The following is a 60,948-nucleotide window of genomic DNA, read 5'->3' as shown; positions in this document are numbered from 1 at the left end:
GCTTGGATCTGGAGTCAGAATGCAAGTGTTCTTTATTCACTGTTCTCCAGTATTATTATTCCAACACATTTACATGGTCACAGCCTTATTGAATCGGCCTGTAAAAAGCCAGCATACCACTGGATCATCACCCGCACTCTTGTCCGTCTTAATTTCTAACTGTTTGGAATAATGTTTGCTCCACTCTTCCGCATTCATATCCAAATCTTCTTGCTTGTCGCCATAAACCCCCCCCCCCCTCAAGAAACAACAACAAAGAAAGAAAGAAAGAAAGAAAGAAAGAAAGAAAGAAAGAAAGAAAGAAACAAACACTGTTGTATAAAAACGTTCATGAACAAACCTGCTGGCTCCCTCAGATCCAGGACCAGAATATTGTGTATGACAACCTGCAACACAGATATATTATTCATTAAATGTCAATAAATGACTATGACACTTTGAAAACTGATAGTCCTGCTACGTTTTTCTGAGAGAATGATGCTGAGTTCGTTGTTAGAATGAAATGCAATGGAGTGAATGTGTCGACCATGAGTGGTGAATAAATGGCACCTGGCTGGTGCGTGAACATGAATTCGTACAGCAAGGAAACTTCCAACACAAAAAAACCACTGTCTGCATGGGACCAAGCACGTCCATCACAGTTTTTACACACATAGCTCTCCATTTTCACAGTAAAAGTGAAAATAATACAGTTACACTGTCACTGGGTGCTAGTTTTGAGGTGTACAAGTAAACTTACGGATATAGGCCCACAGTTAGGACGAGGGGAAGCTAGGCAGGGTGAGGGCTAGGGCGTAAGTTACTCGGTCTAACTTCAGACTAGAGTTCTACACTAGCTTAGACTGGGTTACATTTGAACCTTGTTCATATTACTAGGCAGCTAGGGTTAAATTTGGGGTTAGAATCTGATTTTGGGCTGAAATCTTACTTTGGGTTGGCATTTAGGGCTATGGTTTGGATTAGGGTTAGGTTAGGGTTAGGGTTTGGGTTAGGGCTAGTTAGGGCTAGTTAGGGCTAGTTAGGGTTAGTTAGGGTTAGGGTTAGTTAGGGTTAGGGTTAGGTTAGGGTTTAGGGTTAGGGTTAGTACAGGGTTAGGGTTAATAGGGTTTTAGGGTTAGGGTTTTAACAGCTGGGGTTAAATTTGGGGTTAGAATCTGATTTGGGGCTGAAATCTAACTTTGGGTCGGCAATGGATTCAACTTTAGGGCTATGGTTAGAGTTGGGTTAGGGTTTGGGTTTGGGTTAGGGTTAGGGTAAGGGTTTTAAAAGCTAATGTTAGGGTTAAATTTTGGGTTAGAATCTGATTTGGGGCTGAAATCTAACTTTGGGTCGGCAATGGATTCAACTTTCGTTCTATGGTAAGAGTTGAGGGCAAGGGCTACCTTAGAAATAGGACTACACTTGTTTACTAGTGGCCTGACTTACCCCTTAAAGAATATTTCCGAATTTAAGCTAGCAGGTACCATGGCAGTAACCCCGGCGGGAACCTTCCCGTACACTCTGCACGCCGTTTGCTGGCGAGAACATCGCATTCTAGCAGACGACTCTCATGCCCACTGCCTACCAGTCTCACAGTATAGGCCTCACGCTCCTTTTCCGGGCTCCCATATAAACCTGTGTTAAATGCAGCATATTCCATGAATCATAAAAAATCAATCGCATCATATAACTTTTTTAAATTGAGGCAGATGAAGGGAAATTTTATCTGCTTTCAAGCAAACAACATATTTTGGGATGTTGTCCAGCTCTAAAAAAAAGTTAAGAGCCTCCATACGAGACTAGTCATCCAGTCACTCTCAAAAATTATAAAAATAGCAAATTACCTCATACATCAATAAAAATCATTAAAAATACAACAACCCTGATTCATTCAACTTCTTCATAACCTGCAGAAGCTCCTGTCCTCAAGCAACGTCAAACACTACCAAAAGTGGCAATTTTTCACTTGACTGATTTTTAATGATTTTTTTGGTAAAAAAATAACATTACCTCATCTTTGTACTGCCTTCCCGGTAGGCAATGCGCGAGTTGAATTAGGAGCGTGAGGCCTATATAGACGTCATCGTCGCCATTTTCCTTGAGATAGTGCATCGACGGTGTATTGTCGTGGCTGTTCCTCATCCTTGCATTTTGCACCGTGCCGCTAGCTGATCATCATGTGCCTCCTTTTTTTAGTCTTTCTATCGGCAAGTGAGTTCAATGAGATTCCTTTGGCCGATTTTGTTCACTGTTATTGTTCTTAGTATCAGATCCATCAAGGCGCACCATCGAGGAAATGCTTGGCATTGCTTTCATGAGGTCCGCAGCAATGTGTTACGAGTGTGTAAAGAGCCTAAGTCAACTGCACCCTCACAGTTTAAAGCTAATTCTAATTTTGATCACGATGTATGCTCTCTAAAATCAAATGAAAATGTTCACTCTTGAAGGAGTGAATAACAGAAAAGAGTGAATAAGAGTGAATTTAGAGTAAAATGTTCATTTTCACTCATTTTAGAGTGATCTCAGGGATCATTCGAAGATTTTGCAATAATCCATGAGGTCACTCCAAAATTAGTGAAAATGAACATTTTCACTCAATATTCACTCCAATTTCACTCTAAAGTCACTCTTTTCTGTTATTCACTCCTTCAAAAGTGAACATTTTCAATCGATTTTTAGAGAGTATGATTACATGATCTCACGCATATTTCCAGAAATAGAAAAAAAAATCTTTATCTATTAGCAAAACCATGCCTTATACCTGCCTAAAATTTTTGATAGATTGCCAAGTAGACCCTAGATGTAGTAACAAATAAAGAACGACAACATAAAATCAGTATCAATAAGTTTTAAAAAAATATCTGATTGGTGAGCCCCACCGCGCAAAGGTTACGCAAATTAATCTAGGCTAGCTTACCCAAAGGCTGCGATTAGTTCACAAAGGGTTCGCGAAACTTTCAACAATTCAGGTGGCAACCTGTTTTACATTAAATCTTATTTAAGATTAGGTCAAAAGTAGTCATTTCAAGTGCGTTTGTTTAAACCTCATTGTCAGAAAATAACAAAGAGATTAACTTAACCTTACGGCCAGAAATCCACGTTGTGAATAGAGACTGTTATATCAATGTGGATTGCTGCAATATCTATTTTGAGATATTTGTATGTGAATCGCTATTGTGCTTATATTCTGTGTTTGATTTCAACAAATGAGAGGTCTACTAATGTGGAATCAAATTTTCTTTCAAATTCTGTTAAAAGTTTTCTGATACAGGACCCAGCATTTGAGCTAAAAGACAAAGTGATGGTAAAATTTTGTGAGGTTTGTATATAATCACGTTTTCCATGAAGTATGGAATTGACATATATTGAGAAAAACACATGACTTCTCTCTTAATTTCTAGGACTTAAATTTTAAATCTTTCTTACGACTTAAAATATTTGAAGTCTTTAAAAGAAACCTGTACTGACATTTTCTACTTGTCTGATAATTCTAATCTACATTTTTTGATGCCTACAACTGGAAAGAGAGGATTCTAAAACCCAGGATAAGCCTGTAATGATTTTTTGAAAAAAATGAAAACGAGCAAGCCAAGGAACGATCCACACAATTTGGCATACGTCACAGGTGCCAACCTCCGACTTTAGCAAAACGAATTAGAAAGGTTCTACACATGTCAATTTACTGATGAAATCTCACACGAAGTACTGCAAAAACTGTTACTTAGTACAATTGCAATATGGAGCGAAAATAAACATGTTAAACAATATTTATTAATTTTTAAAAGGAATCTCTTCAAAAGCTTTTTATTTAGATCAAATTTGTGGGGAATATTCCAGATATGCAAAATGAAATTGGCATCATTGTCCGAACGTGCTGCCCATAGAAAACTGTGTGTAAAAAACAGTAACGTTGCACTAACTATGCATTGATGATGAGCGATAATGGTTCGACATCACAGTTCAAACTAGTATCTAACGAAGATGAGGACTGAGTGATTCTTAAAATCTAAATCCAAAAAATAGTCAACGGCAATCACGGTCTACGCCTAGTTAGAAGAAAACGGCACTCAGTACATAACATAGATTCTATAGACTCTAGACTAGAACTAGGACTAGGACTAGTGAGCAGTCAAGGACCGAGAAGATTCTACTCGCCGCTCCGTCGACAGCTGTACGTGCACAGCGCTAATAATAGGCACAGCGTATAAAACGTTTCGTATGCAATACATACCCCGAATGGCCCTGCTGCCAGAACTTGAAGAAAGTCCAGACGAAAGTCCAGACTCCAAGGTCTAGCTTTGCCGCTAGAGGCCCTTGTGCTGCAGGCCCTGTTGTTTCTGTGCTGAATTTTGCAGGTAAGGTATCTGCTTTATGGATTTTCAATGTTTTTGTGGTCGAGATAAATCTCATGGTGGTCGTATTAACACCAAGGACTAACTTAGATCTAGTTTTAGTAGGACCCATACCTCGGAAGAGTGGCCCGACCACGTAGATACAAACAGTGCACCGCTTCGCGATCCAAGCGCTGGTGTAGGCATAGTGCTAGAGTACTTCCGTATCCATGTAGATATCTCAAAATTCACCCAACCAAATTGCACCAAAATCACAAGAAGTATTTTATGACTCATGTCCACTTGCTCACGCTAATTGGAACCAAATCGCAAGTTGAGAAGCGTAAGTGAAGTTGTCGACTTTCCTGTCGTCGCTAAAACAATCTGCTCTGTACGACTAAACAAGAGTGATCGCGGCGTAGTAGCCCTACTTGCCTGCGCACGCACAGACTGAAGTTAGCCATCTAATATCATGAGACAAATCTTTCAAGTAATCGGGAGCAAGAAATCAATTTATAAATTATTTGATCTAAGTTGAATGAAAAATAAAGTTCGTAAATCATACAAATCGCTAAAATCATGACATTTTTAAATTTAGTTTCCGCGTAAATTCCCCGTTCGCACAGCACTAGTCGGCTAACTTCAGTTCTAGATTGTGCATATCGCGTTTACCAAGATCTCTCGCGAAGTGTGAGGTTTTTTTTAGTGACAACTTGAAATTCGGCGTCAATATTGATACTTCTCGATTACCGATTTCGTTCAAATATAATACGGTATTTTGAAATTTGCTTAGAAGTATATCCTGTAATTTTGGTGCGATTTGGTTCAGCGAAATTTGAGACAGCTGCATGGATAGGACAGTACACAAGTGCCGCCTGCTGGCTAAATTGGGCCTATGCGTCGTCTGCTACTCGGCACGATTTAACGCACGCTTATGCGAGGGCTTGTAATCAGTGAAACATTTGGCACCTGTGACATCACGACATCCGGGCTCGTCAGCTCATTAGCATAATTCTCGCCCCAAAATTTCCATTTTCAACATGAAATTACGGACTAAATCGTTATGAAATTTTGATTCTGTTTGCACCGCTGGGTCTTTTAGAATTAAAAGAACAACATATAAAAAGATAAAAAACCGGTACAATGCCCTTTTAAGACTTATTTTAGGTGGCTTCGATTAAAAGTTGAGTGTCGAAGCTGTTCGCAATCTAAATCTAACAAGGACTTAAACTTTCAGCCAATCAGATGACTTGTAAATGACGTCATGCGCTATCTTGAACCGCCTAAAACCGGAATTGGCGCTGGCCGTCACTTTGCTTCATGCGATGCTAGATAGCGTAGTCATACACACACATTCAGTGCACAATATGTACATTGTACATGTACTATAGTACTTATACCTACCATCGACCATTTGCAAACAAACGCTATTGACTCGAACAGTTGAGTTGGTCTTGAAGGCAGAAGTCATGCAGGCCGGAGTTTTTTGAGGGTATGATCTGACGGAAGCTTGACCAAGTTGCTTAAAGGTGAGCATATTACTGTATGAATGCTTAAGAATGTGTTTGATAACTCTGGGACTCAGTAACCAAAGATAAAAGATGTTAAGATGTGCACTAACCGCCCTACATTTTTTTTGGCGAGTTTGAGCCTTGCCACTGTATTATACAGCGCTGTCCATCCCTGAAGCGCCAGTGCTAACGTTAGCTGTTCATGGCTAATGTGTCTATCCAAACATTGTAACAAGTTACATGTAGGCTAACGTTATACTAGTATTCCGTGGGGGCTCTATTTCGGTGAAACTGCAAGTACAAGTGTAATAATACAGGGACTCTTATAAAGCGCCCATTCTACCTAATGATGTACGATGTTGGTGTCTTGACTGAAAGGTAAAAGCTATGGGCATAACAGCATGATTGGCTTTCTCCGTCGTAATCTACATAATGCACCGAGAAATGTTAAATTACAAGCATACAAGAGCCTAGTGCGTCCCCACTTGGAGTATTGCTGTACAGAATGGGACCCCTTCACTCAACGTAACATCTCCAAGATTCAAGCAGTACAAAATAGAGCAGCCAGATTCATCTGTAATGATTACAAGTGGCAATCTTCCGTCTCCGGAATGATAAAGGATCTCAAACTTTATCCACTCCCAGAACGACGCAAGCTTTTAAGGCTATCAACATTTCATAAAATAAAGCACGGTAATATTGATCTAAATCTCGAGGATTATATCAGTCCTGCTCAAGCACCGAGAGGTATGACAACCCGAAGTTATCATCCGGATAATTACTCTACTTTACACGGTTCCTCAACTCTCGCCAACTCCTTCTTCCATAGAACAGCGAAGGATTGGAATAATCTGCCGAGTAACATAAAGCAGATTCATAAATTTGACACATTCAAAGAAGCGCTCCAGCGTCACCTCCGTTGTGATTAGCTGCACATCACACACCACAGTGCTGAGTGATACTCTATCCAGAGTTTTTCAGCGTATTCATCCAGATCCAGATCCAGAGGCTACTGTAGCGTAGGCCTAACTGTCGTCTAACACTGAGTAACAGTAACAAGTTAGTGTCAGTTCACCCCTTCCTACACTCTTTAAGGTTTAATTTATCAATTTCTATGTAGAAAGGCACAGTTCTAGGCCTTATCATGCCCCACTATGCTGTGATAAAATGTAGGGCATATGCTGTTAGATGGGTTTTATTTTTAACGTTGTGTTTAGGCCACCAATAGTACGTAGACCCTATGGGCGCTACAATTGAACTGCGACCAGCCCAAACACGAAGCCCCCTGTGTGATGAGCACCCCAGGGTTTAGGGCGCCAATGTTGCAATGCCAGTGCAGTGGCGTCAAGCTCTGAACTGTAAAAACTTCTATCGCATGGGCCATATTGGCTGACATCACCAATTTCCATTGACTCCCATATTAAAATAGGGGGTCTACAATTAATAAACAGTTTCTGTTCCATTGCATGACTAGGTCTACTGAGTCTGATGTCACAATAAACAATTACCTTTGGCGTGTGCACTCAACACTCTTACTATCAAGCGTGCATCATGTCACTCATTTTACTGGAATAATCAACTTCAATGCTACTTGCACTCGGCTGCGTACATGTGTATGTAATGTGAATGTGCTACTGATTTGCATTCCATGAAAATACTTCTATTATTATTACTACCACTCAGTAGTAGGCCTGGACACCTAGGCCTTATGGTTGCCATTTCTGCACTGAATTCAAGACTCTTTCTTGAACTAGTAAGTCTGTTTATTAGTGTTATTGTTGAAGGCGTTGTATGAAACAAATAATGTATGGGATTAACTCGTGCAATGGAACAAGATTTCGCACCTGGATAAAGGTATTCTACTCCAGTTTTTCTCTTTGTAGCATAATCAATGTGGTGATCTGTGTTTGAGTAGAAGGATCTAGACTTAAAAATTCTACAGATCTACACTTCTGGCTGAGATGTATGCATTAAGCATCACATACACCAATGAGAGGATGTAGTGAAGTTTTACAATATATGAGGCCTTTTTTTATTTTTTACTTTTAATATTTTTTAAGATAAAGGGAATGCAAATTACCTGTTATTTGTATAATTTGTACTCCAAGGAGTACTCTGTCAGGACTATCCCTTCTTGGTGTTTAGATATGCAAGACATCCCTGGTATTTCTAAAAATTGATTTTCACGATAACATCTGAAACAAAAATCAGAGATATCGGTCTCATTTTTTCCTCCAGCATGAAATACAACCCTCGAGACCAATAAGAAATAATTAATTACATAAAAATCTAGAAATGTGGCTATGGCGACCGTTTATACCCCCGAAGCATATTTGTTTTCTTCCTTTTTTTTTGTCAAGCGTTTCTGTTTTTCATTTTCCACTTCCTTATCACTGATATTTCACAGTTTTTGTGTTTATTTTCAGATCAATGCGGACTTTGCCCAGTTGTACCGAGAAAAGTGCAGGAGATGGTGAACAGATGGGGGCCATTTTACGTCAATAGAATCTTGCACTTGCCAAGCGAAACCACCCTTAGTTGCAAGACATCGTAAGAAGATGTGAAGACATGGATGGAGACAGTAAGTCCTTCCGCCAATCCTCATAGATCTTGTGGCATTGATTATAATTACTGGAACAATTTCTGTCCAAAGTGTAAGAGTAAAACTTACTCATTTGTTTATGCTTCATTGCTATTACACTTTTCAGGAAAGTGAATGTGTACGAGTTTGCTCTTCATAGACTGATATTGATAATAAGTCGAAAACTGAATGTTAGGGATTGTCAGAGCTGATACAATACATCATATCTAATATGTTAAAGAGAATGGGTGAAATACGTAAAGTTGAAAAAAAAAATTGTATTGTGTTCCATTCTATAGGAATTTTGTGGAATGTCACTACTTGCAGCGATGCTTCACAGACCCAACATCCCCATGTAGAAGAAAGGGAGAGGACCTCTCATGCTCCCGAGGGATGCCCAGCAGTACCTAGTGCAGAATGACTATGTGCCTGTAAGTACAGTATATGCTTAATGTTTATAGACTTGAAATCAGTTTATGATCAAATCATTGAGCTTCCAATTTTGAGAATTATCAATACATTATGCATGTTTCATTGGGCTTTTAAGTACCAGCTCATGTTTAGAGAAGAATATTTGAGCTTCGTATCTTACAAAGCAAGACTCGTGTAGAATCTGCATGTACTCAGTAACAGGTGGAATTTAAAAATCTGAATTTCTCATGTTGTCGTGAGAAATGCAAAGTTTTCTTCTCTGATATATCAGTGTTTTTGAAGCGATTCTTCTCAAACAACTTTAGAACATTCAGCAATGAGTATTGTGTAGGGGTATCTACCGTGTTTTGACAGTTTTCTTTTAAATTCATTAAATTACGGATTAAAAATGCATGCTGACTTCTATTGATTTGTAATAATATGTACATCAAATATCTTATGAGTCTGGAACATGTAAATATCAAGTAGGCCCCACCCCGATGATGGCAAAAAGTAATCTGATTTCTGGGAATTTTTTTCAAGGCTTTGAGGTTTACCAGATGAGACAAAATGTTTTAAAATAATATGTTCCGAAATATATCAGAAATACTTACTTGTACATCACAAACTAATAGTTATGTGATGAATATGTTATTAGTACATTGTATTTAAGATCAATATGTAAAATTGTATTTTAATATTTTTTCCCTCCAGAGTGCCCTCTCACTGAGAACTTAACTTCCCTCTATGTGATGCAAAGTTTATTTGATAATAATTGTAGCCTTTGTCATTTGCTCAAACGATTCAAGTGAAATTTAGTTCGAAATATCAGTAGTGCTATACATGTTTAATCTCTTTTCAGGTAGGAACCAATGTTCATGGCATTGCTGATGCAGAGACTCCAACCCCAGCCCCAAGCATCTTCTGATCTGGAGATTCTCCCACCTGAAAGCCCTAGCAAACGGGAAACGCCAAGTTGATCCGTGCGAAACGTATACATCACGAGCGAGAAGCGCGAAGTTCAGTGATGCTAAAGATGCCACCTTCAGCCAGCCCTGCTTAGTCAGATAAGGGAGTGACCCAGACGTACATCCAGTATTTTTTCATCCTGGACAAGACCATACTAAGTCCAGGCTGGAGATGACCGGAAGCAAGAATTTGACAGACTCTTTAAAGCCCACTGTGTCTTCATCGTCAAATACGCTTGGGTGCTTGAAGCATTCTTTGATTTTGTGGCGGCATATTCATGTACTGCTACAATCCCAAGTGAGGGCTTCGTTCTGGGCATTAGCCACGAACTTCAAGAACACGTCAGTGTATGATGCTAGCAAGATTTTCCGACATTGTGCCACAAACCCATACACACAAGAAGCATATCTGACTTGCCCTGATGTGCAGCAAAGTTTTCTTAATTTTCGGTGAATTCTTAAATCAAAGTAACACAGGTAAAATGCTGCAATGTTTCCTTCGAAGATACTATCATGCATAATGTTTGACTCATGGATATTGAGTTATGTTATGTGTGCCTCACTTTTCCATTCATATTGAGCTACAAATCCATGCACACAAGAAGCATGTCTGTCATGCCCTGGTTGTAGTAAAGTTTCCTTTAATTTTTTTTTTTTGTGTGCATTTTTAAATGAAAATAACACAATAAGGAAAGTTAATGGCGCAATGTTTCCTTTAGAGGTGCTATCATGTATGTGTGTGCCTCACTTTTGCATTTGCATTGCTACGTGAACATTTAAACAATATTTCAAGTTTTTATACATGTCCAGTTTCAATTTATTTATTGTTCATCTTTGGCTTGTTTTCTGTATATTATGTCTGGTTGATGATGAAAAAAAAAGTAATGCCAGATCCGCATTGATTTAAATTGAAAGAAGAAAGTTTAAGTTCCCCTGAACACTTTTGTAATTATTCAACGATTACCTAATTTTCATCACTCCCACAGTGTTGTTGAGCCATTGTCCATCACATTTATTGAGCGCTGATTTGTTGCTACAAAATGTATTTTCATTATGACGTTGTGGCTAAACACTTTAATATGAAACTCTCTATTTATAAAGAAATAGACTTTGGTTTTCCAGCCAAAGTATGTGCTTGAACCCACGAGGAAGGATAGATTCAGCGCAGATGGGCACCTTAAACAAATTTAGAGCATTTGACTTGAAATTTGGCACACATGACCACTATGGTATATAGATATGGAAACAATGTGGTGAGCAATGCGTTGCCATGGTAACAGCTTTTTTTAAACCAAAAAACATACAAAAATATTGTGGATTCAGCTAACTTAGAATAGTCTTCGAGCATTTAGCTAGAAATTTGGCACAAAAGACCACTGTGGTATATAGATGTGTAAACGTATTCTTTCGTAAGTGTCGATCAATGTGTTGCCATGGTAACGGCATATTTTGAATGAAAATCATACAAAAATATTGTGGATTCAGTTAACTCCCTCACTCTGAGTAATTGGCTTGACATTTGGCACATGCAACAACTTTAGCATATAGATGTGCAAACTTAATCTTTCATCAATGGTGAACAATGCGTTGCCATGGTAACAGCATCTTTTCACTAAAATGCATACAAAGATATTGTGGATTCATGTAACAACCTCAGTCTTTGAGCATTTAGCTTGAAATTTGGCACACCTGACCACTATGGTACGTACATGTGCAAACTTAACCTTTCGTCATTGTTGATCATTGTGTTGCCATGGTAACAACATAGTTTGAATGAAAATCATACGAAAATATTTTGGATTCAGGTAACTCCCTCAGTCTTTGAGCATTTGGCTTGAAATTTGGCACATGCAACCATTGTAGTTCAGAAATATGCAAACTTCATATTTCATCGTTGTTAAACAATGTGTTGCCATGGTAACGGTGCATTTTCAATGAAAATCATACAAACATTTCGATTCTCCTGTCTCTGTTTAGAGCATTTTGGCTTCAAATTTGGCACATGTTACCTCTACATTACCTAGATGTGCAAAAAATCTTTTGTCACTGTGGAAAATGTGTTGCCATGGTAACAGTATATTTTGCATGAAAATGATACACTAATGTGAATTCAACTAAACCCCTCACCCTTTTAGCATTTAGCTTGAAATTTGGCACATATGACGGCTCTGATATAGGGCCTATAGTTGTGCAAACTTCATTTTTTTCTTAATGTCCAACATTGTGTTGCCATGGTTACACAATTTTTAGTAAAAACCATAGAAATCGTCAGTTTATTTATCTTGCTCACTCAGTTTTTGAGCACTTGATTTGAGAGGTGGAACAGTGCATTGCCATGGTAATTTTTTTCTTTATTAAAAAGTAAGACAAAATAATCCTGGTTGAGCTAATTCCCTCAATTGTGGGTGGGGGTATATTAATCACAATGAGTGATAATTCTAGTTAAAAATTCAGATTGCATCACTTCAACATAGTGCTTTGTTACAAGATATGACATCAAAGTAATTAAGAATCTAGTGGTCCATCTCACTTGAACAGTCTCTTGAGATGGTTCCCTGTCATCAGTTGAGATGGATTCTTAAATATCAATAGATTAAGCAGGAATTTGTATATTCTTTTGTCAAACATTTTGTCTACCAAAATGCAGTATGGAAATGTACTTATGTAAATCCATTTCAGACAATCGATATTCAAGGAATTTTAGAAGTAAGTTTAGAATGTTAATTGTTATTTGAGCTTCTTAATGTTTTAAGGTGAATTTACTTCAGAGTTTACATAGATCTTGCTCCCTACTGTTGTATGTAATACAGTTTGGATTCAATTGTAAATTTTCCCTACGGAATAGTGGAAAAATTAGGGAAGTCTGGTAAGAAATAAGGAAATGTAACACGTTTTCAGAAAACATTTCTTGACTAGTCCGTATGAATATGCAAATACATGCAGGTGAAAAGTGTAAAAATATTTTGAAGGAATGACATCATCAATTCCCTCATTTGGACGTTCATAAAGACTGGACAAGATCTGTTTTCTGGAAATGTGTGAAATTGAAAAGAGGCATATCTTCCTTATTTCGTAGCTGATTTTCATAGTCTTTACACCATTCTGTGTAGGGAAATTTCTTCTCTTTTCTAATTTGATTACACTAATTTTGGCCTTCCCTCTTGATTAAATTTATACTGTGCATCATTCCAAAAAAATCAAATAATTCTTTAAATTGCATGCATGGGACGTACAAAGCGTGTAAATCTAAACGTCAACTTAATGGAGGCTGTATTGTTTATTACACAGCATCATTTCTAAAATTTAAGTTATTAGAATTCATATATAATCTTATATTTGTTCATAGTTTCCATCTTACGACTTAACGATGCTCACCAGGGAAAGAAATACATAAAATGAAAGTGAATCGAGTCGTATGGAGTCATCTTGCAAGATTTTTAAAAAAAGTGAAAAAAGTAATCTATTTGGCAATGAAGGTTCCAGTCGTCTAGTAACTTGTTTACAGAACACAGTGAAAGAAGCATCAGTAACATGAATGTGAAGATGTGACCATCTGAGACTATTGCAAAATATGCTCTGTTTTCATCATGTCGTATTTCATTTTTTTCTGGAGCCTACTATTGTGTATGACAATCATCTGTATATTTTGTAACTTATCGATGTTTGTGAAAAATGCATCAGTTTGATTTTGTTAAAATAAATAGACCTTTACATGTGAAGAAAGTGCATCAATTGGCTGTCATTTTCAGTAGTCTGAGTTTAAATCCATGATGGATTTATTTGAAATAAATCCAAGGAAGGCTTAAAATAAGTCTTTCGTTGTTTAAATCCAAGCTGGATTTATTCTAAAAACAAGTCTAAGAAAGATTTAAATGTAATCTAATAAGACTTAAAAAATAAATCCTATAGACTTGAAATTTAAGTCGAACATAGACTTAAATTTTTAAATCCTAGCTAAGACTTACTTTTAAGTCCTAAGGTTTTGTCTGTATTTACAGTCCGCTAGGACTTAAAGCAATAAATCCTTAGGACTTAAAAATAAATCCTAGAAATTAAGAGAGTTCACTTTGTCAAAAGTAGTCTGAATTTTCATCCTGCATGTGAACTATACAAACCACGGATGCATAAGAAATATGCCAAGTTTGGGTTTGTTCGTTTGTTTGTTTGTTTTTTCATTGCACACTTCTGTAACTTATAGTCGTTATAAAATACAAAAAACATCGTAATCAATGTCTGGCTCCTTCTCCTCTTCATCCTCCGCCATATCTTCAGTAGTTTTCTGAAGCAAGTCAATGAGGAAAGTGGGAAGGATAGGGCTATTTGACCACACTGGCTCCATGATACCGAAGGTCAAGTGTCTTCAGCCACCCTTGTCCGGGAAGATTGGCGGGTCATCGCCAGAAGATGGCAAGGAGGTGATTCACACGTTTAATGAATTATGTGTAGGATAAGGTTGTCTCTGCAAGGCTGGAGCCTAGAGAAGTTCACCTTAGATTTGGTTGTCAGTTGCTCGCCCTCTCCTATCATCTGCCTTAGCACGATGCTACGGACGTCATCAAAAGACTTGTCGTTGCGTATCGTCACCTGCTTGGAAAAAAAGAATGTACTTCTGAGAACGTGCTTTTTGTTCACACAATGTTTGTTCCCAAAAGAAGTTGCATTGAGCAATCCACATTACTATTTTGTATAACAGTTTCTATTCACAGAGTGGATGTGTGGTTGTCAGGTAAAGTTCATCTGTTTGCTATTTTATGACAATTAAAATGAACGCGTTTGAATGAGCCACTTTTAACCTCATCTTAAATAGTATTCAATCAAACCATTTGAAATGATGAAATAGACCGAACATTTTGCCATAGTGATGTTTTTTTTTGCATGAAAATACTATTAACTCAAAACTCTTTTGAGATAGGAAAATACACAAAAGAGAATGCACTCAAAGAAATGTTACATTTTATTTTGCATTTAGTCCATTAGTCACTTGCACATGAAGTGATTAAATCTTTAATCATGTTTTTCATGTCTTTTTGACCTCTTATTTTTGGAGTATTTGCATATACACTGCAAAAAGTCCGGTGTTAAATAGTGAACACCGAGCTGGTGTTAGATTTTCGGTGCTCAATTATGGTGTTGAATTAACACCTCAGGGTGTCATTTCCAAATATAAAACTGTTTTTTGAAGAGTTTCTTAGTAACTGCACTTCTTGTTGATTTTTTAATTTAAACAAGACGATCAAGAATTTTACATTAAAATACTAGATTTTTGAAAAAATGTGAAAATAAATTTACACCACAGTAACACCAGCTGGTGTGGTCTCTTATTGAAGCTGGACGGGTGTTAAACCATTGATATTAACACCAACAAATATCGAATCAACACCATATGTGGTGTCATTTTTTTAATTAACACCAGTAAAGTGTCAAAATATCACCAGGTACAGTGTCAAATTAACACCACGAAGTGTCACTTGAACACTTTTCAACACCATCACAGTGCATTTTCTACACCTGTGGGTGTGGTCCTCTATTAACACTTGATCGGTGTTAAATTTAACACCCACGGTGTTAAATCTAACACCGATGTTTTTACAGTGTAATGAATTGACATTGTGCTTACATTCTTCATGCGATTTCAACAAGTGAGATGTCAAGTTGTTTGGAATGAGAATTTCTTCCAAATTCTGTTAAATGCTTCAACTCACCATATTTGAGCTATAATCTAAAGAAAAAGTGGTTTAGTCACTTTTGGGAGGTTTTTAGTTTGTCATGTATGGTATTGTATATGGACTATTTTTCAATTTCCAGTGTAAATGACACTGAATTCTTCAATTTTTTTGACGATTTCTTGCATAAAACTTGCTTTAATTACGTAGGTATCCATCTCAGTCGATTACTTATGGCATAATTACTCTGAAAAAACAACAACAAATGGTTTATTTGTCCCTGTGTGTTGTGCAGCTAAAAATTATGGAAATTAATGATATTTGTTGAAATTCTGATGTGTTCAGAGGGTGCGTGGGGACCCCCTTCATTCCCACCAGACTACATGCGTAAACCGAAGTTCGTGCAAATCTGCAAATGTCAAGGTGGCTTTTTCTACTATTTTGGTTATGTACTTAAGACATCTTTGTGATGTAGGCAACACATCAGCATATAATGTGAACAAATCGATGGTACAGCTTGATTTATATACGAAAGTATCTGACGAAGCTGACTGCAACAATAACTTGTTTGCTTATTTGTTTGGTTGGTTGGTTTTGCCCTTATAGAACAGTCGTAGTGTTACAACATAGTAAAACACACTGTGATTCAATGCGTGAAACACAGTGTGTTATGTCACACTATGGTTACCTGTGAAATTGGGACATGTGATAATGCTGTCCCTTTATCACACTGTGGAAACTCACAGTGTGAATACTGTGGTAGGTAACACAGTATGCCAAACAAAGGCGTCCCATACTGTGTTATCTAACACAGTCTCTCACACTTAGCTTTCACATCCTCTCACAGTCGCACACTCTGTTATCTACCACAGTCTTTCACTCTGTGTTATCAGCCACAGTCGGGAAAACAAATCTGGGAGAATCAATAGCAATATATGCCAGAATTTACCTAATAAGCGTGTGATGAAGTTCAGGACAAACATTTTCCTACCTATGCAACCTGTCCCTCTCTCAATATTTAATATCAACCAATCCATACGGCCTACTACCATTCAAGTCCTAAACAGATCTATAGGTAGTCATCCTATTCCTAGGTAGTCATTGGGTGTATCAGTACGCATATATAATTGGCCATGTCACAGAATTTGCCCGATTTCCATCCTTTTATATGGAAATAAACGGAACAAAGAAATTTTCATAACCTCTGAGAACTGTTGGCACTGCATTGGCAGGCTGTAACTCATACAAGACGAAACGGAGGAAACAATGTGCATTCAGTTAACTCAAATATTTTAATTGTCTATAACTGTGAATCTTGGTGTTACAGCAAATGATAAAAAGAGAAAAAACGAACATAAATCATTCCTGCTCAGTGGCTTTCTGGCTCTTAAGACTTTATTATGTTTAACTTAAATTGGACTTATTTCACCTCGAATGGCTGTCACGGATGTACGTTGTGTGACGATGGCTTATGACGACGACGTATGACGATGGCAATGCAGGTCGACGACGATGTCGGTCGACGATGGGGCCCCGTTACGCTGGTGCTGGTATGGACTGTCGCGTGGTCTGTCGTAGCAACTCTTCGCGATTGCCGTTCGCGTGGTCGCTCTCCCGACGGACGTCTTAGCGGTGTCTCCTCAGCATCCGGGAATGAAGTTCAGTCGACAGTCTATGCTCCCTTACTGCCTCGGAGCTGGTCGACAGTCAACGACGCCTTTATGCACCTGCCTCTTGCAGTGTCAGTGGGCCCTTGCCTTGACCCTTCGGGAAATCCGGAAACCCTTCAAATATTAAAATATTCAGATCACTTACAGCCAGAGCACTTGAGCACATTCATATTATCCTAATCAACGTTCAAATTACCTCATTATAAATATACAAATGTATCTCAGCTCATGCAACCATAAATAACAACCATTCTATATTCTATATCACATATTAACTTGGGCGTTTAACAATAACCATTATATCTACATCACATATTAACTGAAACCTTTATCGCAATTCACTCTCAATTCGAATATCAGTTACACAAACGAATTATGCCAATTGAATACATAAACATTTCAGAATTAATGCACTTACCACTATCTGTGGGTATCTCTAGTTAATACTGACTGGGGTGGCGGCCCCTGTCACCGTTACCGAGTGGCCATTCTCATGCAATGTGTCACGGAGACAGCACCACAGCGTGATGTCCCCTTCAAGGCCTGATGTCACACTGCCGCTCCTTGCCACACATAGCACTACCGTGGCTCTATCGAGAGCGGTCTGGAATTTCTTCTATTGAAATGCTAAACAGTTTGCATAAATTTACATGCTTAAGTGCTTATTTACAAATTCTATGCAAATTGACCTCAGTGGAGGAGAGCGTCTGTCACTCCACTCGTGACAAATAACCCCCCATTTAAGATGACAGTCGCTCTGAAACAATAGCCTCATCTCTCTAATAAAAATCCAATGTCTGTAGCAGGTAAGTACTTTCTCACCATTACTCTTCTAAATCAAAAGCATTATACTCCTTATAACAATTCACTGCTTCATAACTTCACTTGTCGTGATACATGACAGACTACTGTTCCAAATGTCGGCTGCTGTCCATGGAGACAGTTTATATGTGTATTCTATCGAACCAACAAACTCCACAGTATACTATACAATCTGATTTACTCAGTCAATTGGATAACATTATAAACTTCATCATATCTCTTTTAACACTCTTTTGCGTTATTATACCAGCCACAGTTCAATAATAAAACGACCTTTTTTTTTTGCACCGCACAATACAAAATTGACACTTTCGGCACAATTTCAACAAACTCTTCTTGTTGGCCAGTATAACATTGGAGAATATTATGATACCTGTGCTAATCGCATATTATGTGCATTAGCTGTTGCTACAAAATTAATTGTAGTGTGCAAAACCTTCTTATGCACGGTATTATACCGGGGTGTCTGATTCAGAGCAGTCCAATAATTTAAGAGATATATGGGTCAACTGCCTATCTTACCTCATACTCAGCATACATATTCATGTGTGTAATACTGTAGCTTTCCAATATACCTCCTAACATACAATGTACATAGCAGTAACAATAAATTCATTGCAAAATTACGTTGTGATTAAACTCACATATAGTAGAGATAACATGGGCTGTTTACACCTCTATTTCTACTCAGTAGGGCATCTGTTGAGGTAATCAGCCCCAACATTCTCTGAGCCTTTGATTACCTGTACACGATACTGATATGCCTGCAGTGCAAGCGCCCAGCGCATGACTCTTGGATTTTGCATTCGCGCGTGTGTTAGATGAGCAAGCGGGTAGTGGTCAGTTTGCAGCTGGAATGCTCGGCCATACAAAAAGTACGAAAACTTTCTGACCGCCCACGCAAGAGCTAGACACTCGCGCTCAGCGATTGGGTACACGCGCTCGCGTTTTAGCAGTTTTCGAGAAGCGTTTCGAGAAGAAGTTTTCGATGGCGTGCTCGATGATGTCGGTCCGTCCCGGGACATCGTTCATGACGTCCGAGAGCTCCAGCAGGAGAGTTTTTACCTCCCTCATCTTCTCCTCATCTAGCTCGTCGTTGCACTTCACGTCATGCACGCTTTCCGACGCTTCGATGGAGGAAAATGAGAGGGGCACCGATCCGTCATCATCTACCTGGTCGTCCACGACACTGACGTAGTTCGCCTCCAGTTGTCCCTGGTTTTCGCTCTCGACATCGTTGACTTTCTCGTCTTCTCTCCCAATGTACCGCTTCATGAGATTGGCGTGGTAGGTCCTTTCCTTACCGTTCACTAGCAATCGGTAATCGTCTCTGGCAATTCGCTGCACGATTTCGAATGGACCTCGCCATTGCATTTGCAGCTTATTCCTCGTCGTCGGTAACAGGAGTAGTACTTTGTCGCCGCACTCGAAGCGTCTCTCCTTCGTCTTCACGTCAAAGTGTTTCTTGTACTTCCTTGATGCTTTGGACAGCTCCTCTTTGGCGAGTTCACACGTCTGTTCGAGTCGGTTTTGGAGATCGATGACGTACTGGTACGTAGTCTTTGTTTCCTCCTCAGGGATCTCCTTAGTCCACAGCTCTTTCAGTACTGTCATGGGTCCTCTCACCACTCGGCCGTACATGAGTTCGAAAGGAGAAAAGCCAAGGCTTTCGTGAGGCACCTCTCGATATGCGAAGAGTAGAGCTGGCAGGAAGCGGTCCCAGTCGCTAGGTCGCTCCTGACACATCTTCCTCAGCATCTGCTTCAAAGTGCCGTTGAATCTCTCGCAGGCGCCGTTCGCCATCGGGTGGTATGGTGTGGTGTGAAATTGCTTCACTCCCAGGAGTTGAGCTGCCTCTTTCATCACACCTGAAACGAATTGAGTGCCGTTATCAGAGAGTATCTCATTAGGAATGCCTAACCTCGAGAATACTTCAACTAACGCCTCTGCTACCCGTTCTGCTTCGATTCGTGGTAATGCTACCGCCTCTGGGTATCTAGTAGCAAGATCGATTATCGTCAAGATATATCGATTCCCTCTCTCGGTGATCGGTTCAAGTGGTCCGATCAAATCGACCACCACTCTACGGAAACATGTATCAATCAAAGGGGGGGTGGTCAGGGGTACTTTCCCTATCTTACCCTTTGGCGTGGTGCGTTGACATGAATCGCATGATGCACAGTAACGCTTAACATCGGCTTGAATCCCTGGCCAATAGAAGTTGGCGAGAATCCGGTCAGCCGTCTTCTTCGTCTGTAGGTGACCTGCTAGAGGGGAGTCGTGAGCTAGTCGGAGCACTTCACTGCGATACGGCTGGGGCACCACTAGCTGCGTGAATGTCTTTCCTCTCTCGACGTAGGGAGACCTGTATTCACGGAAGAGAAGATTGTCACGACAAAAATATCTGACCTCACTTCCTTTCCCTACAGCCTTAGCCTCACCTTTCTCCGCCAACTTTCGAAGTTTCTCCAGCGTGGCATCTCGTGCCTGCTCTCTGATCATCTCCTCCCTGGTTGCAGTGATCGTCGGCTGGTCTGCTGATCCTAGTCTCTTCCACGGCCGTTCCTTCGATTTCCTCATGCCTCTTGTCTCTACTGCTGCACTTTCGTTGGTTGTGGGTAGGGGTGTCGGTGACTGCTTCACACTCTCGTCAGTGTGGGGACGATCACGACTGTCGGAGGTCGTTGTGATGCCGTTCTGCGTTGTCCCTTTCGAAGACTCTGCTTCCGCGGACTCTGCCTCTGAACCGGAGGTCGTCATCTCCTCAGCTGACGGCTTCTCCCTAGCATCCTCTCCGCTCCATCCGATGTCCTTGTCACCAGGCTGCCTAGCACCACTAACATTACCTATGATTAGATCGTATATAGATAGGATTCGTCATACATAAAGCATGTGTTGTTCCAACAAAGTATGGTGAATCGATTTCAACTTTTGCTAGAGGCACTTTTCTTACAGTACCATCTATGAGCACACAAGTTTGAATCTCACCAGTCAGCTGAGACTCCTCTATCAGTTGACGTTTCACCACTACGGTGTTGCAACCAGTGTCGTTCAGCACCTTAACTCTTTTACCATTCAACATACCTTCAGATGTCGGCATGCCTGAGCCTACGTTACACCCACCACTAAGAAGGGGTAACTCGTGACCACACATCAGTTTGACAGAAGGTGTGCCACTAACATTCCCTCTCTCGTGAGCATCATGAGTAGGGCATACTCCTACCACACATGTTGCCCCCGTCTGTTTTGACTTTGGCACATACTGCTTGTTAGTAACTTTCGACTGGTCAGTTTTACGGTCTGGACACTTGGAAGCAAAATGTCCTTGCTTACCACAGACAAAGCAACCCTGGTTGTCACGTGACGTAGCGCCCCCTTTCTTTGCTTGGCTTGCTTCGTTGCCCTGGTTACGAGACTTATTATCGTCGCGTGCGCGTTTACCGGAGCCGCCATGCCCGTGTGCGTCCCGATACCGATCTGCGATATCTGCCATCTCCTTCACCGATCGTGGGTTTCTCTCACGAATGAAAACAGATAATCCACGATCACAACATTCGAGCAGCTGTTCACGCACCGTTAGCTCTAGTAGCCCTTCATAGGACTTACTTGTACCCGACATCTCTACCCATCTAGTAGCATATCCGGTTATTCGTGTTGCAAATTGCCCAAATGATTCGCCCATTTTCTGCCGCGCCTCTCGAAAACGTTTGCGAAAGCCTTCTTCAGTTAGCGCAAACTGCCGCAAGAGTGTATCTTTCAGACTTTCATAGTCGTCGGCTTCATTTGCCGGTAAGAGAGAATAAACTTCTAAAGCGCGCCCGGTCAAAAGGTTCCCCAATGCAGGAGCCCAGCATTCCTCTGGCCACTGACTTTGTTTTGCATATCTCTCAAAGCGCAACAGATAAGCGTCCAAATCGTCAGAGTCAGCGCGAAACGCCGGCAAGCTTGGTAAGCTATTCCTTACACTATTTGTTGCCTTCACATTGACACTCCTATATTGAGCTATTTCTAACTCAATCCTCTTTTGCTTGGTTATTTCTTCCCTCTGTACCTGTCTTTCATCTCTTTCTAACTTTTCATCTCGTCTCTTTTCTTCGAGATACTTGTCTCTTTCAGTGCGGGCAAACTCCACTAGTTCTGCACCTTGCAGTCCACAATCTTTACCTAACTGTACGTACTTCTCTAATTCCATTGTGATATCTTATACACACAACATGAGGTTACACAAATCACGTCTCAAATTCTTGTATGAATAAACCCTGCCAAGTTCTCTCCAGCGGACGAGCCCCCAATTGTCACAGAATTTGCCCGATTTCCATCCTTTTATATGGAAATAAACGGAACAAAGAAATTTTCATAACCTCTGAGAACTGTTGGCAGGCTGTAACTCATACAAGACGAAACGGAGGAACAAATGTGCATTCAGTTAACTCAAATATTTTAATTGTCTATAACTGTGAATCTTGGTGTTACAGCAAATGATAAAAAGAGAAAAAACGAACATAAATCATTCCTGCTCAGTGGCTTTCTGGCTCTTAAGACTTTATTATGTTTAACTTAAATTGGACTTATTTCACCTCGAATGGCTGTCACGGATGTACGTTGTGTGACGATGGCTTATGACGACGACGTATGACGATGGCAATGCAGGTCGACGACGATGTCGGTCGACGATGGGGCCCCGTTACGCTGGTGCTGGTATGGACTGTCGCGTGGTCTGTCGTAGCAACTCTTCGCGATTGCCGTTCGCGTGGTCGCTCTCCCGACGGACGTCTTAGCGGTGTCTCCTCAGCATCCGGGAATGAAGTTCAGTCGACAGTCTATGCTCCCTTACTGCCTCGGAGCTGGTCGACAGTCAACGACGCCTTTATGCACCTGCCTCTTGCAGTGTCAGTGGGCCCTTGCCTTGACCCTTCGGGAAATCCGGAAACCCTTCAAATATTAAAATATTCAGATCACTTACAGCCAGAGCACTTGAGCACATTCATATTATCCTAATCAACGTTCAAATTACCTCATTATAAATATACAAATGTATCTCAGCTCATGCAACCATAAATAACAACCATTCTATATTCTATATCACATATTAACTTGGGCGTTTAACAATAACCATTATATCTACATCACATATTAACTGAAACCTTTATCGCAATTTGTTATGTATGATCATGCACTGTTGGCTTGCCATAGTGTGGTTGCTATGACGACGGGCTCCGAATAAATGATGGCTACTAACGGGACGTGTCCGTGTCCATTGTCGTTTGTCACATAGTAAGAACACAACAAAACTGGCGACGAGGACGGGATATTTGTGACATTCGACTCTCTAAGTTGTAGGGGTGCAGCTAGCACAATGGCGAGTGCAAATTTGGGGCAGAACAGGGTATTTTTGCCACCGTTTAGTTCCAGCTACGACAGCACGGAAGACTGGGACTGTTACGTCGAGCGGTTCGAACTTTACCTATTAGCAAATGGGCTCGCGGTGCCTGATGAGCCAGTACAGAGCGCACGCGATCGCACGGAGGAGCGGGACCTAGCATTAGTAAAGCAGGTCACTGCCATGTTCTTACATTCTATCGGACCGAAATACTACAGTCTAGTACGAGACTTGGTAGCACCAGCCACCCCACAATCGAAGTCCTATAACGAACTGAAGATGGTTTTGCGACGTCATTTGAAATCGACGCCCATGGTTGTAGCGGAGCGACGAAAGTTCATCCGTCGTGATCAAGCGCCCGACGAGTCGACGAGTGACTACGTGGTTCAGCTGAAACATTTGAGCTTGAACTGCCAATACGGGGACAAGCTCGATGAACAGCTTCGCGATAGATTCATCAGTGGCATTTCCCACGAGCCTACTTCGCTGAAGTTGATGGAAAAAGCAACAGAAAACCCCAGACTTTCGTTCAGAGAAGCGGTAGACTACGCGCTACAGAGAGAAACAGCAGCGGGAGAGGCCCGTGCTATGCGGAACCAGAGTTCGCGGAATGGCATAGATTCTAGATTACAACGGCGCTAGACCAGGAACTAGGACCAGCACCATTGTGAATGCGGTCTACGGCAAGTCGCACGGTTCTACAGGCAGCGGTAACCGCGGGAGGAAGGAACAACGCGAGTGCTATCGTTGTGGGAGGAACCATGCACCTGATCAGTGTTGGTTTAAGTCAGCAACTTGCAGATGCTGTCAGAAGAAAGGACACATTGAAAGGAAGTGCCGGAGTAAGCCAAAACCGATGAAAAATCAGAACAAAGAACACACAGACTCTAGATCTAAGACTAAGCCAAAGACTAAAGCAAACGAAGGACAGAAAAGGAAAGGTGGTATTCATAATGTAAAGGAAAGTCATGAATACAACGATATGTCTGGAAACAGTGAGAATGAGAGTGAGCGTGATGGTTCTGACAATGAAAGTGATGTTGAGTACGATCGCACTATGTTCAAGTTGAGGACTGAGAGTAGTTCTAGGTCTAGGACTAGGTCCAGTTCTAGCGTTAGGTCTGAGAGTGGTGCTATTTTGGCCCCCATTGAGATTGAAGGTAAATTGACACAAATGGAAGTCGATACAGGGTCAAGTGTAAGCATCATACCGCTGTCGTACTATGAAAAGCATTTGTCCCACTTGAAAATGGACCAGACTGAGAAGTCGTTTGTGAGTTTTACAGGAGAGACAGTTGAGCCTGTTGGTAAGGTCCAAGTCCGGGTCAGATATGGAACGTACCAAGGTAGACTAGCCCTGTATGTACTGGAATGTACAGAGTACATGTTGCTAGGTCGTGAGTGGTTAGGAGTAATTCCACTAGACTGGAAGTCGTTAGTCCAGACAAGTCTTGGTACTAGTACATTGGACCAGAAAGTGAACGTGCATAGGCTAAGCGATCAAGTAGTTCAGAAACACGAGAAGCTATTCGATGGACAGCTAGGTAAATTGTCCCATGCAAAGGCTAGCATAAGGGTGAAAGATGATGCTACACCAGTCAGGACTAAGCCCTACAAAGTCCCGTATGCACTAAAGGCAGGGGTAGAACAAGAACTAGACCGATTGGAGAAGTGTGGTGTACTTACACCAATAGAACACAGTGAATGGAGCACAGGCATAGTGCCTGTCCCTAAGAAAGATGGAACAGTTAGGCTGTGTGGAAACTACAAGTGCACCGTCAACCCAGTGCTTAGTTCAGTGGCACCACCCAACAAAAATGTCGATGACATTTTGTCAAGTCTGAGTGGAGGAGTAACTTTTTCGAAGTTAGACCTAGCCCATGCCTACAATCAAATGGAACTAGATGAAAACTCCAAACAGTACTTAGTACTATCAACACACAAGGGTTTGTTCAAGCAGAATAGACTAGTGTTTGGGATTACCACAGCACCGGCAATTTGGCAGAACGCGATAGATCAGGTTTTGCAAGGATTACCGGGAGTACAGGTGTACCTAGACGATATTCTCGTTACGGGTAGTTCGCAAGAAGAGCACATGAGAAATTTGGACGCAGTGCTCACGCGCTTAGAGCAACGCGGTCTGAAGCTCAAAAAGGAGAAATGCGAGTTCGAGTGCAACTCTCTGGAGTTTCTAGGACATCGTATAGATGCGCAAGGTGTGCACACTGTTGAGGAGAAAGTGAAGCAGATTGTGAATCTCCCTAGACCAACTGATGTGTCGCAGTTACGATCGTACCTAGGGTTGTTGAACTACTATCGCAAGTATGTTCCAAATTTAGCGCACGTGATCGCCCCGCTCACAGATCTTTTGAAATCTGATCGGAAGTTCGCTTGGAGCGAAGAAGCAGAAACGGCATTCATACGCTCGAAAGAACTGCTGCAAGCGTCAGATTGTTTGATCCACTATGATCCACAGTTGCCGATCTCCATCGCAACGGATGCGAGTCCGATAGGCATAGGCGCAGTATTGTCGCACGTACTACCAGACGGAACTGAGAGACCGATACAGTTTGCGTCCAGGTCGCTCACGAAAACGGAAAGAAAATATCCTCAGATCGAGCGAGAAGCGTTAGCAATCATATTCGCGCTTCGCAAGTTCTACATGTACATCTATGGCCGCAGGTTTACGCTTATTACCGATAATAAGCCGCTCACAGCACTGCTAGGCCCGTACAAGAGTTTGCCTACATTAGCAGCGGAACGCATGCAAAGATGGGCTATGTACCTCGCAGGTTTTGATTACGAGATACGCTACCGCACATCAAAGGCCAATGCAAACGCAGACTGCTTTTCAAGGCTTCCGGACTCAAACGAGAAACGCGAAGGTCGTGAACCAGGAAATGTTTCGGTTTGTCATGTGGACATGCTACCGACAACACACGAGGAATTGCGTAATGCGACGCGCAAAGACCCTATCTTGTCCAAAGTGCTCAGATATACTTTGGATGGATGGCCAAAGCAGATACCTACAGAAGAAAGCGAGTTAAAGACATTCTTCATGCGTAGAACAGAAATCACAATCGAGCAAGGCATACTCATGTGGGGAATGCGAATCATCATCCCTCACAAAATGCAGAAGGCAGTCCTTGCGGAATTACATCAAGGACATCTCGGAGTAGTAAAAATGAAATCAATCGCACGAAGCTACGTATGGTGGCCGCACCTCGATTCCCAGATCGAGGAATGCACAAAGCGATGCGAAACATGTCAGGTTGTGCAAAATCAGCCAGCGCAAACACTCTTACATCCATGGATTCCAGCGTCCAAACCGATGGAAAGAATCCATGTGGATTTTGCCGGACCATTCGAAGGTCTCACCTACATGGTCATAGTAGACGCATACTCTAAATGGCCGGAGGTATTCATCATGCCGAGTATCACATCAGAGCGCACCATTGATACTCTCCGAAGCGTATTTGCTAGGTATGGACTACCGCAAATCATCGTAACTGACAACGGAAGTCAGTTCACCTCCGCTGAATTCCAAGAGTTTGTACACATGAACGGCATAAAGCACAAGCGCAGCGCACCGTACCATCCGAGTACAAATGGTCAAGCAGAGCGTTTTGTCCAGACACTCAAACAGTCCATGCGCGCCTCAAGATTTGATGGAGGATCTGCACAAGCGAAGCTAGATAGATTCTTGCTGGCCTACCGTAATGCATCACATAGTGTCACGGGGGAATCACCTGCTTCACTCTTCATGAAAAGGCAGTTGCGCATGAGACTAGATAACTTGCGTCCTAACATTGAACGTCGATATGCTGAACAGCTGCATTACCAAGCATCTCTCAGAGATAAGCGCAGCAAAGCAATCAAAATGCGCGAGTTTGCAGTAGGACAATCCATACTCGCTAGGGACTACACAGGAAAGCGTAAATGGGTTCCGGGAGTGGTTGTAGAAAGAGAAGGTCCGCTCATGTACAAAGTACAAGTACAAACAGGATTTTGGAGAAGGCATGTAGATCAGTTGCTTTCTAGATTAGAAACGGAAGAAGACTCACAAGATCAGAGTCAGTTAGGGAACAAAGAGTTTGATCCTACACGAGACCCAGACAGTTCAAGACCAAGCAGGTCTGTCCCAAGGGACACATTTGTCTTGCCTAGGTATGTAGAAGAACATCCATTGGGTTCTCAAAACACACCAGTTCGAGTACCTGAAACCTTACGTCAACAAGACAACGTAGATACTCAGAGTGAACCTGATGTACAAGGAGCTGAAGTAGAACAGTCTCCTACACAAGTGTTGAGGAGGTCTCAGAGGAAGAGAAAACCACCAGATAGATTTTCTTTCTGAATAGAGGTGTAGAGGAGTTGACACAAAGATGGATGTTAAATCACAACTCAGTGATTAAGGAGTTAATTTTTGGTGTTTAAATCACTCAGATGATTGTTGTTTCGATGTTAACAGAAACATGTGTTATATTAGCTGGATATAAAGTAATATCCCGAGGTTTTTGGTTAAGTTTAGTAGTTTATGTACATACATTATCAGCAACAAAACAGATTACAGATGTTTCGTGTACAAGCAAAATAAGTAACAACGGAATTACAAATGTTTTGAACAAGTATTCTGTGTCAGTTGAATGGACCATACAGTATATCTATTGCTGGAGATATTGAACTGGTTACATATCGCATATCCACTCACCTCAAAGTTTGATACAGTAGAAGTTATTCCGAATTCACATGGCAAACTGAGCATTGAGCTAATGCTGTGACATTATTCTTAAGGAAACGAATAGTGCTATTTACTGGTTGTTTTACAGTTTTGTGATAATCAGGATCTTTATACATACTGTGGAAAAATAACTCGGACAACACGTGGAAGTTGAAGTCCATGTATTTTATTTTGTATGTTACAGAATATATGATGTGAAATTTACGCATACAATTGCTGGAAAACAGCTTGTTTCGGTTAGTTGTGAACAGTAGCCAAAGGCAGAATTTTGTTATTATGCAAAGGATACTTTTTGCACTTTTTCGTCAACAAAACAGAAAAGGAACAATGTTGCTGAATATCAAGTGACATTTGATTATGATCACACAGTTGTGGGCTGTATTTGTAAGTAAGAGACAATCTTTTTTGTGATGTCATGTTCTAATAACATGGTACTGCAGATGTACACAACATTGTATTATGGAAACCCTCACACCGGATGTCAAAATACGTTTTTGGATTGGCAGGGGGGAGAGTTGTTATGTATGATCATGCACTGTTGGCTTGCCATAGTGTGGTTGCTATGACGACGGGCTCCGAATAAATGATGGCTACTAACGGGACGTGTCCGTGTCCATTGTCGTTTGTCACATAGTAAGAACACAACACAATTCACTCTCAATTCGAATATCAGTTACACAAACGAATTATGCCAATTGAATACATAAACATTTCAGAATTAATGCACTTACCACTATCTGTGGGTATCTCTAGTTAATACTGACTGGGGTGGCGGCCCCTGTCACCGTTACCGAGTGGCCATTCTCATGCAATGTGTCACGGAGACAGCACCACAGCGTGATGTCCCCTTCAAGGCCTGATGTCACACTGCCGCTCCTTGCCACACATAGCACTACCGTGGCTCTATCGAGAGCGGTCTGGAATTTCTTCTATTGAAATGCTAAACAGTTTGCATAAATTTACATGCTTAAGTGCTTATTTACAAATTCTATGCAAATTGACCTCAGTGGAGGAGAGCGTCTGTCACTCCACTCGTGACACCTATGCAACCTGTCCCTCTCTCAATATTTAATATCAACCAATCCATACGGCCTACTACCATTCGAGTCCTAAACAGATCTATAGGTAGTCATCCTATTCCTAGGTAGTCATTGGGTGTATCAGTACGCATATATAATTGGCCATGTATTCGTAATGCATGAAGACATTGGAACTAACTAGACAATATTTTATTATCACGATATGAAATTACACTTTCATAACAAAATCTATGACATTAGGAATATTATAACACTATTAGACCATCTTTAATATAGTTTGAAGTAAGTTTGTTTGTTTGTTTGTTTAATTTATTTTTCTTCCAACACAATTTCATTCATAAATCAAGATTCCATCATAGATACTCTAAAAATTAGAAGTTATACATTTTCTAAGATTTTGCTTGCCTTTTATGAATATTCATAAGCTATGTAAATATTTGGGCGACAGGGTTACCACAGGTGTACCACAGGAATACCACAGAAGTCCCACATTAAGTATCACATACTGTACCTCATCTCTCCCACTTTATAGGTAATGCTGTAAGAGCAAATAGGCCAGGTTAAATACTGCTTAAATCAATTGTTATAAGTCACAGCATAACTCATCCCTCAATTAAATTCTATATGAGTGTGGTTTGTTTCTTTGTTTTTATTCTAGTTAGTACTGCTGTGTGATACTCATGTGAAGTACCGCTGTTTGGTACATTGTATTATTTTGTGATAGTCCTGTGGTATAGTATATCAAGTAAAAACAAAAGGAACACAAGAATACCCTGTGTTATTTTTCTGTGGGACTTTCTTCGATATTTTGTGCGGTTTTGCCTTACTGTGATTGCTGTGTGATATTAAGTATTGCTATGTGCTACTGCTGTGCGATATACTGTACTATGTGGTTTTGTTATGTGGTACTCCTGTGCGGTACTGCTGTTTGGTATTGTCCTTTGGCAGTCCTGTGGTGTATGTGACAAAATACCACTGGAATATCTTGTGGTATTATCTGTGGTGCTTTCTGTTGTATTTTGTCTTTTTTGTTTTTGTTTTGCACTATTTCTGTTTGCTATTGCAGTGTGTTACTGCTGTGTGATACTATGTGGTTTTGCTGTTAATATCTTTGTATGTGAACATAATATATTAGTGTCATCCGCAAATAGGATAGAAGTCAATTTCGGAAAAGAACGAATAATGTCTTTGATATACAAAATAAACAAAAGAGGGCCTATTAGTAGAGCCCTGCGGAACTCCACGTTTCATATCTTTTTTTTTTGTGAATCTTTAGATTGAAAGGAAACATACTGTTTTCTATTTGTTAGGTAATCTTCGAACCATGTCATAGATGTGCCACGCACTTCATGATTTTGTAATCTATGAATCAAAATGGGGTGGTCGATCGTATCGAACGCCTTTCAAAGGTTTTGGAGAACTCCAACACAATGTTCCTTATTTGATAACGCATCAATTTTGTCGTGTAGTTGTAAAATACTATAATCTCCTCGTGTTACATTGTTTTTTATGCTAAATTAGGACCTATTTGAACGATAGGCCTATATGAATTGAACATGTTTGAAATTTGCTCAGGGTCACATAAATTCTTACCTTTATAATGAACTAATTTCACTAACTATAAAACCAATAAGATCTTTCACAATATGCAGGAGAAAATGAGTATTACCTTTTTTTAATTTCATATTTTGAGAATTGCCATCTAACACGATTAACGTATCAATGTTTTTAACTTGGTAATTTCTATACTTTTTATTACTTACATGATTGCATTGTATGGTACACACAAAAATTTGTGTAAAGTTGATTTCTGATACAAATAGAAGTCATAATTCCCTTGATAGTCCAAACCAAAATGCGACAAGACGGTGTGTCCATGATACACGCGTTCATCACTAAGTCTAGAAATGGTATGAATACAATTTTTAATAGATTTTTCCAGCTGTTAATACCTTCTCTCATCAAAATTAAGTCATTAAATTGAAAAACAGCAAAGTTTCAATGAGCATTCATAATTTGACCTTCTTATGTTAGTACATACAGTATGTCGAAAAAAAAATACTACGGGGACCTCCGCAATGATATCTTTGAAAATATTGCATCAATCTAAATACGAATTCAGAGTATGAAACTGTAGCTCATTGCCCACATCTTACAAAAAAAAAACATTCGGTTTGCTTCAGTGGTCAAAAAGAAATGAGGAATTTTGTAGAGGATGTTGGGAATCTCTTCTGTCCAAATTCTGTCTATTATTCACACACAAGAGCGTTGAATTGCTATGATTGGAAGAATCAAACTCATGGCATGCTTTACAACAATCCACATTTCTCTGTGACCGCTAACCAAATTGAAGGGGGTTTTCTGCAAAATAGAGGTAAAATGTTATATTTCAAGACCCTGAAGTAGCATTTAAAAGAATCAATCATATTGGGTATTATCAATGCGAAAATCTGATTGTATTTTTGGGGGGACATACTGCAGTAAGTCGCCCCAAAAATTACAATTAGATTTTTGAATTGATAATACCCAATATGATCGACCTGTCTAAGTGCTACTTCAGGGTCTTGAAATATTATATCTTAGCTCTATTTTGCAGAAAACCCCATTCAATTTGGTTAAGCGGTCACAGAGAAATGTGGATTGTTGTAAAGCATGTCATGAGTCCGATTCTTCCCATTTTAGCAATTCAATGCTCCTTTGTGTGAATAACAGACAGAATTTGGACAGAAGAGATTCCCGACATCCTCTACAAAATTCCTCATTTCTCTTTCACCACTGAAGCAAATCGAATGGGGTTTTCTGTAAGATGTGGGCAATGATTTTTGTAGTTTCATCCTCTGAATTTGCATTTAGATTGATTCACTATTTTTAAAGATATCATTGCGGAGGGCCCCGTTGTATTTTTTTTTATTTTTTTATTTTTTATTTTTTTTTTTTTGGGGGGGGGGGACATACTGTATATTTCTGGGCCTGCGTTACGGGTGTTCACCCACATTTTTTTTTTTCATTTTGGCATAAATTTCAATAAATTGCCTGTATCAATGCAATTTGGAGGCAAAGTTACCTCTCATTAAAGTGTTCTAGAAGATCATATTGTATTGGGGGTACTACACATTGGAAACAGAAAATAAAGACACATCCCTGAAAAGAACCTATTCACTTTGGAAATGCCCGCATCTGCCTCATTCCATTCTGAAAATTCTTGCAGTTTGTGTGTTTATGGGATTGACAATGTGCAAAATCCATAGATATACGGTGGGTGCTTATAGGCCTATACAATGTGCGAGTAAAACCACTTCCCCGTGTATCTAGTGCCATCAGTCTTCAGCAGGTGACGGAATGCCTTCACAAAAGGTGCCATGACGGCGTCTTTTGACAGGCTCTTCCACTGTGTGGGAGAAGAAAGCTTGTAGGTGCTGAACAGTTCTGGGTCGGGTACGGTGCAGCTGGGAGGATGTAAATTCCTTGAAAGTCTGGTTGATAGTATTGCAATTTTGAAAGCAATTACTTGTGTCTAAATCTACGATTCAGTTGTGTTTCTTGTAGAATGTAGGATTCTAGGCCTAAGTGTTTATCTTTTTTTCTGGAGTGTGCACTAGCCAAATCGTTGTAGCATTTCAGAGATTGGATGTGTTATGATAGCAGTTCAGGACCTATCTGTCTTCTGTGAACCACCTCCAGCTGGTGGATGGACCTTGCTGTGCGGGGAACCTGACAATATTCCACTTCATGTCTGGAGCGATGGTGTTACCCAAATACTTTGACAAAGAAACATGCAGAGTCTAGGACTGTACGACTAAAGGTGCGCTCATAATGCCGTCTTGCCTTCTTTCTTGTGACTGAGATGCAGCGGCACTTTTGTGCATTAGAGCATGACCATCTGTTGAGCTCGTCACGATCTTGCTGAAGACATCTAGCATCATGTAATATGAATCGGTTGTAATGTACATAGTTGAATCATCAGCAATCAGTCTAACTGTAGATCTGGTAGGTCATATCATGGAAAAGGAAAAGGCAAGGCCACTTAGGCTCTACATAGGTTATTTACACAAGAGGAAAGACATTAATTAGTAGGTCTTGCGTGATATTATAGTTCATGAGAAATGTCGGAAAGTTACATCGAACAAACTGTTTGTAAAAGTAATATAGGCGAATGGAACCAATTTGAACTATTATGGTCTGTTGTATTTCAGTCACCGACTTCGGTGTCAACGGCATGTCCGTAGAACTGGTAGAAGGAGAACAAGGTGTGCTCCCGTGCGGAATAAACCAGAGGGCATCTGTCGTACTGTGGACGAAAGTTGGGGCTCCTCCCAATGAGTACCTAGTTATACTCAATCAAAATGGCGATCCAGGTGAAAAGAGTGGTAGAGGATACGAAGCCGGCTTGTTCAACATTACAGACAACTTTTCCCTGGTCATCAAAGAAGTGAAGCGGGAAGATGCAGGCCAGTACGTTTGTACGCTTTTCAACTACGCAGCGGCGTCTACGCACCAGAGCACAACAAATGTTTCCATTCACGAAAAAGGTGAGTGCTGTGTCCCGCCTTAAGTAAGATGTTGAGGTCTTTACATGTATAGCAGGATAATTTCATTGGGAAAATGTGTTTGTTAGATAACATTGTAAATAAGTTATGAATTTTTATTGGAAAAATGAGCAAAGAAACTGAGATTCCATCGGAATCTCGATGGAATCCCATTTTCTTTGCACATTTTCCATTAATATATTATATTCATTTCTGATCAGTTTCCCGTGTTTGCGTTTGTTAAGTTATACAATGTGTTACAGTTAAAAATTTTAATGAATCAGTAATCCTTAATCATCAAAACACTTCACGCAATTGCTACTATGCATGTGCAATGTTGTGTCTTTGGTTAAATCTGCATACCTTAGATCTCAGTATTTCCTCTTCCACATGGCAATAGGAGGCAAAAGACATCTCTATTTTACATAACGAAGCAAGAGCAGGCTCTGGAAAACTTTGTTTTGTAGGACAATTCGCATCAAACTTAATCTCTTGACCAATCACTGTCAATAAAATCGTACTGCTTTGATTATGCTAAAATATCTAACAGCCTGCAACACGTAACTTGCACAATCACAAGAATTACCAACTGCATTTCGTTGTGAACGTTCTTGATCGTAGTTACTATGAGCTGATGTTGTGTACTATTATTGTGCTTGTTAACATCCAATTTTTATCACGCAAATTGACTGACGTTAAGTGGATGGAAGATCAAGATGAAAGACTTCGTGTTATCTTTATTATTAATTTCTTCTGACTGAAGGAAACAAAAAATGTGGAGTCTATTTGAGCTGCCTGTGATTGCAACAGAAAACCAACGATTGTACGCCTTAACAGAGCATTTCCAACTCCCGCGGGCATGGGATTTGAGAAGATTTAGTTCTTTAGCGTTCTTTAATTAATTCTTTCCGATTTGAATTCATTAGGAATCATTCAACGATTTTGGCAAAGAAGCTAGTAATCTCTGCTTGACAAAGTCTTTTTCTTTCTGTTAAGTAGTGTTTTTAGATATATCCTGTAACTTGGCAATAAAAATGAAATAAAAGAGAAAAAATAGTGTGCGACAGATAATTTAGCAAACGAACAACGAACATATCACTTACTTTATTGTCCATTTATGGCAGGCCTTTAAGTTTGCTTCTGAATATTTGAAATGTTTGAAAGGAAGTACAGATATAAATTTTTATGACACTGTCAAAGTTACTTCATATATGATTGTTCGGGTGCACGTCACGAGACCGACACCCACGAGTCATACAGCCTCAAAATGCCTTTTTTAAATACTAGTTACTACAGCCAGAAATATTGCCCGTGAACAATCGGGGTCATCCCAGTAGACCGACACCCACGAGTCATACAGCCCACGAGGTCGGCATTGAAAACAGGCCTATGAGTTATACAGCTCACGAGTCATACAGCCATCAGTTCGACACTAAGCCAACAAGGCCCACGAGACCAACACATTACGCGCCGTGTGGTATCTGTCGAACTCGTGGGCTGTTTTCACTTAATGTCGGTCTCATGGGCTTTATTTGCCTAGTGTAGAACTCAAGGGCTGTATGACTCGTGAGCTGTAAGACTCATGGACCTGTTTTCAATGCCGAACTCGTGGGCTGTATGATTCGTGGGTGTCGGTCTACTGGGATGACCCCGATTGTTCATAGGCAATATTTCTGGCTGTAGTAACTAGTATTAAAAAAAGGCATTTTCAGTAGTATTTACACTTCCAGTCACATGTTTCCTCACTGTCAAAGTAGGACAGTATCCACTATACTCGTTCGTGGATCCCTCTTGAAACAGAGCTGTTCTTTTTCCCCCGATTTGACATCTTACAATCGGTTTGCCTTACTGACATCGCTTTAATGTCCAATATATTTTCTCTTTTCATATTAACAGGGCCACACCCTGATGGCATTGGAGCATGTCACACATTAAAGGCAAAATCTGAATCTGAATACGGTATGTTCGCTTCAGGATACATACGTCTCCTATAACGATATTTGAATATCATCAAAGCGAAAGCAAACAAGTAATACTAGAAATGTCGCTATGGCGACTGATGCCTCCGCCATAATGCATGATTCTCCCAATAGGTGTATAGTACAATGTCTTCACAATGTCTGATGACAGTTTCACATAACTGGCAAAATATTGAAATGAAAGGTTTGTTAGAAATATCTTGGATGTTCACTTTCCTTAAACTGGGTTTGCTATAATTGTCTAAGAATGCAGGTACACATATTTGGGGAATTGAGAATTTTTACGTAACTTCTGACCGACCCTTTTATAAGTTTATGCATCGAGTAAATTTCAAGGTATGAAGAAAGAGTGTGATTACTGTACAAAATAGATTTTTTTTTAAAACCTGGCCTTTGACCCTTAACCTTTGACCTTTGACCTTCTGGATTGAAATTTCCCAGAGAATTTCCATTAGGTAATACGTGTATGTATTATATTAACTTTTTAACCTAATAATGCATATCGCATATACTAGTGTATGAGGGAAATAACAAAATTTTGACGAGTTGACCTTGACCTTTGACCCATGACTATTGACCCATGACCCCTAAATTCCCTAGATAATCCCTGCCAGTCAGTACATGCGTATGTACCAAGTTCCATGAAGATACACTGAGCTATTTGCGAGAAAAGTGATATTGCAACATTTTCACCTAACCTTTGACCTTTTCACCTTTGACCTTATGACATGAAACTCTCTCTGGAGAATCTTTACGCAGTAGTACATGTCTACACTAAGTTTCAAGAAAAATTCCTTCGGGCATTGCATACATGTGGGGAAATAGCAACATTTTTAGCATTTGACCTTGACCTTTTGATCTTTGACCTCTTGTCAATGTCATTAAAATCTACTCAACTAATTGCCCCATCATACAACATCTTTGGACCAAGTTTGGCGAAAGCTGCTTCATCCAGATTTGAGTTATCACGTAAACAGATAAATTTTAGGATTTGACCTTGATCGTATGACCTTTGACCTCTGTCCGATTTCCCTAAAAAACTAATCAAGTAATTGTTCCATCATACATCATCCTCAGACAAAGTTTTGTGAAATTTGCTTGATCCAGTCTTGAGTTATCGCGTAAACGGATACAATTTAATGATTTGACCTTGACCGTTCTCCCAAAATCTAATCAAGTGATTGCCCTATCATACTTTATACTTGGACCAAGTTTGGTAAAATTCCAGTCAGTATTACTCAAGTTATCGCGTAAACGAATACGGACGGACGTACGGACGTACGGATGGACGGACAACCCGAAAACACAATGCCTTCGGCACCACTTCGTGGCGGAGGCATAAAAATTTAACACATTATTCAAAAGACACCGAAAAAGCAAAAATAATGGAGGGCAAGGAGAAAACTTCTTCGAAAAGCTCAAAATGCAGCAGAAGAGGAATTATTCAGAATTCAATTAAATAAAAAAAAAATAAAAATCAGCTATACGTACAAACGACTCTTAGTAGGTTGAACCTACCATTCTGCTAGGTTGCGCGCAGCTTGCATGAAGTCCCATGTTCATGACACTATCTGCAAAAGGATCTTAAATCCTTCAATAATCAAAAATTATCCGGTATCAGTGGAAAACTTAAACATCTGTTCCTTGCGTCATCAACTTAAGATGGAAATTTACCTGTTCAAGAATTTATTTCTTTGGAAAGTGTGATTTTTATGTTTAAAGTTTCCAACAATGTTCTTTCTGAAGTATTTCACAACCATTTCACTTTGAATTGTTCCATACACAACCAAGAATGCCAATATTCACACACCATTAAACCGGATTTCAAGAACTCGATCCTCCACATTTTACCATGGCCCTATTCTTTGGAATACTCTTCCTCCACCAGTTAATTTAAAAGGCTTCATAACAAATATTTTTTGATGAAATGTATCTGAAACTGTAAGTATAAGTATGCATTGTTTTCACCTCTGCCTCTTTTCTTCTCTTTTCATTATATCTTCAACTTTTGTTTTATCAATTGAATTTGTATGATAATTGTTTAGTTGAAATGTACAAATAATTGTTTGTAGGGGATCATTTCCATTCAAAAGGTTTAAACTTATCAAAGCAATTGTGCTTTGATATTTGTAAATCTAATGTTTTGATATGGAAATGAATGAATGAATGAGCTTCGGCTCGTGCGAGGTTTGCTGTACCCAGGTATATGCAACATTTGCCATAGCCTGTAGCTTGTCACTACAATGCATTTTCATACTCATTGTTGCCTCTCTGTACTACTCTCTTTGAGAAATATTTCATTTCAATGTTGTCATGGGAACTATTATCATGTTTTCGTTGTTTGTTTGTTTTTTTTGTGTTTGTGTTTGTGATGTAATGTAATTTTGTAAGGCAGCTCACCACAAGCTTTGCTTTTTTGAGGTTCTGCCTTCCTGTACAATAATTTCATGCATGTGATTTCCTACATGAAAAAAAGATGGAAAATAAATGTTATACAAACTTGAACTTGAACTTGAATGAATGAATGAATTAATTAATTAATTAATTAATGAAAGTGCGTGAATTTCGACGAGCTGCTCATTGATTGTCTGTAGAGAGTTCACAGGTCGTCTGATGAAGATGCAGACATGTCAGCAGTGGGGGTCAGCTTCGTCTTCGGAATAGCTGTCGATCTGGGATGTGTAAAGCCTCGTTTAGGTCTGTCAGATTGGGGAATTATACATAGAAGTGAAGGACTCGTAATTTCTGTGCTCGTTGGAATATCAGATATCATGATACGCCATCGTCAGAGGGTATTAGTGACGTTTTAATATCACATGTAAACCGCAAGAAAGACAATTTTTGATATGACATTGAAGTCATTGGGTAGCCAAAGTTGTCTGATGCCAGTTATGCTTTCTCTTTTAGGACTGATAACTTGCAAATCATTGATTCATAATTATTAACTATCTAAGTCAAATGTGCGATATATGCTTATGCATTCATGTACTCGTGTTTTGTTGTGCGTTTGAGTTTATGATAGGACAATTATGGTCTTTAGCTGTTGTCCTGCTGAAGTACGGAGATATCCTTTACTTGTTCTTAGGCGGGGTTTGTGAGTGTTACTTTTACATCTGTTTATACTCGCTCTTTACTGTCCTCTAAACAGGGCTGTCTGAGGAAAGCTCTTCATCAAGCCTCGCCACGGAAAGCGCACCAACAATGAAACTTTTGACAAGTACAGATGCTCCACTCGTAGAATGTCCTAACGATTGCAGTAAGTGTGTACGCAGATGTACACAGGTAAAGGATTCCTACTGGTATTCTGTCCTGTGCTGTAATGTTGTCACTGCTTTTTTTCTTTTTCTTTTTTAGTCATCATGGCAATCTTATATTCCTTCATAACTCTTGAGATATCAATTTGCTGTCGTCTTTTTATTGACATTCAACATCATGTTACATCTATTTTCAAAACAAACTTCCTGGCTCTTTCTGACAAAAATCTCACCTGGAAATCAATTATGTACAACTTGCCGAATGGGTATACTCAGTTTTGTAGCGAATGCATGTATTGACTCCTTACCATACCATCGTATGCAAATCTTTATAGATGGGGGAAAGGTTAACAAACATATACGTATTTTCCCCTAATACAACCAGCACTCTCTACCATATTTTGTCGAATTGCCCGGCATTTTTTGGAAAGGTACGAATGGAGACACAACAACATTGCAATATACTGTATCTACCGTACGATCAGAGAGTCTCTTCCCACTGGCAGTGTCATATACGCTGATCTACTTGGGTGCAAAGTGGCAGACGGAACGATTCCACCCCACGTAGTTACAACTAATCAACGACCAGACATAGTAATCTTGCTAGGAAGAGTAAAGCAAATCCTAGTTGACATGACCTTTCGAACCTAACACTGAGGCTGCTCATGAAAAAAAAAAGTAGAGAAATACAACGTATTGCTGAATGAATTAAAACGCAAGGACTATAAACATTCGTTTCTTGCCTTCGAGATCGGAGCAAGGGGGCAGATAACACTTGAAAACAAACAGCGACTCAAAGGTCTACTCTTAAAAACTTCACAGCATAAATCCAAACAAAGTTCCACTGCATTCTACCAAGACATTAGTAGATATGCAATAGTTTCATCATTCACCATATTCTATGCAAGAAAAGAACAGAACTGGGGGGACTTTAATCACTTAGAAACGAACATATTGTATAAGAATGAAAGGCACTTAGTGATTATGTAGTAATTACGCAGAGAAAGTGTAGGCCTATAAATGAGTAGATTTGGATCCACGCGAAAACTTGGAAATGCATTTATAGCAGACATAGTGATTTATTCGAATTTCACCTGATCAGTGTGATGGAGCATCCTGGACAAAATAATGAAATGAGTCATTGATAATGCAGTGTATGTGTACTGCGTGGGGAAATGTACGGTGATTAATTATTTTGTGTAATTGTTGCCAACCTCATCTGTTGCGAATATAGCTATATTGTTATTTATTCACTGTGTAAGTATTTGTAAGTGTGTCATTACCTGCCATGTGTCCAGAATAGGACATTGGACCTGTTGTATATGCCAACATGTCCTTTGTTTTTACTTATCAATAAAGACATGATTACAATAACAATGTTACATCTATTTTCAAAACAAAGATTTGCTCCTATTGAATGAACAAACTCGTCTATGTCCAAAGCCTTGTTGTCATGAATTTTGCCAATTAATTTTACATGCAAATTAGGCTTGGATCCGTATTTTGGCAAATGTGCAAATCTTTGTAGTATTTGAATGAAAGCTTCAATCTGTTTTGACTTTTGTTACAGCCTCAAAAGCTGAATTTTACACTGTAAAAACATCGGTGTTAGATTTCACACCATAGGTGTTAAATCTTACACCGATCAAGCTTCAATAGAGGACCACACCCACAGGTGTAGAAAATGTATTGTGACGGTGTTAAAAAGTGTTCACCTGGCACTTCGTGGTGTTAATTTGACACTGTGGCTGGTGATATTTTTGACACTGCGCTAGAGTTAATTCAATAATGACACCGCATGGTGTTGATTTGATATTGGTGGTGTTAATTTCAATGGTATAACACCCGTCCAGCTTCAATAGCAGACCACACCAACTGGCGTTACTGTGGTGTAAATGTGTTTACACATTTTTTCAAAAGTCAAGTACTTTATCGGAAAATTCTTTATCGTCTTGTTGAAGTTCAAAATTAACAAGAAGTACAGTAACTAAGAAACTATTCAAAAAACAATTTTATATTTTGAAATGACACCCGGAGGTGTTGATCTAACACCATGAATGAGCACCGGAAATTTAACACCAGCTCGGTGTTTCATATTTAACACCGGACTTTTTGCAGTGTAGAAGGCCCACAAAGTGTGTGCTTTCTATACAAGCTCAACTCGGGCATGGATTTTTTTTTCTTCAGTTCTGCTTCTCAGGGGACACATTTTCTTATCATAAAAGGCAAAATATCGTCTTGACCATAATGATTATGGACATTTTCATTCCATGTAGAATGCCGTAACGTATATATTACAAGGTGGATTTCATTCATACCGTGTAAGGCAACCAGATCAAATTTCTTGTCTTTGCGCTCTTATTGTCTACATTTTTCGCTGGGGGGTTAATACAAATTTACTTCACCGTTGCACTATGAGAAAATGCGTTATTATTTTGTTGGATCGTGTGTGTACACTGTATGTGCGTGTGTGTGTGGAATATCTGCGCCGACAGCCCCCAGTGGTTCGACGTATGTTTTTTTTTTTTTTTTAATGTTCTCTTGTATGTGGGTTACTTTGACAAGCTAAATTATTTATTAGCTAATTTATTCTTCATGGACTATTTCATACATTGCGTAAAGCATGAAATTTTAGCATTAAAGGGAAACACCTGCCACTTTTGGTAATGGTGCTCTAATTCAGCAGTCTTTTACAAAGTAAAACTAATAAATGCAATAACTGATATTGTCACTAAGGCATTTCAATTTCATTAAAATTAGATGAATACGTGTGTTTTCAGACTAGGTTCATTAAGTTCTATGTTCCAACCTTTCTCTTATAATGCTACATTCCCTACTTTCAATCTATCAGCCACATGATATAATGAAGAATACAAGTAATTTGCAAGGCTTGGACATGATTAGGCCATGCAACTGCTCGTTTCAGTGCAAATGAAGTTTCCTTATTTTGATAAATTTTTCCATAACATTCAAACAAGAACTACGTGATATACATTTCAGTTCTGCAATGATTTTACACGGTTAGCTCCGTTTTCTTTTCTTTGCAGCTGTATGGAAAGTACTTTTCGGATTATGCACAGCAGTCCTGGTCCCTTCCTGGTTAATATGTTGCATGACGTATGGAAAATACAGACTTCACAACAACAGTAAGTTATAGGCATTAGACATTCTTGGGACAGACTTTGGTGTACTTTAGTATTCAATACAGTGGACTCCGGTTATAACGAAGTCCTAGGAGCCGGCCATCAGTTGTTTGTTTGTTTGTTTGTTTGTTTGTTTGTTTGTTTGTTTTGTGGTGTGGTGTGTGTGTGCGTGTGTTTTTTTTCTTTGGTGGGGTATATCAAAATTTGTTGCATTTTGCTCAATATGTAGACAAAGTGACTGCCAACTGATACTTTATAATTCCTCTCAATTTTGATAGAATAAGGCGATTACAACTGCTTTGTGTCTCAAAGTCATGAAAACACCGTATTTCTGTGAAAGGAGTGCATTTTTCTCTACTGAAACAGAACATTATATCCCTGCTGAAAAGAATACAGAGTCCCACATTGTGCTTACTGTATTCACATAGTGTTTTTTTTATATGTGTGAAAAGGCTTGACATTCAGAAAGTGAAGACGATTTCACACTGTGGTTTGGTTTTCACCTAGTTCAGACAGTATACTGTTTTGTTTCACACTGAAAATATGATGATTCACACTGTGGGACACGTTGTTCTTTCAAGCAGGAGTATAACAAATGTATAAAGCCATAGGCGCAGGTTTGTATGGTTTAATGTGAACGCCATACTGCTTCATTTTGGTTCCTGCGACTACTACCATTGTGATGTTAACAGTATTATTGTTTCGGTTATTTTTGTTTATGAAAAATGACAAAATGTTATTACATATAATAATAATTGTAAATCAGATATGTTCGTTTAATACATTTTGAACACAAAGTGGAAATAAATTCAAATCAAATCAAATTATCATAAGGTAGTAGACGCTCCCTGTACTAGGACAATAGCTGAAATGGTTATGTAAATTATCAACAGTAGAAACAGTGCTTTACAAAATAATAAAGTTATAAGAGCTTAGTAAAATAATTGCGTTAGGCTTAGTCCAGGTGAAATTGAAAAGAGACGAATGATAAAGCGTAAAGTTGGATTAAAGTGTGGCAAATATCTTAAGTATATTATGTATACACCTGTATGTGTTTGTGGTTTTACGTATTTTCCTCTAGAGAACTATTCATTGCCGAATAACGGAGATGGGGCCACGAAGATCAGGAACTGCAGATCAGCGTATTCAGCTTGATAAAACACTTGGTGAGAATCACAGCCTATGAAACTAAACCGCATACATACTTTAACATGCACGTAAGTCCTACTGATATGTGCTCCCTCATAAAAGGTAACCACTTTGTCAGTTCCGCTCTTTTTGAAGGTTCTGGCCTTAAAATTACCACTGACAGATGCCCATTATGCACACCTGCGATAAGAAGATATTTCCAGATATTTGTGCAAAACTTCCGCACCAGGCAATATTCGAACAGTTTTGACAATTACAGTACGGAAACTACATGCTGAATACAGAACTTTGGGACAATCAAAGGCTGAAGATCAAAAGTGTTCAGAAAAGAAGATATTGCGATGCAGGCTACACCGCATAGATTTAAGAGTGATGGCGACTTCTTAACAGTCCTCCGCCTTGTGTCCTGCTTCAGAGACTCCTGGCATTTTTGTTGATTTCATTAGAACCTCTGACCAACGCAGGGTAGCAGAGTTTTTGTTTTGTTTGTTTGTTTGTTTGTGTTCCCCAACTAGTACTGAAAGCCCATATTTACCAGAAATCATGAAGTGTGAAAGATGTTCTGCAAATCCAGCGCTATCAAATAGGTGCAACCACAATTCCTTATTGCACTTACTTATTTAGAATAAAAATAAGAAAAAAGTCCTGTTGTCCGTGATAGTTGCAGGGCTGATGCAATTGGGCACCCACGACGCAGAACTATTAGGATCGGTCAAAAGTTTGAATTTTTTTAATTTGTGTGAGGCCAAAAGAGGCGGGGCCTAAGACTGCCAATATAAAAGTTCTCCTTCAACATATCTAGCATTAGTACGACATAGTCAAGTCGCATTTACATACTCCAACAGCTTAAGAATTTCACATGTATCATAATTATGATAGTGGCTCCGCACTTAAGAATTTTATGGGGTTACGTATTGATAACTGACACGCGATGCATGAGGGAACTGTGCATGCAAACAGTCATACTTTGAGAAACCACGTGGAGGATGTTTATGTATTTGTATTACTCTCATCAATAGCTGCATGACTTGCGCAGTTGTTATGTGTAGTAGTGTGCAGGCGCAGTAGCATTAGTTCTCTAGTTTATGAATTTTATAGGATGGCAAAAATATAATGACAAGTTCAAAAGAACATTTTATTCCAAACATGCTTTAATTGAAATGAATTTCATACTAACAATCTTGTCTGAATTCAAAGACCACACAAAAGGCCTGGAGATTATCCTTTCTCACATATTGCCCCAAGACTTGGTAATCCAGTATCCTCCTCATTTGCGAATAAACCATCCAATTAAGTTTTGTCCATGAAGAATTTAACAGGCGCGGTGGAGCACCCCAATTATCTCGCAGAAATCCATCGGCAGCCGAGCCTCATTTGCATAAAGTAAACAACGTGTACTCGCGTAGTTGAGAAAAAGTAAACAACTTCTCAAGCTAATAACTATTTAAGGAAACCTATTTTCGGATTAAAATTGAGTTAGTTTGATTTTGAAAACATGTCCGAATATGCACATATAACATATTAAAGGATTTGACAATGATAAAATGTGAAATTTTAGCGAAAACCTGGCGAGCAAAATTACCAAAAATATGCCTCGAAAATCATCCTAAAATTCACGAAGTGTGATTGCGGAACCAAAGCGCCATTCGAACAAAGTACACCGAAATTTATTTATCTGCTTGTATTTTAAATGTCATACCGTAATTTTCCCGGCCATGGTTGTGTCGGAAAAAAACAGAAGGTGATGTCAAAAATGACACGAACGGAAAGCGTACAGGTCGGTCCCATGTATATATAATCGCGTGACTGTAGCGTTGCAAGTCACAGCACACACAACGATTTGCTGCATGCAGCGTGCGCGGCAGCAGCTCAGCAGTCACCCTCCGCCGTGCGACACTCAGCAAATTGACTGCGTCACATGCAAACCAACAATGAGCATGAAATCCTGAATCTCACGTACCACGCATGCCCAATATTACGGGAAAAGAAATGACGTCATTTTCAATTGTTTCGCTGACTACAATTTTCTATTCCAAACCCTGTAGAAACAAGTTGATTTCTCAAAAAGTACAGGTGGAACCAAGCGAAAACTTTCACATATATGGATTGAGGCCTGATAAACTTATGTTGCCAATGTCGGACACATTGGAGCCCGGCCATAGTCCAGTCGGAAAAAAAACAGAGAGCATGTTTTGCGAGAGGTGATTTTCAAAACGCTTTAATATCTCAAGTTCTTGGGCAGCAAATTTCATAATTTTTTCATCAAAAGGAAAGTTTTAAAAAACTTAGATAGTGTGGGAAGTTTGAGTTTACTAGCGGCACGCATAGCGGCACAAGGAGAAGGTAAAGATTTGACTTTTTCATGCACACAGTTTCGGGCAGCCGTGGATGCCCGTTGGAAATTCAAATAGAACGGGGCGATAATGAGATGCAAATTGGGGTGCTCCACCGCGCCTGTTAAAATTGCATTTACTTCAGTATGTTTCTCACTGTTGATTTGGTGTTTGTATATTGCAATTGCAAGTTCGTCATGTCTGTTATACAGTGTGTTGTTATTTATGTGTAAAGGGATTTTTACCCTTGGAAAAAGCACTATAGTGTCACAAAGTTTGTAATGTTTTTACGTTATTTTTTTTCTTGTTTCCTAATAAAGCCGGGGACGAAGAGAATGCTGCTGACAACGTTCAAGTGGACGGACAATTCAGAACTCTTCACCCTAATGGGATAAGCGAACTTTGATATTCAAAAGTGATTTTGACAAAGTTGAAGATCACTGCTTACATACCTATACACGCAAGATCTTCTTAACTTATTACAGTCCATAAGACTTCAATGTTATTCTGAATATTTATTGTGCAATTCCGAAACACGGCTTAATATAAGTATTCCAAATGCAATACTAAATACATGCATATAGTGTCATGTAAATTGACATCTTATCATTCACAGTACTTTTATTTCATTGCAAAAAGGCAAGCAGTTTCCAGGTATTATAATATACAATATAATAAAATACCGATTTCTTTTTTCTTAATATCAATTTTTCTTAGTTTATTTACTATAGTCTCCATTCTGCACATAATATTCTGGATTTTATATCTATTAATCTATCTCTCTTCTTTTCTTCATCTTCGTCTTTCTTTCCTTTTTTTTTTCTCTCTCTCTCTTTATTCTCCATTTCGGTCATTTTAATACACCCCAATTTCCTCCTTATTAAAACTGAATAAATAGACTTTTATAGATAATAATATTGATGATAAATTGATTTATGAATGTATGTAAAGTCATGCTGACACACTCTGCATGCAGCACACGTATAAATAAAGTGCGTTGTATAATGTTTAAGCTGAAGACTTTTCCCCGTGCAGTGGCAAAATTTGTTTTGAACAGTCACATTGCCCAGCTCCTCTGTAATTTTTCATACTTTGGTTGGATGACCATCTCCATGTCATCTATACGCGGACATGCCATTGCACATCTTGAATGAACAGTAATAATGGCGTTGCCCTGGATCCCTCACCCCTCCCCCTTCTTTACAATAACAAAACGTTCTGCGGTTATGTTATTTGTAAGCTTAAAGGCATTTGCTTATGTATGTATTGATACTTGTATAGAATGTATACTTGTATACTTGGTGGAGATGAGGATTGGGCTTTTAGATTTTTGCGAGATACCAAGAAACCACTCATGAAATAATAGAGAGCGTAGCATTCTAAAAGAGGAATTCAAATTTCATCAGATGAAAATCCGTTTTGGAATGGCTGAGACATCCAAATAGAAAGCAAAACAAGGCGATCCTATTCCTCTTGGAATTAAATGCTTTTTAATATTTTCAAAAAGGGTTACTCATCACCTTACCAACAAAACGTTGAAAAGTAAAAGTTAGGTCTGATCCGAAACACTAATTATACGATCACTTTAAAGGTCAAAATATGGTCGTATCCGTCACACATTGCGCACAATGATTCTATTTGAAGGAACAAAGTGAAAAAAGAAATGATTTTTTTTCCAGAGTACGTCTTTGTTCAAACAAGGGTCACAGAAGAACCAGGTTCCGGATACTCTACGGTGATGCCAGATTGTAGGGGTGGGGGCATTATGTACAATGAGGTCGTGCATACAATCTAAATGATTTTTGCGCACAATGTGTAAGGATGTATTATCGATGTCTTCAGTGAATAATGCTGCTCATCGCGATTGCATGGGCAAACATTTCATATTTCATCGCAAAGGTGATGATATGCATAAACGATTCTAATGCTCATTGTGGTATATGTGACTTGTTGAAAAAATATCTATCGTGTCTACGCAATTGAATCTTCACTATCAAAATACATTGTGGTGGTAATTTCAATACTATGTCATGACAATGTAGCTACGTTGGAAACCTGGCTTGAATCTAATGTCACACCTCATTCTCTTTTCTCACTGTTCATTTTCATTCTCAATAATCCCACCCTTTCCTCACCTCTATCTCTTGCTTTAGCTCTCGCACTCTTTACATCCTTAAAAGCAAACCACGTTTTCCTGTCCAAATACTTGATTAGTCATCGGTTCCGGCACATTATGCATATTGACACAATGTGAGTGTACACATTCATCGTTGTATGGTTTTTGGATGATTTGATTGTTTATTGAAAATTTGTCGCTATCATTTAAAAAGTGTCCTTAGCTTTGAGTAATGAAAATGAAATTTTGTATTCATTATGAAGTAGTCTTAGAATCGGGTAATTATACTACAATCATTGCCTTGTTCAAGTTTTGAGATGTTACCTTTATAAAGTTAGCACAAATGTAAATGATTGTGATCATTTTGTTTCAAATTTACGTAACTGCAAATACTTCCAACTTTCAAGCATTATCAAGGAAATCAACATAAAATGTTTGTAATGAAAGTGTTGTTTAAATCAGAATTCTGTGTGTGAATCCAAAATTATGTTCAGATAGATTTCACAAATTTGAAACTTATTGAGCTCGATAATGAGCTAGAGCTGGATTTTTGAATTGATTGATTGGATTGATAATGATGTGTGGTTAAGCAAAGTTTTGAAAGATGTATAGATTGAGCTGGAGGTTGTACGGAAAGTTCTATATTAGTGTAGCTGATGATGTTTATTTATTTTATGATTAACGCAATATTATTTTGAAAAGGTAGAGGAGGTTGAATTAGATTAGATGAAGAATACTTGTTTGTATATTTCATTTTATCCGGTGATTACAGATGAATAATTTGCAGGATTTTGTATATTGTGCCCCAAAGATACGGAAATAAATCACCCATATTAGTTTATGTTGTATTCTTAGTTGAATATAAAAATTATATTAATAGGTTGAATGTTTGAAAATTGATGTTGATATAAGATATGTTATATGATGTTTTTCTGTTTCATAATGTTGGCAAAAAGATGCATCTCTCATGTTTCATAGGTCATTTGAATGCTGTTGATGTAATTGTGTATTGTATATTTTTGGTTTTGTAAATATAGCGTGTGAACAAAACAATATCCTTGATATGGACGATAAAGACTGAAATGAATGAATGAATAATTGAATAAAGATTCAGTGTTCATTTTCAATGCACCATTAATTTACCTTTAATTGGTTGAAATTATCAGATACTTCTGTTTGGTGTGATAGTGTATTCATGGTATTGTTTGGGTATTTACTTGGATAATTTGAATGTTTCGTGATATGTTCAGCCCTGTTTGTGGTGTATCAAGGGCATGGGTTCAGATACGTACACTCGAGTGATCAGGCAATATCAACCCTACTTGTTCATTTCTGTCATCAGAATTCAGTAAGCAATCCAACGTGACCTAGCTGAAGATAGCCAGCCCACTCTGATACGGCACTGTGCCTCAGTCCAAGAGAAAGAGAACGGTAACTCTAATCCATTTTGAATCACTTTCCAGACATCTGTCAATTCTGTCTTAAAGATAATAAAAAGTTTTGGTACCTCAAAAGTGTCTTTGAATTTCCTTGTCTTAGTTTGTGTTTCAGGTTAAAGTACCTTTCATATAACTAACACTGTGAGACTTACTCGCCCCAAAGTGCTCTCATGTCTTAGTAATCATGCAATTAACTGCGACCAGCAGCCCCATACGCATAGCGACCAGCAGTCCCATACGCATAGCGTAATCGGGCTTCGCATTGTAGCATTCAGGATCATGACAGATTTAGTATCACAGGGTAAATGTCAACTTAAAATCCCATAAATTCTTCAATTTGAAGACTTACCAATTAAGTTGAAGTATTGAAAACAGGCTTCGGGCAACGTTTGGTTCTACCTATAGTCCCTTTCTGTTCGAATTGATGACTGAATGTGACTTGGTCGACAGGACCTTAGGAGAGCTACATACAGTACACTGAATACTACAGCCAGTGCATGCGAACACATCACATGCAGCCCGCACACAAATTTCAAATCCATGAACGGATAAGATGTTTGTGTGCGCATGCGCTGGCCATGGTATCCAGTGTATGTAGCTCTCCCAAGGTCCTCTCGACCGAGTCACATTCAGTCATCAATTCGAACAGAAAGGGACTATTGGCAGAACCAAACGTTGTTCGAAGCCTGTTTTCAATACTTCGACTTAATTGGTAAGTCTTCAAATCGAAGAAATTTTTGGATTTTAAGTTGACATTTACCCGCGACACTAATTCTGTCATGATCCTGAATGCTACAATGCGAAGCCCCATTACGCTATGCGTATGGGGCTGCTGGTCGCAGTTAGCTATGCGTACAATGGGCTGCACGCTGCTGGTCGCAGTCAGTGGTTTCGTACAATATTTATCGACGCTGTACAGCGTTGGCTCTGGTACGAAACCATTATTGCATGATTACTAAGACATGAGAGCACTTTGGGGCGAGTAATTCTCACAGACAACGTACTTTAACTTGAAACACAAACCAAGACAATTAAATTCAGAGAAGCTTTTGAGGTACCAAAACTTTTTATTATCTTTAATTGAGGAACAGAATATTCAGTGGTTGTCCGGGCATTGTGGAAGACGAAGAGCTCGAAATCTTGAGGAGTGAAGTCGTCAGTGCTGTTGCATCACTGAAGAGTGGCAAAGCCCCGGGAGCAGATAACATACCCGCAGAGCTGTTAAAAGAAGAAGCAGCTGTGGACATGCTGCATAAACTGTGCAACCTGATCTGGAGAACTGGAGAATGGCCCAAACAGTGGACACAATCACTTATAGTGCCACTTCCGAAAAAGGGCGATCTGAAGAAGTGTAGCAACTACAGAACAATAAGCTTGATCAGCCATCCCAGTAAAGTGTTGCTGAAGATCCTGGCAAACCGGATGAAACCACAGATAGAAGCTGTACTCGCAGAAGAGCAAGCTGGCTTCCGGGCTGGAAGGAGCACTGTGGAACAGATCTGCAGCTGCCGCATTCTGTGCGAAAAGTTCAGAGACTATCAGCAAGAAATACACCATAACTTTGTCGACTTCAAGAAAGCCTTCGACAGGGTATGGAGGAAGGCACTATGGTACACAATGCGGAAACATAGGATTAGTCCAAAACTGATCCAACTTTGTGAGTCGCTATATGAAAATGCCACTAATGCGGTGATGTATGACAGCAGGACTCTGGAATGGTTCCAAACTAACGTTGGTGTCAGGCAGGGATGCATTCTCTCGCCAACCCTCTTCAACCTCTTTCTGGAACAGATTAGAACGGAAGCACTCGAAGATTTTGATGGCACAGTTGCAATCGCAGGAAGGCCAATCAGCAATCTGAGATTCGCTGACGACATTGACCTTGTTGCTGGAAATAGGGAAGAGCTAGCAGAGCTGATTACGCGGCTAGACACTGCTGCCGGCCGATACGGCATGGAAATTAGTCACAAAAAAGCAAGATAATGACGACTTCAAGACAGAATAAACAAGATGACGAAGCACAGGAGATATGGGTGGACGGCACGCGCTAGAGGAAGTCCATCAATTCAAGTACCTGGGCGCCATTATGAATGAGAAGGCCACTTCAACAACAGAAATAAAGACACGAATGGCCATGGCGACTGCTCAGTTGGCCAAGTTGAACCATGTCTGGAGAAGCAGAGAGGTGAGAGAGAAAACAAAGATTGAGCTGATGAAGGCACTGGTGACCTCGTTAGCCCTATATGGATGCGAGTAATGGACGCTAAGCAAAAATCTGGAGAAGAAAATAGCCGCTTTCGAGATGAGATGTTTCCGTCGATTACTCGGAATACATTGGCACGATCGCCGCACCAATGCATCAGTGCTGGAAGAGATCAGGAGGAAAATTGGGGATTATGAACCACTGCTGGACATAATGAAGAGAAGGAAGATGCAATGGTTCGGACATGTCACTCGACGGCCAGGTACACTAGCGCATACGGTAATGCATGGTCGGGTGGATGGGCGACGAGCTCAAGGAAGACCAAGGAAGAATTGGGTGGATGATGTGAGGAGATGGGTGGAGAAGCCGGTGGAAATCTGTATGAGAATGGCGCAGGATAAGGAAACCTGAAGAAGGACATCTCAGTGCCCCAACGGCAGAAATGCTACAGGTGTAGGTGACCTGACCTGACCTGACCTCGCTACCGATCGCCATACTTACCCATCTTTGTTTTAACATTGATATTCGTTACCCTCAACGCAAATAGCCATCGGCAGATATCACATTTTCCTCTAAAACCCCGCCAGGAACCTATATAATAAGCGACCCCTTCGTTGCTCCTTCCTCTTTCGTATACCCTTATGAAAGTGGTGTGATTGCCCCCCCCCCCCCCCATCGTTGCTCCTTCCTCTTTCGTATACCCTTATGAAAGTAAGGGTTCATGGGTAAGTGTATGACTTCGGTAGTCAATAAGATACTCACTACAGAGTATCTTATTGATATACAGTGCTTCATCATACTTTCCCATCTACGCTGTAACATTGCTATCCCACGGTGACTTCGGATCAGGGGAGGCAATACACCGCTGACAAAATCTGTGGATAACAATTACACCTATACCATCCCTTGTCTTTAGTTGACCAAATATGTGGTCGAGAAAGGGGCTGCCAGACCGCGTCCGCCCGCCTTCGAATATAGCACGCAGGCTGAGAGTGTTAGGTTGTGTTCTCTATAATCAGTGTATATCAGCACTCCTTTATCTCGAGATACTTCATCTTTAGTTCCCCAGACCGGCAGCCTATTACTACCTAAACAAAACTCCACATAGTATGGTGTCATATACATGGCATACCGCAAACAGAGCACACACACAAAGTCGAAACATCAGAATACTAGCTGAATGAAATGTTAGCTTCATTTCTTTTCTTTTACTATAACATGTGTGAGGGGGTTTGTGTTGAATAAAGTCGCTTGTCGGGATGGCTCATTCTCACCCCGAATACATCAATTAATCCAAATGGATATAACTCACAAAAACGTTAAACAAACTAAATATGTGGGCGTCAAAGCAATTACAAAGACAATGCGGTACACATTGGGATACTTTGATCACCTTCTTGGTGTTGAGATTTATTCAAAGTCAAGCATCGGAGCAACCAACTTGCTCTCCTTGTACCATGAGAAATTTAAAAAAAAAGAGTAATTATACAAATGATAATCAGAGGTAGGAATGTACTTCCATATAATTCCACTTTGACATTCAGTAAGAGGGATTGGGTCTCTATACGATACAATATTCGCGCGAAGTGCTCACAGATACAGTCCTCGCGATTGAATGAGGTAACAACGTGCTAACTGCTAACTGATGGCAAATCTCGTTAGAGCGCTCAGTTCATGAAGTGAAGACAGTCTGCAAACTATCTAGAAGACATCTCTGCGTTGAGCTGACTCACAGTTGGGTGGGGGGAGTCCTTGTCCAATTGAAGGTTATTTCGGGCTTGCTGCAAATTCTGAAAGCTGCATGTCTGGTCCACAAAGCATTAAAGGTAGGGGATACCTTTTACAGACCTCCCAAAAGGCAGCAAAACATTAAATATGAACCTCAGGGGACTTGCTTAGGCCACTGCTTAGAAATTTGGAAGTCAACAGTTATCTAGAATTTGAATAATGCACAAAACTCAACTTCTCAGTAGTTCTGTGTGTCAGCCACACTTAAGCCTTTTTGTTGCATTCTTCTGTATTTGTGATCTATAAACACAAATCTAAAAGTACAAGAGCTGATGTAATAACATATAGAGTGCGTGGCAAGAATGTATATAGAAATGTTAGTAAGTGTTTATGAACTCTCTTCACAAAATATACATGATGGACACACATGCAGTACATGGGTCTGCAAAGGTAGCCTAGTAATGTACTGGAATTTACGGTGAGCCCCGAAAACAATTCAATTCAAAATCTAACGGTCAAAAAAATGTACTAAATGTTACCTTCCACTTTCAATACTTTATGGGAGTTTCTAATATGATACTCTCTTCAACATACCACTGTATTTATACAACTCTTCATTTAAGGCGTGCAAATGGGATTCCCTACCTTTAAGTAGTCATTCGACTCCTCCTTAGATCAACCAACTTATAACAGATCGTTTCAAGTGTACAGCAAAGCGTCCATAAATATCACTAAAAACATCTAATCAACTTTGAAGTGATGAATGGTAGACGTGACTTAGTTTTGTCAGGACGGAGCTTCACGTAGATGCAAAAAGTTGAGTTTCTCCACTAAAACATTTAAGTGCAATAGCTTGGTCTCGGAAAAACTGGAGCACGTCCTTCCACTTCGCAAGGCTTGGGGAGAGAGACCCTGAACAGAAGTATCAACTCCAATTGCACTATGTACACTCTCCTGCTCCTACTATCCCATAATATTTATCGCTTGTATCATACCCAAGCTTTCCTGACTAACCCTTCTCAAAGAAACTTTATGCAAAAACTTTTTACAAAACTGACCATGAATGGTAAGGGAGAGAGAGAGAGAGAGAGAGAGAGAGAGGAGAGCGAGATAGGTATAAAGGCCTATTGAGATAATATCTCATAGATAGTGCAACCGAACAATAAAATGTAAATTATGTAACATACAACCAATCTGCAACTTAATTTTTACAATATACCATACAAATTATATAATCATCAACCTGATTAAAATGAATTCATCAAATCAATGAGATACGGTACTGCACTGTTGCGGAATCACTGAGTTTTGCATCTTAATTTTTCGCTGACATTTGATTTGTGTAAATTTCTTATGTTCTTACATAGGGGTATGAGGTAGGAATTCTTATCATTTGAAACCATTTTCTAAAATCTCAAATGATAACCATTAAACTCTGAACACCCCTGAGCACCATATTTGGATGGTGATTACAAAGCGATACACTATTTCACATAAAAGTAGTTTAAAGAGAGGGGAGAGAGGGAGAGAGATTGTAAAATATGTAACATACAACCAATCTGCATCTTTTTCTTACAATATACCATACAAATTATATAATTATCAACCTGATTAAAGTGACTGTAAAGTAATTGTGCCCATGTGATGTTTCATCTCATAAATGAAGTACTCGGGTAAAGCTTCAAGCATGCTTATCTACTTTTTGCAGAAGTGAAATGTTACGCTGCATGCATTTGATTTCCTGCTCTACTTCAAAGCACTCGTATCCGTTGTTGAAAGAGATTGAATTGCAGCAAAGGCGGTCTTTGCATATACTGTGAGATATGTCATTGTAGTACCGATGCGCTGCTTTGTCAGAGTACGAGTATCACTCTCAGTTATAGGCTCATAATTTTCGGCGGCGTTAGTTTCTATTCAAGCTCTATAACACCTCGGTGACATTTCCAAAGCATATTGTAAGAATATACGTGAAACATTCTCAAGTAGTTCCCAGCCGATGCACGCAATATGGCGGAATTCGTGCATGTATGGCAGCTGTTCATGGCTTTCCTTTCATTAGGTGCGTGAGTATGATTGAATAGCTTTAACCCGATTTTTTTTTTCATATAGGTCATTGTACAACTATGAAGAAATTTCATTTTAACCTTAAAGTATGTCATCGTAGTACCAGTAAGCAGCATTTACTATTGAGTAAACCGTAAGCAAAATATATAACCATGGTCTGGATGAGGTTTTAAACGGGATATGAACACTTAAGATTCGTAAGACAAGATCATTCTACGACTTTAGTCATTCCACAGAGTAGTGGGTAAGGTGTATAGAATGCTTTTAAAAATTGAAATCGAAGCAACGATAAATATTTATTGTAGTATACTAATGCTATAGATGAGGTGAGGAGAAATTGCAGTTCTTTGTGTCGTATAATTATATCGCCTATCTAACGTTAGTTACACTAACTGAATACATCGCAAACGAGAGTATGTCATGTTAGATAAAATTATCTTTCCATCCCCTCAAAATGTAAATATGGTGTCATTTTCTCTTTCTCAGTAGGACTAAGTTCAACAGAAATTAAAGTTTGATATAAGATAATGAAGATTGTGAAATTTCAAGCTTCACACATCAAGAAGGCTGTCTCTTCGGTTCTCTGTCATGGTTGCCGTAACAATTTGGCTTCAGGCTTATACGTGTACGTCCTTATTACTTGCTGTCAGTTTCAGTTTTCTCGTAACCCAATAATGTATATAATGTAGGACATACCCTGTCACTATAGGGCCTAGCACTGTTATGCTTGAGTTGAAATTGAAGCTGCAACTGCATGTTCGAGGCACACGCTGATAGCGCGTCTAGAGCACAGTGGGAGCGTACTAGAAAAAAAACAAAAAACGTTTTTAAGCCCAGCCTTCATCACCTATATATGTTTTATCAATTGTGTCCGATATGAGCGCTTTGTAACAACTTTCATATCTTTTAAGTTCGGAATCGAACCTGGTTTACAGTATATTCTGTGTGAAACCAATCACGACGGATATTTTCAGCTGTGGGGAAACTATATGATATAATTAACAAATATATCTTCTTGTACAGTGGACTCCCGTTATAACGAAGTCCTCGGGACCGGCAGTTTTCTTTCGTTTTAAAGGGATAGTACAGTATTGGTGGAGATGAGAATTGGGCTTTAAACTTTTTGCGAGATACCAAGAAAACACTTATGATATAGTACAGAGCATACCATTTTAAGAGGAATTCAAAGTTTATTTGATGAAAATCGGGTGTGGAATAACTGAAACATCCAAAAACAAAGTAAAACAAAGCGATCGTAATAAAGTGTGGGTCCCATACTTTATCAAAATCGCTCTTTTTTTGGATATTTCAGTCATTTCAAAACCAATTTTCATCAAATAAACGTTGAATTCCTAATAGAATTACATGCTCTGTCATATTTCATATAAAGAGGTTTCTCATTATCCCACCAAAAAATGTTAGAAACCTGAAATTAGGTCTCAACCAAAACTATACGATCCCTTTAACGAAATTTCGTTATAACCGAACATAATATAAGCAATAAGATTGCATAGAGCGGATGTTTCGGCCTAAATTTTAAAGGAATCGTATAGTTTTGGTTGAGACCTAATTTCAGGTTTCTAACATTTTTTTGTGAGATAATGACAAACCTCTCATAAAATATGAAAGGGCATGTAACTCCATGAGGAATTCAATGTTTATTTGATGAATATTGGTTTTGAAATGGCTGAGATATCCAAAACAGAGCGATTCAATAAAGGTTGGGACCCACATTTTATTACGATCGCTTTGTTTCACTTTGTTTTTGGATGTTTCAGTCATTCCAAACCCAATTTTCATCAAATAAACTTTGAATTCCTCTAAAAATGGTATGCACTGTACTATTTCATAAGTGTTTTCTTGGTATCTCACAAAAAGTTAAAAGCCCAATTCTCATCTCCACCAATCTCTTTAACTTAGTTATAACTAGAATTTCATCATAATCGTGTTCGTTATAACGAGAGTGCACTGTATGTGATATATCCTCAAACTAATGAATAGGTACTTGGCAAGACGATGGTTGATATTGACTTAATAAAATGATTTTGCAATTGATGTAAAATTTATACAAAGATAGTCGATGTCACCTCAGCATTCATGTTAACGCATTATAGGGTATAATGCAGGCGATCGAAAAGCATCGCGGGGTCAGCGATAGCGCCATTGTCAAAACACGTTAACTACACCCGCACTGCGATACAAACGGCCAAACGGAAGGGCGGAGTCAAAGATATAGGAATGATATTAAAACCGACATCACTATTACGACAGTGAGGGAGAGCCACGCTTAAAAGACATGCAAATAAAAGTTAAAGCTTCTAGGTCTACTATTCATCACGCTTACATTGTGTATGAAGAGGGGAAATGCACGGGATCAGAGTCATTTGCGAGTTTAATTGTCGTTTCTTGTTTCACTTACAGTATATACACTTCCACATCGTAAAACATTATAAATATGACAATAATGATTGAGAACAGCTTTACAATGGACCATTCAAAGGCCGACGAGCAGCAGAGTTGAAGCTTTGCCTCAATTTATAGCCAATCTGTCAAGGGGCCTAAATAAGCATCTCAATCATTGTTACTTTCAAGTATCTGAGACGTAGCTTTATGAGACATTTCAATCAAGTTGTTTCTCGATTCTCTCGTTGGAAGGAATTATTCATGACGTATGATTGGCTATATTTGAGGTTTTACTATGTTTGTAAAAGTATTTCTTGATGCTCCAAAACAATCCACTAAATTCGCGACACAGTAAACGAAGCCTAGTGTCCTAGATGAATAACATCATCAACCTGATGATTAGTACAGCATAATGATGTACATTCAGTCACCCTGCAAATACAACAAAACGTAACATTCTATGCTAGTTTAGCATCGGTGGAGACTTTTGTGCTCGTCACCGTCTGCAGCATTGTTGAGCATGCATGTCAACTCAAGGTTGCCGCTCTTCTGTGTCTACGGCATTCGAGTTGGTGACCGCCGTAATATTGCATATCGGAAACCTGAAAGAGAAAGAAACAAGACATACAATTGTACTGTTTGTATGGCACCACGATCTTATATTGCAGGTAATGTTTTAGCGGGATCTACAGACGTGGATGTCATTGGCAAGTCCGTGGATCTGGTGGAAGGAGAACGAGGCGTGGTTCCTTGCGGGATTAACCGGACGGTATCTACCGTACTGTGGTTAAAGGAGGATGTTTCGCCTTTTGAGTTTTTGGTAATATTCCGACGAGGTGCCGGTGAAATTTCAAAGTCCGGTCAAGGATATAATGCTGGTTTGTTCGACATTACAGACGACCATGCCCTAATCATAAAGGGAGTCAAACCAGAAGATGAAGGCCAATACATCTGTGAAGTTTTCGACGATACAAAGCTCTCAAGGAGCATGACAACAGTTTTCATTGACGAGAAAGGTATTTTTTGTTTCTTTTTTTTTTAAGGTCCTGCTTCTATTAAAGTAACGGTATAGCCAGAGAGTGTGATTTGAACATGGTAAAATTGTAATTTGATACAAATTTATCAATATCCAGATAATGCACTATTTTTAACTCAATATTACCGCAATGTACCGTCTCTGCTCATCATACGTTGAAACTCTTTATAGGCAGAAAGAAAATGAAATTGCAGTTTTCAATATCTTTTTAATATTTTTTCTCTCACGTACAAAGCTTTGGGTCACGAGCGTGTCCCATTTTGATGACATTTTGATGTCAATATAAAACAAGTGCATATAAATACATGCACACACACCAACAAACACACACACAGACATATATATATATATATATACAAATCCATATACATACATTTACATATACATATTTTGGAAGGGTGTTTTACAAACGTTGTCATTAGGAAGCAAGTTCCAGAACAAAAAACAAACAAACAAACAAACAAAACAAACACACACACACACACACACACACACATTATTTTGGTTTCAAAACCCATGGTCATGTATAGGTCAAGGTGCCCGCACATAGACAGGTTATTGTTACATCATAAATACAAACGTACATGCTTATGGGAGAAGACTAATGAAATAAAGTGTCATCACTATCCTTGAACGTCTAATGACTACAGTGACACCAGCATGCTCAAGTGGTATGAGCCATATGCGTATGATTACAATCAAACAACACAGCTATACCTAATTCGTCCCACACTAAAACTGTTTAGATGAGAGTCTATGTAATATATAATATAGCCAATTTATCAAATTGCTATAGATTGATAGATAGAGTGAGATGTGTACATATTTTGATTGTAAATCGTTATGGCCCAAATCAATTTTTGGACAAAGTCAGAAAGAAACGGTAAGGACGTGCTAAGAAGTATCTTCTTTAGTCTTCTTAACCTGTATACTTTGTTCAAGAAATGTCTTTTAGCTTACTCTCTGTTGTTTCCCAACATACAAATCTTGGGACATGAACGTATCTTTACCCCATTATTTATCTCCTTATGTATCCTGATTTAGAAGTTTGCGGCTTCAGGCAAAATCCCTATAAATGGACGACGTCTTTGCTTAGTGCAGTGCTGGTGGTTGTCCTAATAATCATGATCGCATTCTTACTTCATCGAGAGAAGAACAGGTATTTACCTCCTCATTTCGCATTTTACAATGTCTTTTTTTTTAGAGTGTATACCTCAGCGGTTTACACATTTAGCATGATAATTGTATAGTTAAAACAACATTATGATGTGTTTTGTCGTATAGGAACGCTGTGTATTTTTGTTTTGTTCGTTTGGTGTATGTAAGATGGCATGATCATGTCTAAACAATGATTGTTAAAGGTGCTCAGACTTTATAAATGACTTTCAGAAACTCTTCCCGAAATATTATTGAACACATGTGCCGATCAAGAAACGTGCATTTTCTTCTCCCCTATTTGATCAAAGCATAATATGTTGGCCTGGCTAAAAACTTATAAGCTTACTGTCCCGGTCTACCCGTCAGGCTCAAGTATGATTTTGAGAACGCGCAAAGGACGAAGAACAAAGATTCTACTTCCAGTGATGTGAGAGATGACAGCACCCATTCTATCCCAGAGGAGACTAACACACCAGACCAAGACCAGCACGACAGGACACCTCCAACACCTGCAGTGTACGGATCGAGCATCGATACAGGTGAAATTCCTGTATCTGGGAGTATAACGTCTGGCAAGGGCGTAATCAACTCTCCAGTTTCAAGCGGACACTACGACCACAATGACTATCCCGCACCCCTTAGCAGAAACGCTAGTGGTCGAAGCTATACATCTGCTAACCTCCAGCCTGCCCTATATTCCAATGTTCCCCGCAACCGTGGCCAACAAGCGTCAGGATCCAAACCAAGATGTTACGATGACAATGAAGGAACGTCGTCTATATACCTTGAATTCGAAGACACAGACGTTAACATGGAGCCAGATATAGAAACCTCCATTTACATCAATACTGGTCCTGGTCCATGGTGCAAACGCCAAACTGAATTCCGGTAGTCTTTCTTCAGTTCTTGAGTCCCATCACCCATAGCGTCACCTAAACACATGCCACGTTTGTAGTGTGTTGCATAGCAAGATCGGTGTAATTTTGTTGAATTGAACAGGTGAAATGGGATACACCGGAATATGTATAAAGAGAAATGAAATCGAATTTTTATCGACATTATGATATAATTATTTCAGCGACTGTTCTCTTTTATACAAGCCTCAAATGTACTTACTGGTTGTGTAACAATGGCGTGTAAAGAACTAAACACCATCCAAACTGATATGGCGGAGGTTTCTTAAACGGACTGATCTACACAATTATCTAAAGAAGTAGACCTAATGAATACACTAGCTGCACAGTAATACAGTGTGATTTGAATGTATTAATCTATTTTCTTATGTGATTATTCATATATGTATCATATACTGTATTTACT

General features: G+C 39.3%; 2 protein-coding genes across 2 annotated transcripts; one reads left to right on the top strand and one right to left on the bottom strand.

Annotated features, from left to right (window-relative positions):
* Positions 1-18,857: 18,857 nt before the first annotated feature.
* On the bottom strand, positions 18,858-22,128 carry LOC139728631 (uncharacterized). The gene is made up of 2 exons (XM_071639570.1): positions 20,925-22,128; positions 18,858-20,782 (listed from the first exon to the last, which is right to left on the bottom strand). The coding sequence occupies exons 1-2, from the start codon at positions 22,126-22,128 to the stop codon at positions 18,858-18,860; spliced, it is 3,129 nt and encodes a 1,042-aa protein (XP_071495671.1).
* Positions 22,129-23,113: 985 nt separating this feature from the next.
* On the top strand, positions 23,114-23,958 carry LOC139728629 (uncharacterized). Its single transcript, XM_071639569.1, has one exon. The coding sequence runs from the start codon at positions 23,293-23,295 to the stop codon at positions 23,956-23,958; it is 666 nt and encodes a 221-aa protein (XP_071495670.1). The 5' UTR covers positions 23,114-23,292.
* The last annotated feature ends 36,990 nt before the right edge of the window (positions 23,959-60,948 follow it).

Source organism: Diadema antillarum, unplaced genomic scaffold, assembly GCF_040938485.1.
Source record: "Diadema antillarum isolate AM-2024a unplaced genomic scaffold, OU_Dant_1.0 seq00000188_RagTag, whole genome shotgun sequence".
Taxonomy (NCBI): Eukaryota; Metazoa; Echinodermata; class Echinoidea; order Diadematoida; family Diadematidae; genus Diadema; species Diadema antillarum.
Note: the sequence above shows the minus strand (reverse complement) of the source record. Positions and strands in the feature narration are given on the sequence as shown.

Excerpts from the sequence above, each read along its gene's own strand:
- LOC139728631 (XM_071639570.1), bottom strand. The coding sequence starts at position 22,128 with ATGGAATTAGAGAAGTACGTACAGTTAGGTAAAGATTGTGGACTGCAA. Across the intron at positions 20,783-20,924 it reads AGAGGAGTCTCAGCTGACTG|GTAATGTTAGTGGTGCTAGG; the intron begins GTGAGATTCAAA and ends ATCTAATCATAG.
- LOC139728629 (XM_071639569.1), top strand. The coding sequence starts at position 23,293 with ATGGCGAGTGCAAATTTGGGGCAGAACAGGGTATTTTTGCCACCGTTT.